Genomic DNA, 57606 nt, shown 5'->3' with positions numbered 1-57606 from the left:
GCCCTAATATGGATAAGGTTGGGTCGCACGGTCGACACCGTACGCCCCGCGTAAAACGAATTGGTGTGAGAACGATCCCCACACGTGGCGATTGAATAACTGATTAACCGGACCAACGGCCACGATCATAACGGTCATGAGGAAACCGGACTAACGGTCACGACCAACTCAGCCATGTATAAACCGAACCAACGGCCACGATCAACTCGGCCATGTAGAAATCGGTCTAACTGATAAGTAGTTTGCCCCGGATAAATCGTACCTCACGGATTTCCTCCGACTTCTTCTGATCAAGCGCTACCGATGCAATTCCCCCGGTCTGAACGCTCGTGCTTGCTTTCTTCCCTTTCTTTGCCCCCGGTCTCACCGGCTAAGCATTAATTCGGTTTTTACAGAATACAATGGACATTCATTAAAAGTAGCAGGGAAATGACCTCCTTGAAAGGAAACATCCTTCGTTGAATAACACTTTGTTGCTTTAAAGGTAAGGAATCAACATCATTTTTGGTTAATGAGTTAGTAATGGTACTCTCACACACACATAAATTCTCATATCTTCTCTTTACCAAGCTGACAATTAGCTTAAATATACAATGGATGTCTTTATTTTTTATTTACTGGTCCCCTTTCAATTGAATGTGTGAGACTGATTTGGGTAGTTGCTTGCATTCTTTTTGGTATGAGAGCTTTTTTAGGGTACTTATTTTGTTTTGTTGTGACACATGCCCTGGATCTCAGAGTTTGTCTTTGAAGGATTACACTAAAAGACATTGTTAAAAATTCCAACCTTGTGAAAGGGCCAAAACCGCACATATCATGTAATTAAAGGTTAAAAGTGCTTAGTCAAATATCACAAGAAAGTAAAATAAGAATTTACGGATAACTGAGAGACTAAAGGTGCTATTAACCCTTACTTATCCGTTTGAATTTTTTTTTATATCCTTTTGAAAATGCACTTTTAGACATGCATGAACAATTCGTACCTCTTTTACACTCTCCATACTTCTACCAAACAAGAGCTTTTTTTGGTGCCAAGCATAAGCTAAACAAATATCAATTGATTTACCTCCAAACCAGGATTCAGTAATCATAAACAGTCAATGGATCTTCTTTTTTTGGTTTCTCAATTGCAAATCTACAATTGAATTATTTTCCGCCGAAATTTGATCTTTCTCCAACTTTTCGGATGCACCTATCTAATGTGATGCTTTTCCTGCTTTTTTGTTTCATCTTCTAAATTTCAGTTTTCGCTATGCGATGTGGTAGTTGTCTGTTCCTGGATCTTTTTTTTCATCGTTTTGGACTCGGGTAAGGGCTGCTCTTCCATTTGCTTGCCTCAGCTTTTAGCTTGCTCATAAATTTAACCCCAATTATTCATTTTTCCACCCTAAGGGAAAAAATGACCGACTGCTTTTATATTCTTCTATAAAACTTGCCTTTCCGTGTCTTGATCAGAAGGATGGTCCTTACACAAAGTTTCTTGCCCTCGATAAGTGCCTCCCTGATAGAAAGTTTTTGCAGGTTATTGAAATTGAGTCTGAACCAGGAGCTCCTGAACTTCAACTTGATGAAGAATGGTTGGCTATCACAAAAAAGTATAATGTTGTCTTGCCCTTGACAAAAATGAGTGCCAGCTATAATAATATTGTACATCTTGACACAGAATAGTGTCGCCAGTTTGTAAAAAATAAGCTGCGTACAAGAGGATCCAAGAAGCCGTTTGCATTTGTTCAGACTGCACCATGTTACGAAAATCCTTCTCAACCTGTTGCAAATGTTGTCTTCTGTGGTTTCTACAAGAACCCTCAGACAGAAGCTCTTTTACAGTTTTTGGAACTAGAGTATCTTCTTAATAAAATGCCAGAATCAAGTAAGCCTGCAGCTGCAAGTCCAACCTCATTTGTTTCAGGATGTTCCTCTGATTAGATACTTAAGGTACACCCATAGATGATGAGGATGATACTGAGCCGAAAAATGCTTAAGAAGGATTAGTCTTAAGCTCAAATCTTGAGATTTCTTGGCTTTAAAGGTCGTTGATTGTGCCTACCAAATTTGACCAATCTATTTATCGTTGGCAACGGTTCAGGGTCATCCAATGAATTCCAAGAAGATATAACATGCCAAGTAGAAATGCATTTTCTTTTTCCCTCTGAAGCATGACTGCTGAGGCTAAGCTTTAATATAACCATTTCTCACTTGATTCTATGAAAGTTAGAAGTGTATTGGTATGTGATTTTGGTTAAGATCATCCCAAAATACACCTACAAGAAGCCATGAGAATGGAGATATTTTAAGCATCATATACGTTGCTTGTTTATAGCCTAATAGCTCGATTTGCGTCGTTGACATGTTTTGGCTTGTGATGATATAATACTTATACTATTGTGAGGTCTTACTTTGTAAGACAGTTCGTAATGCTGCAATACTTTTAGCTGAACAAGGTTACAGTTTGTAATAATTCAATCCTCCCTGTTGCAACATTTGAACAGGCAAAGTGTCTTATACATGCTATGCAACATTATTGTCTTAATATGTTAAAGCCGTGTTGTTAGCTGATGTTTCGGATGTATAACTTATTTATTTGTTCGAACAACTGTTTGTAACAATAATATTATGTTGGGCCCGTGTTGGCACGGGTCATACATCCCTAGTATATTAATAAAAGTTTGACTTTTCTTTCCTACATAGTGTGACCCCACGAGAGCCTAGGAGAAAGAGATTTTGAGAAGGAGTAATTATATTTAATATGTTACTATTCATTAATTCAAGATTTTAAGAATAGTCATAACTGAGGGAAAATTGATAGCTTTTAAGGTATACCATATAAGTTACTTTGATGGTACAATATGTAATAGGGAAAGTTACATGTATATACTTCCCAAATAAAAAAAGTTCACCCCGCATAGCCCATAAAATAGTTGCACCCTGCATAGCCCAAAACTTCTCAAACATCAGTCCACTTCCACGGAACCTATCGATTTACAATTTGAAAAAATTCCTCAAGGATTTCTTCAGGGTTTGCACACAACAAACATGAATCTTTCCACAAACGAATATGTCATTTTGATTAAGCCAAAACCATATGTAATCTCTTTACAAAAACAAAAGAGAGAAATATATTCACACCAAAGAAAAAGTTAGGGTTCTTCATCTAAATTTTTTTAATAAAAAAGCTAAATTACACTACAAGAAAACATGGAATTAGCGATGGACAAAATTTCGTAGCTAAACAGCAAAATCCCATGCTAATATCATTTAGCTACGGATTAGCGACGGATTATAAGAAAATCTAATTAGCGAGGAGCTATTTAGCGACGGATTAGCTAGGGATTACCGACAAATGCCGTAGCTAATTTCATGTTCTCTTGTAGTGTTAATTTCATAATTGAAGGATTCAGCTTTCAATTTCAATGATTTAATAGTTGATCTGCTAGCTGGAAACAAGAAGAAATTCAAATTCTACAGAGATTAGTAGCTTATACACGTCATGTACATTCTTATACATAATGATACACATAATATACTTTGTTATAGATAGTCATAGCATCTATATATTGTTATACACACAATGTATACATCTTATTATAATACTTTTATACACATGTAATGTCATGTAAAAGTTGTTACACATCGTGTAACTATATATATACAACGGTTATACACTGTACAACGGTGTATATACATTTGTCATAAATTGCATTTACACATAATATACAATATTATACGTCATATACATTTGTTATAAACACCACAGTTGAAACGCCGTTCAAATACCATGAAAACATCAACCAGTTGATACCCAATTTGAAAGATCTTGATATTCAAACACCAATAGAACAAAAAAGAAGAAGAAAAGGAGGAGGAAAAGGATGAGGGAAAGTTCTCTACACCCTTTTTAAGCTCTTTAACAACCCTTCGTTTTCCTTTTCATAAACATTTTCATCTTCATTTTCTTTATAAATTTATTGAAGTAGTTGGAAGAGGAGAAAGAATTCTTTAGAGAGATTGAATCTATTTGTTGCTAGAGATGATAAAGAATATGCTAGAATTTTTCTAAAAAAGAAAAGTGTCTACGATAAAATCAATGCTCATAGCCATAAATTATGTATACAGAGTTTTGAAAAATGGAATGAAATAGCTTTTTCAAGTTTTGGACACATTAATGGGGTAACGTGTCAATTTACTACTCCACACATATCTGGCACTCTTTAGACTAACTAATAAAAGAGAATGTATCTTTTATGTACAATTTTAACTATTACGGGTAAACTTTCGTAAGTTGGCCCAAAGCTAGTAGACAAGATGACCGAACGGTTTAGTACCATAATTATCTGTATGTAATATTGAGAGTGGTTGTAGTTTGTATAATTTACTTTTAAAAAAGGTTGTATTTGTGAAAGTTCCCATTAATCAAATAGGAGAGTCCAACCAAAAGATTAGACCGTCAGGTAAGGAGCCCATTTAACCTATAAATTCATGTAGCATTTTTCTTTTAAAAGATGAGGGACAATTGACATATAATAATCTTCCCGCTTGATCTACTCGCTCTGATACCGGTCTTATAAACCAAACAGGAGAGCCCAATAAAAAAAAGTAGTATGTTAAGTGGGAGGGCCCATTTAACCTATAAACTTATTAGTATTTCTCACTTTAATCGATGAGGGACAATTGTTATGTTTCTTCCATAATCTCAAAAATATGAATCGATAGTGATCGTTTATATCCACTAGTTACAATATTTAGCCGTGTGTTAGCTAAAGCCGGTAACCGATTAAAATATCAAATGGCAACAAGTTGCAAATGTTAGAATTGAAATATATAGGGATAATTAAACCAAGAATTTAGATTGAGACATTCCGTATATCTCAACTCCACACACATAGTGAACAAATCAACTTTATTTTTATCAAATAAGACATCTTACATGTACACTAAGAAGTACTAAGAAGTCCACATAAATAATTATACCTCATTTGTTTGCATTTAATGAAAATCTTAATTTTAATAATTCAAATCTTATTGTTAAGTCTGTTTGTTTTTAGGTTTGAATCTTAATCATTAAGATCTTCATTATTAAGTGCGTTTGTTTTTCTTATTTTATAACCTCTTAATGGGTCTGAATAGATCTGATTGATTAAGATATATAATAAAGTCTTAATATAATTAAGAGGTCTATTTAAGGATTTCTACAAAGATGACAGTTCACCACTGCTCTATCTACTTGAACCCACCACCCACAACCACCATCCTCAGCCACAACTAGCACCACCGCCAATCACCACCACATACCACCTACCACGCAAAACCACCACCACCACCAATTACCTCAGTCAGCAATTATCACCACCAACCACCATTCCATCCACTATGATCACAATTACCACCATTAGTCACCACTATATATCGTTAACCACCATCATCATTTACCACCGTTAGCTATCACTATCATCCACAATAAAATTATCAACCACCACTATCAACTACCACCATTAACAATCACCGTTAATCACTACTGTACGTCTCAGACCACTATACCACAAGATACTACCCACAATCACCATCATTAGTCAGAACCATCCCCAATCGACACACAATATCATCACCACTAGCCATCACTACCACCAATCGTCACATATATAACTTTTTAAAAATATTTTGTTGATATAGTATCAGATTAGTTTAGTATTTTATTTGAATTTTATATTTATTACTAATTTTTAAATAAGGACAAGTTTTATACATTTAGATGTTGAGAAAACAAAGAGTCTTAATTATTTAGTATTCAGATTTTAATACAACATTTTAATATTTAGATGTGTATTCAGATTCAGACATCTGAATTTCAATGCGCATCTTAATATTCAATGTGTATTTAGTAGGGGTGTACAAAGTAAACCGACAAACCGCACCAAACCGATAAACCGAGTCAAACCGAGAAAAAAACCCGACTAGTGGTTTGGTTTGACTTGGTTTGGTGTTGAAAAAAAAAACCCGACCATAATTGGTTTGGTTTGGTTTTAACTAAAAAAAGTCGAACCGAACCAAACCAACCCGACATTACATGTATTCAAATTTTAAAATATTTTATACATAAAAATATTTACTTGTAATGTAATTTATAAATATTTCTTAAATTTTTTCGTAGTTCTTTAACTATTATCATATTATTCAAGCTTGAACTTCGAGTTTTGAATGTCAATAAGTTTTATATCCTATGGATGTTAGTAACTCAAATAAAGTCCAACTCAAATAAAGTCCAAACCAAAACTAACTCAACACTAATGCTAACAAAAGAAATTCAATTTACCACTAGGAATGACAATAATGTTGGATATCTATTCTTCAGTTTTGCATAATTTATTTAGAGAGTGAAAAAACATAACTTAAGTTTTATTTCTTTGTCATGTAATTAATACTTATTAGCCCTACTTATTTTAGCATGGCTTAGTATTTTTAGATTATGGTCATTTTCTTTATGGCTTGTTAATTAGCAATATTTATTTTGACCGAATTTATTAGCTTTTGTTGAATATTTTAATACAATGTCATCACTCTTCTCACATTTTGTGTTATTTTCTTAAGAAACACCTTAATTATACAGTTGTATCTTACTAGAACTAAAGAAATATTTGAAGTAAAAGTTATATGTTTTGTATCAAGACTATTCCGAAAAAAACCCGAAAAACCCGAGAAAACCCGAGGTTGAAAAACCCGAATTTTATTGGTTTGGTTTGGTGTATAAATTTAAAAACCCGACGCAATTGGTTTGGTTTGGCGTTTAAAAAATCCGAACCAACCCGGTCCATGTACACCCCTAGTATTTAGATTCAGACCTCATTTAGTCTTAACAAAAACAAACGAGGCCGTGAGTAACCAGTACTTTAACTCCTACGACTAAGAAGTCCAAGAGCTCTTTCTTCTCTCCCAAATTTTGTGTAACAATGGCCTCTAATTCATTGTTTACATTTCTTTGCATTCTTCTTCTCTCCATTTCTGCTCAGAGCTACACTCGTCGTGCCCGTGCTCCTTGTAAAGAAATGGATGGTGTTTTATTTTCATGACATTGTTTACAATGGGAAACATTATCAAAAGCATACTTTAAGCCAAAATTGCTTCAACGGAATGGACAGTCCTAACAATATTTATCCACTTTGAAGACATACATTTGAAGGAAGTGTTTATTTTCGAATTCGTGTCCATATTGAATTAATATGATTGTTGGAAATTGCTCTAGAATTGTGTTTCGTGAACTTTTAATTTTAAGATTAGTTCTTAGATGCATAATATAAAATTTGGAGATCAGCAAACGAATATGTCCTTATGATGTTTGGTTTTCATGTTTTGTTTTTAAGGTAAACAATTTCAAACTAATGCCCCCCTTATCTTATGCTTTCTAGTTTCTTTTTTCCTTTAGCAAGATTTAAAATATTTTTTTTGTACTAGGTGCAGATTAAATAAAACTATTTTATTTTTCTTCGTGGCGTTTTCCTGCATATATATAAAGTACAGAGACAATAAATGATTGACGAGCAACTCAACCATTGTCTCATCAAACATATTGGTTTAACTTAACACTCTAACCACATGCCATTTCGAAAAAAGAAAAGCACTAAACAATTTCTTCTGCAAATAAATCTTAGTTTAAGTGTGAACAAAAAAAAAATCAATGTAATCATCTTAATAAGTCAATGGATATGAAGACAAGAGGATTTTGAAATTAACACATTATATCCGTAAGCAAATGAGTCAAAGAGAGAAGCAAATGCAAATCAAAGCTCTCTCTCTCTACTATATATATATATATGAAATGAACTCCAAACTTATTGTTACAAATTTTTGGTAACATAGAATTGTAACCTATAACACTTATTAAAGATCCTCTAATCACTATGGAACAAATATTTAATGAACAAGTACAAAATATCATAAATATGAATAACTTAAATTTTATTGACACAATACAAGATTAATTCCAAATTTTTTTTTCTAGAAGACTCGGGTCAAATAAGCTGCAATTGGGCTCCTAACGGAGTACTTGGTAGATTTCCATTTCAAGAATCCTTCGACATTGCCAATGCGTGAGAGATTGGCGGTTTGAGTAAACGTCACTTGGTATGACATCTTCTGGTTTAGTTCAGTGAAGTTCAGAACCGAGGGCTCAACTTTCACATCAACACCTTGTGGTGAGACAACATCCACGGTGTAAGATGAGCTAGCCTCGCCAACATTTGTCACTGTCCTCGTGTATGTCTGAGGAGTTGACCCGAGGGTAATAGAAAATGAAGGATAATTTAGTTGTCCCTCTTGAATACTTCCTACCTCTAAACAATTGACCTTTTGTTGCACAATGACCCCAACCTCCCGATTTGTGTAGTTCAAACCACATAAATAAGGTACGTAGTCTTTAGGTTGGATATCATAAACAAGTCCTGGATCATTCGATTTTGATGGATTGACATGACCTGCACCAATGGCAAAAAGGTTAGCAGGTTTATGATTTTCATCTTGAATGGTCTTGTTGCCCAAGTTCACAGTATCCGCAGTTGTCATAATTGCAGACTTAATAATTGATGGAGACCAATTAGGATGTGCACTTTTGAGCAATGCTGCTACTCCACTGAGGTGTGGGCAAGACATTGAGGTACCAGATATAATGTTGAATGTAGGTTTTGGTTTGGTATTGTTCTCCACGGAGGTAGGCCAAGCTGCAAGGATATTAACACCAGGACCTATAATATCAGGCTTCAAAATGCCAGGGGTTGCTCTGCTAGGACCTCGGGAAGAAAAAGAAGCAATAACTGGAGTATTTTTGTCTCCGATTATGGTCCCTTGGAATGTAATGGTGGCTAAAGGATTTGATGTTGAATTTATATAGGAAAGAATTTTCTGTCCATCTGCATAGGTAACATCTGTAGCTGGGAGTACATGGGCATCAGCTGATGTAGTAAAGCCATCTTGCATATGATTCATGAGAATCATCGCTACACCTCCTGCAGCTTTCACCGCTTGACCTTTTTCCACACTTGTCACCCCACCACCAACTTCACACAAAACAATCTTGCCCGTGAGATCTGTATTGTTTAGTGACGTTGTGCTGCAATATGGAGTGTTAATATCACTTTGGTTCGAACCAGCATAAACAAGAGGCGACAAGGTTGAAGGGAAATCCTTTGGTTGAAAAGCTGATTCACCTTGAAACTCTTCCTTATTTCCAAGCACTGCGGTAGCCTTAATATTCCGGTCCAAGGTACTTGCACCAACAGTGAGAATCCATGGGGCTTCATTTCCCACAGACCTAGGAGTTGGTCCTCTATTACCTGCAGAACAACTAACAAAAATCCCTTTTTCCATTGCACTGTATGCCCCCAGTGCAATGGCATCATCATGGAAAGGTTTAGTACTTCCACTAAGAGAGAGGGAAAGGATGTCGACACCATCTTCAATTGCAACATCCATGGCTGCCAAAATATCACTCTCGGAGCAACCAAGACTGGTACATACCCTATAAATGGCTAGGTGGGCAAGAGGTGCAACTCCAACCGCCGTTCCATTAGCATTTCCATAGACATTAGCATTTTTCACAAAACTTCCAGCAGCTGTGCTTGCAGTATGGGTACCATGACCATCATCATCCAACGTTGTACCCTTCCCAAGGCTAAAAGACCTTGCTCCAATCAACTTGTTGTTACAAGCAGTAAAGTTGAACTCACACTTGCCCTTCCATTTAGTAGGGGGAGGTGGCATTCCTTCATCGTTAAACGAAGGATGGTCAGGAGCAATACCAGTATCCAGGACTCCTATGATCACACCTTTTCCATAGTTAGAATCTTTCCAAAATCCCAAATTCTGCTGCAAACCAAGAAAGCTCGGAGAATGAGTAGTGTCCAAAGACAACACCCTTTGAGGTCGCGCTGAAATGAATCCTTCTTTTTTCTCCATTTCCTTGAATTCTTTAGCTGATAATTTAGCTGCAAACCCTTTAATCACATTGTGGTAAGCGTAAATCATTCGTGTCTCTTCAATTGAGTTGGCTATGGTTGTTGGCAAAAAAGAATGATACCAACTATCTAAATCCGTTGTTGATGAACGAGTAGAAATTTGGCTATCTGGGGATTCAACTTGAACAATATAAGTTTCCAAATCAGTGGCCATTGTTGAAGATAAAGAATGAAAGAATATGTAGAGTAAAAGAGGGATTCTAAGGAATTCCATATTTGATCAAGAGTGATGATCTTTGTAAATGTTATAGAAGAGAGAGAATTTTACTTATGCTATGTATAGACTCAGACAAAATCTAATGTTTGTGTAAGAACTTGTTGGTGGAGTTAGGATTTCTTTAGCCAATATATATAGTGTTTGGCTCACTTGTAGAAAAACAAAGATCTAATTGGTATATGTGACATTTAATTAACGCGGTAAACCCACCAAGATATCATTTTAATTGGTCAATTAATGAAACATTCTCAGAAAACATCATTAATTAAAGTTAAATGGAAGAAGTCTTCTAAGAGTGAAAAAAAAAAAAAAACATTACCGGGGCATGCTTTTTTTGAACTGCTCAAAATTGTGGGGGTGACTAATTAAATGAATTAGTAGTCGAATTAGAGTTCAAGAATTGAATTTGCTTGTCATGCATGACCATTTCTTTGAGACCATAGGCTCTAAATGTGTTGCAATTTTCTCTTTTGGTTATACGAGTATTGGACAAATATATAATTTGAACAGAAGTGTTGTTATTATGAAGCAATGTATGTTAAATTATTTAAAGCAGTTGTGGTTAGTCTTTTTATCCATTTTTAATTTTGGTTGGTCGTACGAGGTGGCTGAATTAAGGAGTATTAAAATTGGCATTTGGAGCTATTAGTAAAATGGGAAAACTAACGTTACGATCAGTACTTTTCTTGATTTAAAGAAAATATAAGATTTACTATATCACAAGTTGTCAAAAAAATAATGTGGAATTGGCCTTTCCCTTTCCCTCACCTTCCTTCCCATCTTCTGCTTCCAAAAGGTTATTAGTAAATGAATAGTGTTATTGTTGAAACAGTGCTTATAAACAATTCTCTCTCTCTCTCTCTATATATATATGAGCTCAAGTTACGTAGTTTTTTTGCTTTGGCCTTTGGTTCTGCTGCCTCTCATAGAGCTGAAAAAAGAAAGAAAAAAAAACTAGAATATTACTAGAAGGAATTTTAAGGACTCAATCATCCGTATGAAGCTTTCAATGATCATGCCCATAGGCCACATCCATCAACTTTGACATCTATAAATTATTATTAGCAAGGGATACTCGTGCTATGCACGGACCAACATGTGAGATTTAGATTAGATAATTTGGTTTTATTATTGGTAAACTTCATCATCATACGTATATGGATTATAACAAAACGGGGGGTCAATCAATTCGATATATAATACAAAAAAAGCACTATATGTCAAATTAGCACCAATTAGAACGAGCAACATGATATTCCCTCTGTTACAATTTATGTGGCTTGATTCGGGTACGAGGGACAAATTGATTAATGTTCGGTGTGAATTCGGATATGGGATTTTTATTTTTATTTTTAAAATAAAATTTACATATTTAGAAGCTATATAAAATCTACAATAAATAGAGTAATGATATGATTCCAATTGACACAAGTCTCTCAAGGCCTTTCACAAGTAGCCGAGCAAGGGAGCTCAAAGTACTTCAAGCCATGTTCATGAGGAGAGGGGCGTTGGAAGAGCTTGAGGAGAGGATTTCAAGAGTATACAATATTTGGGAGATTGCTTGGAAGGAGATGGAAGAGGAAGCAACTACTCAAAGTAGCTAGGAGCGCAAAGATGACTATATGTGCAATCCGGGGGCTAAGGAGTGCAATTCATGGTCAAGGATACAATTCGAGGCTAGAATTGCAAGTTCAAGGCTAGGGTTGCAATTCTAGAGAAGACGAGCCCATGTGGGTTAATTTTGCAAAGTGCCACTTTAGGGCCTTTGTTGTAATAGGCTTAGTATTAATACAGGGCAAAAAACATATATATACATAAATAAGAATCAATATTACGAAACATAACGGGAGTTTTTCGTTTGCAATTTATAGCATTAGTTTTCTTACAAAACCTATACATAATCAACAAGGAAAAAAAGGGGCCAAAATTATACATAAAAAATCCAGCACAAATCACGCTCGTAACTGCATCTTCTTCCCGCATTCTCTCCCTATCCAACACTAAGTGATATTGTTCCCTGTTTCTCTCCACTTTTTGCTCTAAAAATCCAACTAACTGCAAATCTCTCCTTGAATAAATATATACAGTCAAATTCTCAATTCTTCACAATTCAAAATTCGGAAATCATGCACTAAGCATGTATTGTTGCCTGTTTTTTCCATTTTTTGCTCGATCAAACAAAAATTATGCTATATTATCCCCTGATTTTTTTTCGATTTTTTGCTCAAAGAATCCAATCTAATCAAATAAGCGGCTCACTCAACATCGGTACACAATAATCTTCTCAGTTTTACTCAATTGACGTTTCAGAAAATCATACACAGTAGTTGGGTTCTCAAACGAGCAGATTTCTTTCCCCGTTTCTCTCCGCGCTTTTTGTCGAGCAATCAAATGTGATTGATGAAACATCTGATTCAACATCTATACACAATCGAATTCTCAATTTAAAGGCCATTGAAATACCAGAAATAATACAAAGTCGAGTTCCAAAAAATGAGTAGGTATTCTCCCTTTTTATCACTAATATTTGATCGAAGAATCCAATGTGATTGAAGAGACGACGAATTCAACATCGATACATCTAATCAAAATATCAATTATACGCAATTAAAATTTTTAAATTCATAAACATTCAACTTCAAAAATCATACAGATCAAAGCTTTTGTAGTATAACAAGGGCAAATAACACAGTTTATTCAATTTTGATACCACACTGTGGAAGATGAGACTCTCAAGTTAATACATTTAAATTTTGAATACATTATGTCCTGATTAAAAGTATAGGATTTGGTTCAGGAAAAAAATATGTATAAAAGATGTATGAAGAATGTATAAATGTTGTATGTATCTATATTCTGTAGTGTGCATATGATTTGGTTCAGGAAAAAAATTTGTGTATAAAAGATGTATGAACATTATATATATATATACATTCTTTAAAAAAATCGATATGTATGCAATACTGGTTGAGCCTCTTCCATGCGAAACTACATGGAATATACCAATGCACGTAATGGAAGAGATTGTGTTAACAATTAAACGTTTGAGGGAATCAACACACATGTATTTGATACAAGCAAGATTCCAAACACACTTCATACACATATGTCAAATGAATGTATTATGTATCATATAATGTGGTAAACACATAGATCGTAATCAAACACACATCTCTATATATATATATATATATAGATACAAGCAAGATTCCAAACACACTTCATACACATATAAGTTTTAAATATCTTAAAAACTAATTTATATAAAATTGATACACATCATATATACTCAGTGACCACACATATCTCAAAACCGTTATAGATTAGATTCCATACAAATTTCACGCTCGTATCAGTTTCTACAGTATATATATATATATATAACTTATACACAATGATCACACATGTCTCAATGATACAAATCAGTTTTCATACACACTCAATATAAAGGTTAGTAATCAAAAGCTTTCTATTACTAATGTATATAAAATTTATATACATTTCATGCACAAATTATAACACACTTCTCAATAAGAAAATAAATAGTTCGACTACTAATTTATCATAAACTATACACATTTCATACAATCAACTGTGGAAAAAAAAAACATCTCAGAGTTAAAAAGGTTTTTAATGCCTTCAATTTAGACGACGATTTCTTCTTCTTTGACGTTTCGGCTTTGTCAACCTCAGTGCTTCTAACTTTAGGAATATCGATTTGTCTTCAAAAATATTGTTGTAGTCTGTTTGTGATTTCTCCAAAGAAATCTTAGTTTTTTGTTGGACTACGTCGGAATCACACTTTATCTATCATGTTTGAGTATAATTCTAATCTCTCTGGATTATGGGATACTTTTCACCCACATTACAATGCTTGTTGCAGACGCAACTCTAGGGCTTTTACGAGGGGGAGTATTAAAATCAAGTTTTAACCATTTTTCCTATTTACAAGGGAACACAAAGATAATAATAATAAACTAGAACGATATAACAATCTGGATTTTCAATTAACTGAAAACGGCCAAAATACAGTAGCAAATGGTGAAAATTGTGGGTTGATGAAGATGGTATCGTGGTTTAAGTTGAGTGAAGGAAGAAACTTGATTTTGGGTGAAACATGGTGTAGAGAGAGAATATTTTGAAATTGAAAAGAAAAGTGAAGAAGACAGGTAGATTTCGCCCAAAAATTAAGCCAACAAAAAAATCAGTTTTCCTGGAATTAAGCCCAAAATCGTGGCAACATCTAGGGCAGCGAAAAAGTCCACATATGATACAAAATGTAATATATTTGTTATGTTTCGTAAATAAGGAAAAATATCCTTATGTCTTGTAATTTAGGGTCTTAACTAGTATTATTAGGTCATTTTCCCATAAATACATGCCTTAGTCTTCACTTTCACTTACCTTGAATTTTGATGAAACTTGTGAGTTTGAGAGATTGTTTTGCTACTTATTAATCATAGTTTGTTTGGCTAACTAAGTGTTATTCTTAGTTGCTAATTGAATCCTTTTCCATTGAGTTCATAGTGCGTTGCTCATTTGTGGATTTCATTTGGGTAATTCATTGAATTCAAATAACTTAGGTTCATTGATTGAATTCCAATTAGGAGGATTTAGGTTTAGCATACCTAGGTTTGCCTATAGAGATCATTATCGATTGGGTCTAGTTTCTATCCTCTAATCTTCTCATCCCCAATTCTATTTTTGTTATTTGTTTTTCTAGAGTTTCTAATTAGGTCTTTATCAAGTAATAATTAACAATTCAAAATATTTAAAAAGGATTTGAAAAATTCATAATCAAGAAAATAGTCACTTAGACATATAAATTGAAACGGAGAAAATATATACTCATTGAGAAATAATATATAGTAATTAGTACTATAGAGCAGCAAGAGTACTTCGTATTTTCAATATCACCCTCAGGCCACAACCTCAAGATGAAAAGAATAAACGGGCGTAATTAGAAGAAGGTCTAACATGATCAATACCTAAAAAAGTCATTTTTCTTTCACAAGTATTCGTGGTTCAAGTATAAAACCTAAAACATTGCAGTCAAATGCGGAGTTAGGAGTTTGAACTTCGTGGGTTTTAAATTCTAAGATAGCGACAATAGGTATTAGTAATTGGGTTCTGAATATAATATAAAATTATTCATATTTAGTGAATTTCGTAATACAAGTAAAGAAGTTGAACTAAAATTACTGGGTTTGGCCAAACTCATACATCTGATTTAGCTCTACACTAATTGCAGGAAACCTTTTGTAACAACCCAACCTCTCGTTTTGAGTTTTTGCATCTCATTTCGTGTTTTCGGACTTCCTATAGGTTCATATAATATTTTGAGACTTGTTGGTATGATTTGAGTTGGGACCCGAGAGGCTCGGATGAGTGTCGGCACATCTCAGAACAAGAATGAAATTAAAGATTTTATTGGTGCAAATTTGTATATCGCGATCGCAATAAAGAAGTATGGATTGACTGGTCAAGATGAAGTTTGTTCGAATCCGGAACCTAAAGGGTATAAAAATACACGGTATAAACCAAAAGGGGGTAGCCTTTCAGAAATATACCAAAATCCACGTTATACCCCAAAATTTTTCTTCATCGTCAGACATCACAACAAAAAAAAAAATAAAAAAAAAAATAATAATAATTAATGAGAGGTATAACGTGGACTGATCCACGTTATACAAATTATTTGTATAACGTGGATTAGTCCACGTTATACCTTTCATTAATTTTTTCTCCCCAACGTTTTACAAATAGTTTGTAAGACGTTGCCTCTACTTAAATCATATTCGCCGTCGTGTTTTTAATAAAAAAAAATTTATTGATTTTTTTAATTTTTAAAGCATATAGTTAATTTCAGTGATTAACTCAAATAAATATTTTAACACATGCAATAATTAAATATGTAGTATATATGCGAACAGAAATAAAAAATAAAATATAAGTTAAATAAACGTCACACATTAACTGAGTAGTAAATGTTAAATTACATACTAACTATTAAACGGCACAAGACATGTTATATATTCTTGGAATATTACATAAGGAAACAACAATCGTACAACTTAAGAAAAAACATAAAAACCAACAAGCAACAACAACTACGATTTTACGTCGGGGTAGGATTCTTGTTATGACCTCTTTGCTTGCACGTACTACACTTTCTAGCCATGCGACAGAGCTATATCCATTTCATTCCTCCTTCTAGTTGTAGTCCGCGCTCCTGAAGTTCGCTCGTATTCAGTGTTTTGCAATTAAACTGAAGGGAGAAGGTGGCCAATATGCCTCATCACCCAACGGTGAAAAATTTTCATTGTACGTTTGCTTGTAAAAAACCTACAACTGTAGTACTTTCTAACATAGGTCTTTGGTTGAATTCCGCGGATATCACAAAATTTAATTGCATATGAACATGGCACATGGTAGTTTCTCCACTTCCCACACAAACACTTTTTCCCTTCGGTAGAGACTTTATGGATATTTTCGCCCTTACCTTCGTGTGCAAATGCCAGAATCTCAAAGACCCCTTCAGCTGCATTGTATTGCTGCATTTCAGTATGCTTTAGGGACCTCTCCCAGTATTTATCAAACTTCTTTTCAACAGCGCGCGTACCAAAACTTTTTATCCGCAATCAACAAATCAGCAATGGTGCTTCTCTCAACAAACCGATCAACAAGATTTTTAAACGTATAACGGACCATGGCAGTAACGGGAAATCCACGATCTTTCTTCAATAAACCGTTGTAAGACTCGGAGACATTCGTTGTCATATCCCCCCACCTATGACCGTTGTCCTTATGCAATGTCCATTTTTCCTCCGGAAGAGCTTTTAACCACAGATGCGCAGGAGGTAGCATTGTTTTGATTTGTTCTATCCTCATTTTATACTTCTTCTTCTGGTGCTCTGTAGCCGCCAACCACATTAGCTTCTCAAGGTCTTGTTGAGGAACTTTTATTGAAGTTGCTTTTCAAATGCCGAACGCAAAACCTATGGTGTGTGGATGGTGGTTGTAACCAATCATGTGTTTGGACACATTGCAAGATGCCCCGATGACGGTCAGAAATAAGTCCAATTCCTTGTCTCTCACGAACAATATGTCTCCACAACAACACAAGGAACCACGTCCAAGACTCAAAGCTCTCACGTGCAACAATAGCATATGCAAGTGAAAAAATGTTATTGTTCGCATCAATTCCAACAGCAATTAGCAATTTCATCTCATACTTACCATACGTATGAGTTCCGTCTATCGAGATGACAGCCCGCAACTTTTGAATCCATCGATGCTTGGTTTATAAGCCCAGAAAAGAAACTTGAAGATGTGTTCACCTTGCATTGTAGTTGTTTGGTGCTCCCACTCAACAACGGTCCCTGGATTAAAATGTTTTAAGGCAGCCATGTATCGAGGCAATGTCTTGAAAGAGGTTTCAAAATCACCAACTACCATTTCAATAGCTTTCTTACCCACCTTTTGTGCTTTTCTATAACTAGGAGTAAACGTATGCAATCCTTTTATTTTTTGCTGAACTGACTTAATACTGATGTATGGATTGACCATAATATATGGTATCAACGTAGTAGCAATTATGTGACTATTCAAATTGGAATGATCTTTCGTAATCATCCGTGAGAGACAACTGTGGTGGAGAACCGCTTTGCCTGCCTTCCACATACCACTTGAAATTTCTCTAAAACGGATCATCCACTCACATCCCAACATATGACGCTTGCAAATAACCCTCCAAAATTTACCTTTGGACTGATCACAAATGAACTCTTTCTTTTCTTTAAGACAATATTGTCTCACTGCGCCTTTCATTTCCTACTTGTTCTGAAATAACATACCTAATTGCATAATACAAGGAAAATTATCAACCCCCTAAAAATGGGCCAACAAATAAAAAGAATATTTATTGCCACCATACTAACTTGATCTGATAAATTCAGGTTTTTTATAATCCCAAAGTGCAGATCGAATTGGACCGTCATCTCTCATGAAGGCAAAATCATCCGGGCCTTCTTTTGTGTTATCCAAATATGGAATCGCATTAGAATGGTAGCTAACGTTACCATCACTTCGAGCAGTAATGTCTTCATAAGAATGACCATCATCATCAGATGAGTGATCATCGTCTGTTTCTGTGTGATCTAATGGGATATCACTATCTAACTCATCGAAGTGATCATTAGCTACATCATTATTGCTCACAATTTGTGTGAGCTGAGTTAATACGGGGTTTTCTTCAAAATCATTACACCTACAAACATAGGAAAATTCAAGGCGTTCAAATCTCAGAAACAATTAGTTAGAAGTCTCCTAGTTTAAGCGAAAAAAACATCGTTATATTTACCTTTCTGTAAATGACTCCACTTGAGTAGGGCGATATCGAACTATACTCCCGCCACCTAATTCACTTGTATCTGGAGCACTACTCGGTCCAGAATATCACGCCCGCATAGTCCAACCAAAGTTATGTGACTCGGCTACCAACTCCTACCATTGTTTCTTGTTGAAGTGTACCTCTTTGAAGCCTAATATTCAAGCGGGAAGATACGTAGTACCCCGAATATCAAACTCATCGTCAGTGGGTGCTTCAACATTAGTAGAGCGTTCAACAGTTGCATACATGTCAAGTGTCGCTCTACTGATATGATTGCTAAATATATTAGGACTTCAAAGAAATAACGATAAGGAGTCATCCTCCGAAATAAGAGTTTCCTCGTAAATGGAAATCCCCTAGCCATAATTGATGTTGGATATCGTCCGGTGATAACCACCGAAAGGTTAGGATCGATTATGGCCATTTTCTTATGAAAACACGTTGTAGACGATCGTATTTGAGGGAAATTGGAAACCTTTGTACGGCTCTCGGACGACGGTTATATCTCACTGAACCTTCTTCGTACACAACTTCACCACCCCAATATAAATTAACTCTTACGTAATTTTCCGCCATATTATTTTCAACAGAATACAAATGTAAAAATTAATGGAGAATGCAAGAGAGAAGTGGAGAATTCTTGAAAAATGAAGTCTACAAGAGAGAAGTGGAGAATTCAGAGAGATATGCAGAATACAAATCTTAACTGGTATATAAAACAAATGATTCACGGACCTTTGAATGTCATAATGCTGATGTTGAAAAAATATATTTACTGTTTGATTTTACGAATGCATGCTTGATTTGACGATTGCATGGCAGATTTGACGACTACATGCATTCTGTGCTTTAACAACAAAAATTTTACAAATTATTTTACTATTTTTCTTTTATAGGCATGCGTGATTTGACGCCGCAAGGATCTCGGCGTAAAAAAGAAATTTCAAGAATCAATTATTGCTACGTTGGCCGGCCAACGTTTACCAATCAACAAAATGAATTGTTGTAAAACGTAGGCAGGCCAACGTTTTACAACAATTCATTTTGTTGCAAAACGTTGGCAGTTTTGCAGTAATTGATGCATGAAACTTTTTTTATGCACGTTTTAGCTGAGAATCCATGCAGTCATTAAATCTGCCATGTAGTCGTAACATCAAGAATGCAATTGTTTTTGTTGTAAAACATTGTCAAGCATTCAAATCTAACCTTTATTTATTGTAAAACATTGGCAAGCATTCAAATCTAACCTTTATTCAAAACACAATATGTATTCTTGAAAGATTACATAACTATTTGTTATACCCCATTTAATTAATAAAAATTTAATTTTTACAACATATTGGAGATTCCTATTTTTGCTTTATTTTTGAGTCGCCACCAAATTAATTTAATGGTGAATTAGGACACCTATTTTATCAACTAAAAAGAAGTTATTTTTGTATGATTGGATTCGTTAGATAAATTTTCTTAGCAATTTTTGATTGTCTAGGTAAGGGTTCTAATTATCCTAAAAGGACTAGGCATCCTCAGATCCGTTACCATCTACCAACACAAACTTAGGTTAATTAATTAAGGTTAAAACACCACTAACAATTTTAAGAAAATGACTTATAAATGTTACTTGAGGTTTTAAAGGAAAGTATAAATATGCCATTTAAACTAACTCGTGAGAAAATATAGTAATGCCATGAAGGAGAAAAAATAAATGCTTTTGAAATAAGGTAGCATTATAAATGTTAAAATTTTAAATGAAAGTATAAAAATGCTATTTAAAATAATACTTGTAGAAAATATAATAACTTGCGTAAAAGAAAAATTAAAGACTAAATAGAACTTAAAGATATTGCTAAGGCCTTAAATGAAAAATATAGTAATGCTATTCCGAACACCAAATAAAATTTTGTGGAAAATAAAATAATTTGCCTATGAATAATAGTTTTAAGAAGAGATTTAGCAATTTTGAACTTTGGCTATATTATGTTATATGAATATATCAATGTAGAAAAACTCTAGGCCTATTATAAGTAAGATTCATCAAAAAGGAAGTTATTTTTATTAACTTGGCTAAAGATATGCGTGATTGATTCAAAACTTGGAGAGTGATTTATAAAATATACTTGAATTCATAGTTTCGTATTGGTGATGTTTTGCAATTAAGATAGTAAGGATAAAATATGATTCCTTTTACTTAAAATATATAGTCATGCTATTTGCCAATTAATTATTCCGTTGGAAATAAATATTAGACCTTATAAATAGTTTTGACATGAAAAAAAAAGAATAAAATTAAATTACAAGATTTGTTAGTGGTCTAAGACACTTATAACTAACATCAAACATCTACTGGAACTAATGTGCGTAATTCATTAGGATTTATTTAAACTAAGAAACCAAAACAAGCACAAAGTTAGTTGCACAAAATAAATAGAGGAGTAGGTAATTTCAAATCGGCCGTAATTACCCTTTGTCGATGATTTTTTTTTTGTGTAAAATTTTGCCGATCCTCACGGGCTAGCAACCCATTTCACGTTTGTAATGCTAAGGATCAATCTCTCGGCACATGGTCCGGAATATGTTGCTTCCTACCGCCCCGGCCGAGAACGCAGTCACCATGTGGACTCTCGATAGATCCCACAAATAAAGGGAATTTCGCCATCCAAATATGGCCCAACATCAAATCGGAAGGGAGTCCATTAATGATGGCCTACTCGAATAATCATGCCACACAAACTACGATAGAAAGAACAAGAATTACATATATAAAATAAATAATGTTAAACATAAGCGTAAAAATATAAACTCATTAACAACCATAATTATGTATAAAATACACGATATTTAATGTATATCTCATTTATACACATTCATAAGGATGGGTAAGTTAACACGTGCCTCATTTTCCGATGTTACGATGAGTTCCAAGGCCGTGTGTGCCGAATCCCGGGCATGGCTAACGGAGGGGGGGGGGGGGTTCAGCTTAATCCATAATTGACCCAAGCCCAAACCTATATTAAAAATTTAAAATAAATACATAAATACATATATATATATATCAAATAGGACAAACACGATAAAATTATATATTTTAAAGGTCATAAAGAAAATAAATCCACACGCATTTGGCTTTCTTCAACGAAGCGCGGCATAAACAAGTACACAAATATGACAATGCGGCCGCTCCCCAAGCTTGTCTACTTATATGCTCTAAGGTCACACTTCAAAAATAGTCTAAATTAAGTAACTCGCATGGACTTAGAAATATCGTGCCGCCAAAAACCATATCAAGATACCTTAACCTTGTTACAACAATTTCGCGATACCAAATTAATATGTCATCTAACATTTAAATATATTCAATTAATTTATTTATTCTAACCTACTAACACCATTAAAACAATCCGGACTGCACCGATGCCCACAATAATTCAAGAAATAAACAACCAACAATACTTATATTTCTAAAGATTAACATCATTTAAGGGATTACATCAACAACCATGCCAAACATGAGCTCAATATCTTGTAATGTGATGGTCACCTCGATTTTTATTTTTTTTTTAATTTTTTTTTCATGAAATCCTCTTCTCATAAATTAAGAGATGACATATGATATACATCCAAACTCTACTCCCTAAATCACAGTATGACTATGCCAAGTAGTAGAGATCCAGGATGACTTCACGTGCTTCCAAAATCGGTATCCGCGTGGCGTGGAAACGGGCATAAATCGCTCCTCGAAATTGCAAAATCCCAAACTAAACTACATCATGAACGATTCTCTTTATTAACACATCGTAAACTAATCTAACCAAATATAAACTTGCGAAGCTCCATACCTTAGATCAAAAAAAAAAAAAAAAAAAAAAATACTGAAGTCGGATCAAGCCGAATTTGGAGTAACTTACTATTAAAAAAAAATATTATTCCAATTTTACTTAAACAATGCACATGCTAGATCACAAATCATCATACATAACTTATTTAAAACAATTGATAGTAGACCATGATTAATACCTATAAGGTATAGACAAAATAATTGTCCACCCACTTTTAAACTTAAGGTCCATTAATAAAAAGCATTATCATGACATTTTAAGTATCTTTTTTGGAATATCAAAGGCATAAATTAAGTTTCACTTTTCGAACTATATAAATATCACATTAAAGGTACAATGAAAAACACTTAGTTATTCGGATCTTTTATATAACAATCCACAAAAATAACAGTAACATAAAAAAATTTCTTCAAAAGTGCTACTAAACAAATCAGACCTTTTATATAATAATGTTTCTAACAATCATATCTTAAGTTCAAATTAAAATAACACAAATAAGACAAACATATATCTTATACGTATTAAAATAACACAAATAAAAAATAATAATTAAGATATATAAGACAAACGAAGATATCCTACATCTACTATAAATATACAATATTATATGAGTTAAAAATACCTTAATTTAGATAGCAACAAAAGATAAAGATGAAGAAGTTGCTCAAAAAATTAGTACATCGTAACGCAAGGTTTAAAATGAAAATAAATGGAGGAGAAGGAAAAGGAGAAATACGGAGGCGAAGATAAGAATACTTTGTAACTTCAAAAGGATGGAGGAAGAGGCGGAGGAGAATGAAGAAAAAAGGGCAACAATGCACAAAATCGGTACGTTTTACAAATATATGTTGAAAAAGTTGATCCACGTTATAGAAAATTATTTGTATAACGTGGATGGACGTTATACCTTTCATTAATTTTTTTTTTTTTTTTAGTTGTGATGGCCCGACAATGAAGAACAATTTTGGGGTATAAAGGAGTCCACGTTATACCCGTTTTGATATATTTCGAAAGGCTACCCTTTTGGTGTATCCCTATTTTTATATGCTTCGTTAAAAAATGCCATGACAAGTTTGTTCATCACGATCACAATGAATTCTTTTGTGACCGCGATGAAGGAACTATGGGTTAGCTAGTCTACGTGAGGTCTGTTCACCACCATCATTGATGAATTTTATCTCGATAGCAACGAAGAAAATATGGGTTGAGTATAAAATTTGAGCTTAAGAAATTTTATTCATTCTTCATCATTTTTGGACTTGGGGAGATCTGCTTTGAAAGGATCTTGGCTGGATTTTCATTAACGGTTGGAGTAACTGTTCTAAATATGATTTCGATGGTAAATTCGAGAATTTTCAAACTAAATCCTAGAATTTTAAATGAATAACTTAGCAAGTAAATGAGTTCAAAATAGATATCTAATCAATAAATTTGAACTCGTGAAATTATGGGTAATCCGGATATAAATTTTGTTTTGAGGTTTGATCAGGTGGACTCAGGATTAACTTTTTAGTTAACTTTTGATTGACAATACCATGTACTAAATTATGAAATTTAGTTTAATAACATTATTTGCTTTGATGAGTACTCCTATTTCTTTAACTGGAGTCGAGCCGTGTAATAGATTTAGGCATGAAAAGGTGATTTTAGAAGGTTTGTAGTTCATTCGGACTGAGGTAAATGAAGACTTTTTTAAAATAAAAAAAAATAAAAAAAAAAATATTACTCCCTCCGGTTCAAAATAAGTGTTCGAAATGACTTTTTCAAACGCGGATTAAAAAATACTAACTCCTAATAAAATAGGTATTTTGATTAAATAATAATTAATAAGACTCTTGTTTATTTATTGACTTGAGTAAATAGTGGTAAATTGGAAGAAAACAATTAATTCCTTGTAAGTCAATACTTATTTTGAACCAAAATAAAAAGGCTAAGTGAACACTTATTTTGAACCGGAACAAGTATAACGCTACAACAACAACATACTAAATATATTCTCACAATTGAGGTTTGAGGAGGGTAGGAAATACGTGTCAACACGTCTTGTCCCCTTTGCCCCGGTAAGGATATTTGAAATAGACCCTATGAGAAAAAAACAGGATTCGAAGCATTTTATAAAACAAAAAAAAAAAAAAAAAAAAGCACATAGTAGTCAAGGCAACAGAGCATTAGGATAATAGCAACAGAAGAAACATTATGGAATTGAACTCTGAAACCTAATAACGATTCTCAGTATAACAACACTTTTCTATAACAATCGAATTTTTTAAGAACCTATTTTTTATGTTATATTTTACTTCTCTATAACAGAAACAACCAACTTTATAATAGTACGTTCTTTGTAAAATTACCCCCATTTAACAACTATCTTCTTTTTTGATAATATAATAATTAACCATCTTTATAAAAATAGAATATCTATGATTACCAATAATAAGTAGAGATTTTGATCAAATATTTGATCCTTTAATACACTATTTAAAAGATTTCTTTCGTTATATAAAGTGTCAATACGATTAAAAATTGACAATTAAAAATGAAAAATTAAATTTTATACATCTTTTTTTGCTTATAACAGCGAAATATTATCTAAATGTCAATCGTATGGGTATATAACGAATTATCTCTATAGTGCAAAAAATTTCGGACTTAATGATGTGTTATAGAGATGGGTCGTAGAAAATAAATATCGAAGAAAAGCATCTACGCGATTACTGAATAAAACTACTACTAAGGGGAATACTCGACTACCACTAACCTCCTATCCTATTCTTAGACCCCCACACTCTTCCAGGGTCGTATTGCTGCCTTTTGAGCCGAGTTGTGTCATATCTATAATCCCAATCACCTCTCTCATGTGTTTTTCTTATGAATCCTCTGTTATCTCTACCCACACTCTCGTAACTCCTGTGATCGCCAACCTCTCACACCTCCTAACTGGTGCATCCACACACTTCCTCTTCACTTTCTCGAATCATCTCAATCTCGCTTCTCTTATCTTGTTCGTCATCTGTCTCGTTGAGATGACTTATCATCAATGCAACGCAACAAACTATATTCCAAAACACTATCCACTTAAGGATACCCATTAATCCACCAAGCACCCTAAGATCTTAAATTGAAACCGAAATTATCGTTCGATTGGCCAACATTTTACTCCATACAACAAAGTGGGTCGAACCACCCGTTTGTAAAATTTACCTTGGTGAAACATTCATGTAAAAATTGTGGACTTTGGGCGATATATGGCTAATTCGTGTAAAATTGAAACATAAGCCCTAAAGTTCCCATACTGGTGCACATTGGGCACAACAGGCGCATCAAATTAAACCCCGCTTTCTATTTCTGCTACGGAGTTTGAGAAGCAGCCACGCTCCCAATTTTATGTCTGTGCGGATAAAATAGCAGACACGTCACTGTCCTCAATAAAACACACACAGTCTCGCCTCGCTCACTCAATAAATATGCATCCATCAAAACTTTAATTTTCCCCTAATCATTTGAATTCAAACAATGATGATGCGATTCGTATCGCAGAAGAGAATTGAGATTGGTAAAAGAGGTATTGCGACGAGTTGTCGAGCAGTGTTGTTACCGCGATTTGGGGGACCTGAAGTGCTTGAGTTACATGAGAATGTGCATGTGCCTGATCTGAAACCTAATCATGTGCTTGTTCGTGCCCGTGCTGTTTCCATCAATCCTCTTGATACCAGAGTTAGTTCCATTTTTCTTATTTTCCTATTTCATTTTGTTTTGAAATGTTGCCCCAAATCGAACTTTAGTACAATTATTATGTGTTGGTACCTGTCAATTATACCTCAATTTCTGTCTCGTTTGGATATGATTATATGAATACTCTCTTATTTAAACTATTTTTGTGTTGGTTGTTTGACCAGTGGCGGATTCATTTTCACTCAAGGGGTTCGAAAAAAACAACAAAAGCTAAATATAAAAAATAATGTTGTCAATGGGAATTGAACCTAGGACACATGATAATTTTGAACACCCTGAACTGCTTGAGCTAACCTTTTGCATTTATTCAGGGTGTTCAAAAGTTAATATCTGTACATAAACACAGAAATTTTAGCCTATATATACACCCTCGGCATGATATAAATCCGCCCCTGACTTGTTTCCATCACTCCTCATGATACCAGAGTTAGTTCGATTTTTATTTTCTGATTGGTCTGATATGTTGTCGAATTGATTTGTAGTGCAATTATGTGTTGGTACTTGAAACTCATGTGTTTTTCAGTAGATATGTTCAATCAATTATAGTATATGAATTTAGACTATTTTTATGCTGGTTGTCGTCCCTGCTTTATTTTTCTTAAGACCAACTATACTTTGAGAAATTTAAAATAGGTGGAGTTTTTTCACTATACCAGAGTTAGTTCAATTTGTTATTTTCCAATATTATTTCTGCCTTTTGATTGGTATCAAATGTCGAGAAAATTAACTCTATAATCCAAATTTTCGTTGGTACTTGAAATTCATGTGTTTTTCTATATGAATCCTCTGTTATATAGACTATTTTTGTGCTGGTTGTCTCCATTAATCCCGTTGATACCGAAGTTAGTTCCATTTTTAGTTTTCCAATTTTGTTTCTTCCTTTTGATTGGTTTGAAATGTCGCCAAATCTAGCTATATTATAATTTAATGGTTGGTACTTGAAACTCAGTGTGCTTCTTAATAGATATGTTCAATCAATTACGCCTCAATTTCTGTCTCGTTGAGATGATTATATGAATCCTATCTGATTTAGACTATTTTTATGCGATACCAGAGTTAGTTCAATTGTTATTTTCCAATTTCACTTCTTCTGATTGGAAATGTTGCCAAATCAACCTATAGTACAATTATGTGGTTAGTATTTGAAACTCAGTGTGTTTTTCTGTAGATATGTTGAATCAGTCCGTCCATCCCAAAATACTTGTCACGTTTTGATTTTCGAGAGTTAATTTGACTAATCTTTGGAGCTAAATTAGATCAGATTATTTTTATTTTTTTTTCTAAAAAAGGGCAAACAGGTGCACTGAGCTCCCGCTATGTGCAGGGTCCGAGGAAGGGTTGGACCACAAGGGTCTATTGTACGCAACTTTACCCTGCATTTCTGCAAGAAGTTGTTTCCACGGCTCAAACACGTGACCTCCTGGTCACATGGGAGCAACTTTATCAGCTACACTAAGGCTCCCCTTCAAAGATTAGATCAATTTAATAGTTAAAAAAAAAAAACTTCAATACTCAAAAACTATACGAAAAGTAATATAAGCTGCAATTTTCCTCATGTCAATATGGTGGAAAAATACATCTTCAAATGTTGGTCAAACTTCACGTAATTTGACTCTCGAAAAATTATATATGACAGGCATTTTGGAACGGTGGGAGTACCTCAGCTTCTGTCTCATTGGGATGATTAAATGAATCCTCTCTTTTTTAAACTATTTTTATGCTGGCTGTCATCCCTGCTTTCTTTTTCTTAGGACCAACTATACTTTAAGAAACTTAAATAGGTTGAGTTTTCTGACGATTGTAGAAAATTGAGGCTAAAGTGCTGGAAGGTGAATTGAGGAAAAGGGGATAGGTAGGGAAATTATTCAAATTAGGGCAGATTTTTATGCCTTTGAGACCTTCTAAGCAATCTATGGTTTTCATTTCTTTCTTGCTTTTGCTTTTGTCTGAGAAAGCATAGAGACCTCCACTTTAGAGATTTCTTGAAGAATAATCTCATAAACATACCGGAGCGTCTTTGATCTATGTTATTGGTTCCTTAATTTTCTTTGTTTATGCGCCACATGGCACTGTTAAATTAGTAAACCCCTTCTTAAAGTTGACTATCAACAAAGATTTTTCTGATCATTCATTGATTATAAAAAATGTAAGTAAAGGAACTTATAAAGTGAAAATCATGCTTCTAGATGAATACAGTAGTACTGTGAAGGGAGCGCAATGCTGATAACATCTAAAAGCAAATGTCTATATTTTCTCTTTTTCTTACTGTGGAAGAATTTGTTTATATATACATCAAGTCAATGTAGACAAGATATTAATTTGGTGGATACCATTCCGATGTTTTCTTATTCTACTATTACCATAGAAATTGTGATCACAAATCCATCTTTGCATTGTCTTGCATTGAGCATTTAGTAGATGCTTTAATATGTTTCAGATGCGATCAGGATATGGACGTTCAATTTTCGAACCACTTCTACCATTAATTTTGGGCCGAGATATAAGTGGTGAAGTTGCAGCAGTTGGAAATTCTGTTAAGTCACTTACAGTTGGACAGGAGGTATTTGGTGCTCTGCATCCAACCGCTGTGAGGGGTACTTATACTGACTATGCTATTCTTGCGGAGGATGAACTTGCTCCAAAGCCAGGATCACTTTCGCATGTGGTATGTTTTCTGTTTAGTTACATTCGGTGACACCAACTTCTTAAGAATACTTTTCTGCTTTTAGTCCTTTTTCTGGCTATTTGCAATCAGTTATAAAATCGGCGTTTATCTTGTTTCTACTCCTTGTACTGTCACTTTTCTTGGATGTCCTCTCTCCCCTCCCTCAGCCTGCAAATTAAGTTTTAATTTTTGAAATTCGTAGTTGGAAGGTTAATGTCCCTATCAATTTTCGTTCTTGTTATCTCCAACTGTCACATCACACATCTTGGTTTCTTACTACTTTAGTGTGCTAAGGTTCTATATGTTGTTCTGCAGGAAGCCAGTGCCATCCCATTTGCTGCCCTAACTGCTTGGCGTGCACTAAAAAGTACTGCCAGAATAAGAGAGGGGTATGTTTAATATCTGATGGGTTAAATTTATTCACCAGTGAAATCTTTTTCTCTTTTTTCCTCTTTATTCACTCTTTGTAAAGGAGAGGGGGACGTGAAATATGTAGTCTATACTTATACATTCAGTACTGGAAATGCACTTTATACACGCACTGTATGGATTTGAATTCATCAATTAGACTTGGATAATCACCTCTCCAGGAAAAAGGAACTGGAAATTAATGACTCAAGAGGGTCGTCTGGCCTCTTCGAGTATTACCGTGTCATAATCATTTTAAAATTAATAATTTAAGAAGGTTCTCCTCTGCAACTATATTGCTGAGTCATAAACATTTTCTACAATTGTAGTGCATTTAAATTCTGCCTTTCTGTTTGCCTGTTTTGGCTGCAAAGACTATTTTCCAGTTAGAAAGAGTTTTACAGCTTCTAGTAAAGAATTATAATCATTGAAGTTTTTAAGCATGGCATGTGAGTGAAAAGTATTTGATGGAATTGAAATTTCATGGCTCTGTTTACTGTTTTTCTTTATCAATTTATTTACTTTCTTCTCAGTTTTGGCAAAACATTTAAGTGATCAACAGATAAAGTTATTTATTGGGGTGTCTAGGACCAACATTATATTCTTTTGAGTGTAATAATGCATAATGATTCTTCCATTGGAGTGTGTATAAATTTTTGTAACTTGGAAGTGCATAAAGATTAAGTTTCAAGATGCATTTATATTGGCGTAATGGATAACATGGGGTTGCTCCAATGCTGCTGAGTAAGATTGTTTTGTCTAGAGATGAAAATTGGTCAAAAAGGCTTTTCCTTTTTCTTTGAGAAACAGGATGTTGTTTAACATGGATTCAAGACCTTAGAATATAATACTTGCTATTTATTACCTACGTACATTAAAAAAATAGCTTACATATTTATTGTTCGCAAGTCATGGCTATCTGAACTCGCTAATCTTGTTTGAGAGGTCAAAGGACATTTAGATCACTATTCCAACTGTATCCTTTTACTTCATATCAAACTCATGATAGTGTAAACCACATGGAAAGTGAGTGTTATAAGGCTAAATCTGAGGAGAGGTCTCTGAAATTATCCAGTTCTATTTTATGCTTTGTTAAATAGAATAATATGATGCCTCGAAATGATATATTTGTGCTGTTTATACTGATAGCATTTTTTCTCAATCAAATTACTTCAGGCAAAGGGTATTGATCATAGGTGGAGGAGGAGCAGTAGGTTTCTCCGCAATTCAGCTTGCAGTGGCTGCAGGCTGCCAGGTTTCTACTACGTGTGGAGGAGAGAGTATAAGTCGCATTTTGGCAGCCGGTGCTGAGCAGGCCGTTGACTATATCACTGAGGTGACCTTGCAGTAGTAGTTCACGTGTTTAACCCCATCATGTTATTTATTTGAACATGATATGCTTGACTGGTTTTTTTGATGGCTTTATTGGTGTTATTCTCCCCCCTGTCCTTTTGGCAGGATTGACTTGTTTGCTTGTTTACAGGATGCTGAAATAGCACTTAAGGGGCATTTTGATGCTGTCTTGGATACAATTGGTGTGCCAGATACGGAGAGAATGGGTATTAGTCTTTTAAAGAGAGGAGGACACTACATGACGTTACAGGTTAGGAGTCGTCTTACTTTTATAGCCGCGAAATAGTCTTCTGCCTTATTTTCTTATTAATGCCGAAAAATTTGCTGTACAGTCTTAAGCAAGATTGCTTGTTCTTTGCTCATAGGGGGAGGCTGCATCGGTGACGGATAGGTACGGACTAGCTGTTGGTCTTCCTATGGCAACAGCCATCTTGCTAAAGAAGCAAATCCAATATCGATATTCTCATGGAATAGGTATGAGATCCTATGAAGTCTATGATCTGTCTGGCAGAAATGGTTTTTTTCCTGATATGTATGAAATTTTAGAACACCCTTTTATCCAAAAACAAATGGGGAAAAAAGAAAGAGAACATGAAATTTTAGTTCACCCCTAACAGTAGGAGATATGTTCTTCCTATATGCCAGTGCATTTTCAATACAAAGTAACAAGCATAACAAAAAAAAAAAACTGTAGGTTCAGTCCTAGGTACTATTTCGCTATTAGCTGCAACTCCTACAATCAGATTGATGATTTAGACTTGATTCAAGACTTTTTGTTGCCTCATCTCATTGGTTGTTTTTTTTCTTTAATTGGACTATTGGTTGAAGAGGTCGACAGAGGCTATAATCTGAATAATACTCCCTCCATTTCAATTTGTTTGTCTGGTTTTGACTTGGCATGAAGTTTATGAAAGTAAAGAACACTTTTAAATCTTATGGTCTTAAAATTAAAGAAATGTATACCAAAATGCTCTTTAATCTTGTGGTCTTAAACATGCCATGTGGAAAGTTGGAGTTAAAAAGTTGACAAAAAAGGAAAGAGACATTCTTTTTTAAACGGACTAAAAAGGAAAGTAAGAAAATTAAATTGAAACAGAGGGAGTAGTAGATAAAGCAACCAGAGAGCCGTTTTAAATTGACCTGAGTTTGTGATGTTAACACATCTTTTAAGGCAAGAAGTGAACCAGGGAACAACACCTTCTTCATCTATTTAAAAATATGAGATGCTTTTTTCAGGTGTCTAGTATAGTTGATATGGCTAGGACCTTTTTTTTTTTTGAAGTAGTATTGTCAGCATATTTTCATGATTATTGACAGCGTTTTAGAAGGACTTTTAAGTGAGAATGACATACAGATCACTGATCTTCACTTAAGTAGATAGGAGAAAGAAACCTTCATCCATTTTGCGATATCAGATACTTTATTAAAGTAGACAGTATAATCATTCTGATATTGCAATGACCTTATTCTTGGGCTAGTGTGTGTGTGTTAATATTTAACAGGTTTTAGAAGGAAGTTTAAGTGAGAATAACATAACAAGCACTGACCTACATTCCTTGTTATTTGGGCTCTCGCTCTCTCCCTCTTTCTCCTTCACAAAGGTTTTTCTCGGAGGAATAACCTTTAGGTAGTTCGGGACAAACTCCGTGTGCATATTTGTTCAGGTGATTTTGGTCCAAAATCCTATTTGATAATTCTCTAATTCTTTTGTTGATAAAAGCAATTAAGTTCATTGATATATTGGGGGAACAACCTGCATACAAGGTGTATACAGGTAACAAGTAAGCCTTCATGCTGACATGGTTTTCTACAGAAATCATCAAAATTAATTGGAATATCATCTGCACTGAAAAAATGTAAAATAAAATTTTCCACTATGTACAAGAGTTCTCAATCCTTCAGAGGCTCTTCTATCTTTTTCCCTCCGTGTTGTTCACATAAGCACTAAAGAAGCACCTTCCATGTTTTATTTGTCTTTTCCTTCTGTACTTCCATTCAAGTAGCAAATCTCTTACTGTAGCGTTATCCATTCAATTTCAAATTCAATCTGTACGCTATGTATCCCATTGGGCAGTGGAGCAATAAGTGATTTACATCCTCTCCCATATTCTTGTACATGAAGCACCTGCTAATAATGTCTTAAGTTTTTTTTTTTTTTTTTTTCCACGTTCTTCTAGTTCTCAGCTGCATGGATGGACCCGTGTACTGCTGTGAAAATAAAAACGTCCCATGTGGTGCTCTAGGAACCCAAATTGAGTTATAAGGAAGCCCTCTGAGGAAGTTCGAGATTTCCTTTCCTGATAAGTGATTATATTTTGTAGAAAGACTTACTGTAGATAACCAGAAACTTCATAAACAGGCGTCAGTGCACTGTTTCTGCTTCCAGAAGCTAATACTAGCCCCATTTACTATAAATCTCACATCCCACCGTTTAATTATATTTGTCCATAATGTTGCTCCATATGGGCTTTATCTGATTTGTCCTCGATTCACCCCTTTGAGCATCATATTTGTCAACAGTTATTCTTCTCCACAGTGCTCAGCCATCTACTCGAAACCTCCATTAACTTTCTTAGTAATTAGTAAACCTCTGTTAAGATTTCTCAATGCCTCCGGAGACCTACGTTGCTTCAAGGTTATTTGACTATATTCCAATTAACTAGGTGTGCCTTGTCACCTCCATCCCATGCACCACCAAAAAAATCCTCTATAACTTCTCCCATTTCAATGCCACTTATGCTGACAAAGGCAGTAATGACATGTAGTATTTAGGGAATGCTACACAGAGCACTCATTATGAGTTTCTTCCCCCTTTGATAAGTGTCTCTTCTACCATCTGTCTCTTCTCAATTTTTCATTTACCTGATTGAATTCCACATTGTTCTATTCTGGAATGTCGATCCCAAAGGTTATCCTAAATAAGCCACCAAACGAGATCAGCCTTGCAGCTGAGAAAATTGCCAATTCTTCCTTTTTGCTCACTTCCCAACAGGTATGATTTCACTCTTCTTTCATCTATTCTCAACCTCTATGTTGCTTAAACCATAAAAGTATGTTCTTCACGTTGAAGTTGATCTGTCTTACCATTGCACAGTGCAACTGTATCATCTTAACATAGCAAATTGACACCTTTATACTATCTTAATTCTCCCTCCTACTCGTGAACTGAATCCCTTCAGATATTCATCCTCCCCTACTTTGTTCATCATTTTGCTTAATGCTCACGTATCAATATGAACAACATAGGTGAGAGGACCCTGTGCACAAACCTCTTGTGTCCCGAGAAACTTATGGGGTTCCTGTTGACTATGATTGATAATTCTCTAATATAGTTCTCTGGAGGAGATAATCTAGCTTTGACCATAATCTAGTCTAGATTCTGTTAAAATGACCTTCTGGGAGGACCGAATCAGTTTGGACAGACCTTGATTATCTTTTCACAATTTTAGATTATTGATCTCATTATTATAAGAGGCTAATAAGGATGAACTACGCTCTCCGTTTTAAGGTTTTGAAACCGAAGAACCTTGATTCCGCTTATAGCACGTAATCACTTTTTCTTATTTGGATAGCATGTGACCGCATTTAGATTGCTCAGTCGAGATTGTTCATAGTGAACACCATGAGATCATCCTACTTACAGGCCTTACTATTCAATCGGTCCATTCGGAGGGAGGGAGAGATGTCTTTTTTTGTCATTCATCTAAGGTGTTAAATCTTTGTGGCTCGACTATTATTTGGTATTTACTATTGTTATTTAAACACTATAGCTTGAGACTGACGGGTCAAAAGCTGTGGTATTGAGCCTTTATAGGTGCTTTAAGTAATACATTTCTTGTGTTTGCATGCTACAGAATATTGGTGGAATTATATGAGGGCTGATGCTGAAGGTTTACATGAGATCCGTCGGTTATCTGAGGCTGGGAAGCTTCAAATCCCAGTAGATAAAACTTTCCCAATTTCACAGGTGAGAGAGGCTCATGAGACCAATGATAGAGGCAAAGTAGTGCTAGAAATTGACTGATTTATCTTGACAAGCTTAACCAACAACACATGGATTCAGTGCACAACGCTATAATGTCCCATGCAATCTGGTGTTGCACTGAACACTTGATACCACATATACGATATATGTCTGTCTTTGCAGAATAACCAGAACCAATATTTACACTTTGTTGGAATATATAGGATTCGGGAGCTACTAGGGAAGAAAAATGTGCAACCTGTAAATTCTTGGGACATTCTCAATTTTTTTTTCTTTTCTTCAAGTGTCCGTCATTGTTTCTATCACGTCTTTTCTTCAACTTTGGCCATAATACGTCTTAGGGGATGTTTGTGTTTCTTTTAGGAAAAAGACTATGATATCTGAATTTGGTTACATATCCGATTTGGACATTGTTTTCAAATTTGAATAATGTTGAATTAAGGGAGTCTGTTTGCTCAATATCCAAGTGTGTATAATTTATCTTCTTTTTTTTTTAAAAAAAAAAAAAAAAGAAGAAACAGTAGATCTAAAATTTAACAAAAGTGATTATATAAATCTGTTTGCTTGTTGTGACGTAAACTAATAGACTATAGTTACATTATGGCAAATGAAGCAAACAAATATATTTACATAATTAATGTATATATTGTACAATTATTAGGTTGTGTAATTACTATTGTAATAACTACACAAATTCAATTATGAGCTGTCCTTTCCCACATGTTCTTAGTAGGAGATACAATGGATCACCTTATCTGGTTATCATCTATTCATGTGCTTTTCATAATTGACAAACCAACAAATTTTTCAACCTGTCACCTTTAATATTTACTTTGGCTTTCTCTGGAGCTAAAAGTTTTTCACTAGGAGTATTATTTTCCCTTTTCCTTCTAAAAGGCAAAACCAGAAGTGTTTTACATGAAATAAAGGGAAACAAAATGCTTTTAGTGAAAGATACCTTCTCTTTATTTCCCCATCAATGGTGCTTTTGTCCTTTTCTGATATAAATGTTAGTCAAAGCCCTTCTCTTGAAGTAACTCTTGGCTAAAGGCCAAAAGCACTCTCATTACCCCCACTTTCTCCTCCTCCCAAGAGATTGATGCAGAGTATTTTAGTGCGATTTAGTGCGTTCCACACTAAGCATAATGAAAAATACAAAATTGTTAAAATTTTAATGAATATTAAATTCTAAATTCATAATAAATATAAGTACAATGAGTTTTACAGTGAAACATAGATATTGAACCCATTCAATATAACTTCTGTATCTACCTATGTTCTTCCCTCTCGCCCTAAGAGGCAACTATGATTTAAAAAGTCTATGATTTTGTTGAACAATCTCAAGTTAATATTTAACAATAATGAGTTCATAATAACATATTTTATAGTTAAAGAAAATTGCACCAGTGCCTTAAAGATGGGTGGTTTTGATCCCCGCTTGGCCCATAAGCAACATTTAAGGTCAAAATCAAAAGTATTAAAGTTGAAGTTTTTCCCATGAGACAGGCGAGATTAGAAGTTAAAGTCCAACCCCAAGATACACCTATGAAACAAGCAGGGCCCAAGATTTAAATTCATTCACCTCCAAAGTTATTTTTGTAAATAACCTGTTGTTAGTGAAAATTTAAATATATATATTGAATTTGGACAAAAGGGGCCGGGTTCGCTCATGAATGTATGAACGACACTCACATGAACCCAATATAGGCGCTCTAGATCTCGGCATCTCGCCCTCCATAACAAACCAAAAAGTGGCCTAGTACATAGATAACCTCTTAAACTTGCTAGTAAATTTCAATTAACACTCGAATTAAGGTTTGTTCCAACTGAGTATATGAATATATGAGAAGTGTTCTTATTAGAAATTTCCAGTTTTCCTTTTAAAAAAAAAAAACTTTGTGCGAGTTCGCAAACGTCCATTATGTAAATAAGTTAAATACTTAAAATATGTCACATTCTTCATGCATTTGTCTTAATAAGCAGTAAAATCTTAGGCCTATTCCAATTGAGGCTGATGTGAATACTTAAAGGATATGACATTTTATGTGATTTATTTAGCTACCTAATAGACGCTTGAGAGCACACAAAAAAAAAAAAATGAATCGTACGTGTTTAATAGAAATATTTTATTATGTATTTAGATGCTTAATTGAGCACACCTTAGTTCAAGTATCTAAATGAAATTTGTTGGCAAATTTAAGAGATTGTCTATGTATAGTACTCACTTCGTCCCATAATAAGTGTCATCTTAGCCAAAAACACGCATATTAAGAAACCAATAATGCAATGTGAAGTTTACTAAATTACCCCTATATAATAAAAATAAATTATTTTTTCCTCTTGACTAGAGCATGCACAAGTAGTAAACTTTTTGACATTGGGAATACAACAATACTAAGTTCTTTATGTGGCTCTTCCAATCATCATTTAGATGTTACTTTTAACTTGTCAGTTTTGTTTAAGGGTAAAATTGAAAAAACCAGTCAATATATGTCTTGATTTTCTAAGGTGACACTTATTATGAGATAATATTTTTTTTTTTAGCTAAGATGATACTTATTATGAGACGGAGGAAGTATTAATTAAGCCAAAAAATAATCACACCACTTTAGAGGACGAGTTGGATATTTACCCCTGTCAGGGTAAATTTTGTAATCAGGATACAGTGGGATTTATGAGCTCGTTTGGTAGGAGGTCTTAGATAAAATAGTCATGGTATTACATATGGTATTATTTTATGCCGTGTTTGGTTGATATTTTTGGGCATGTATAACTAATATAGGAATTATTTAATACACCCATAACTAATATAGGAATTATTTAATACACCCTACGAAGTATTATCTTATACCATCACCACCATGGGACACTTTATACATGGATAAAAAACTAAAATGTTGTTTTATTCCAAGAAATCTATAAATGCCAAGCATCCAAGAGTATAATTGTAACAAATTATTTTTTAGTTTTAAAAATAAATAAATAAACATTTAAATGGTATCTTTTGTGTACAATTTTAATACAATGAAGCAAATACATAACAAAAAATAAGCCCTACATTATTAATTCATGCATTACTAATCAATGTATAGCTTGTCTTTGAATCAAAGGACCACTTAGTAAGGATTAGTATAGGTGATTAAAATCCTATAACGGCTGGCATAGTTCACGCGCGGCCTACTGCGCAGCTTTTTATGTCGTGCATGGAAACATCTAGCTCAGCTAACGAATTCACCCAACTAGTTACTTGCTTCAGTCGACGACAATCCCCACTCGCATGGAGAGCGTGCGCACTCTTACAAACCACGTTAACGTTGAAGATATTAGCGATTGTAGTGCACGATCACAGATGAAGCGTGAGGAGAAATGTGCATTATAAAGGACTCACTAGTCACGTGCACTCTTGGATTTTTTTGTTTTTTACTTCTCTCTTATCGACCTTTTTTCCCATGTGACTTGCCATCAAATTTACCCCAAGAATGGGGTGTAATTACGGTTATGCCATGTCACCCATTGGTTTAGTGGGCCATATAATTTTTTTTTATTTACGTCTGAAAACCTGATTTTATTTTATTACGCTGCGGATCTTCTGGTTACAGAAATGGGGAAAGAAAACAGTAAAAAGGGGTCATTTGCACTTATTGCTCCTATTTTGTGATGGTCTTTAATTTTTTTGCCCTTCGAATTTATGCCTAGAGGTGCATAAATTACGCATCATAATATCCACAAGTTATGCCAACGTTCTTAAAGAACTTATGTCCTACTAGGTATATGTTCGATTTTGAAAGACAAAAATTAAAGAGTAAAGACCAGTCCATTCGAAGGACCAACCATAAAAGGGGTGACAATATAGATTTTTGGCCCTCAGATTAAAGGAGAATATAGGTATAACGTCTTTTAGTTCATCTGAATTCATTAATTTTGGCTCGAACATTATATATATATATATATATATATATATATATATATATAGATATTGTGAAAGATTTCGAACTTGAATTCATAATGTTTAAATCTTAAATTCGTGTTTCTGTCTTTGTTGATGATGGTGTTGGCTCGGCGCTTACTGATCTGGCCACGTTAATGGAAGCTTTCGCAGCGATAGTATAAACTTGTAAAATTAGTAGACTACATTATCTTATGAGTATTGTCAGTATCACTATATGGCCTTTTTATTACTCAAAGTTGCCCATCTCTGCTAAAGAATGAATGACAAGAACCAAAATTAGAAGCAGCACATGCTGTGCAGGCTAGAGTGAAGAGGACGTTTTAATATAATAAGAACAAATAAATTATCACTTGTTGCCAAAAAAAAAAAAATGGAGAAGGTAAGCTTGGTATTGCAACTACAATCAACAATATATCCAGTGAAATTACACAAAGTGGGTCTAGGGAGGATAAAGACTTACCCCTAATAGAAAGGTCGTTTTCGGCATTAGGACAAAAAGTTCAAAGCAGTATAAAAAGTTATGGCAAAATACCATAGAGAGTATGATAAAGCTGTCTGAAAACAAGGAACAGTAATTACCACAAAAGAATACGATAATCAAAGTATAAGAAACAACAGATAGTACCACAAAAGACTACGATAATCAAAGTACAAAAAACAACAGATAGTAACAGAAAATAAAGACAAGCAACTACTAGCAGAATACTATGACTACTAGTATGAAAGGATAAGAAGGACAAAGCTAAAGCTTAGTATTGCAACTAACAAATAAATTATCTGCTATATCGAAGTTCCTCAGAAATTTCTCTTAATTTAATTATCATCTTTTTATGTTGCAAAATGACACCTTAATACTGTTTTTTAGGATGACAGTGATGTCAAGTTTACCGTTGAGAGATCAAACCTCATGATGTTAACTTAACCTCTCTAATTATGGCTAATTTTTGGGGTTTGGAGTGCACACTGCACACACAACTACCTTTTTGTCATACTGTGAATCTAGCAAATATTAAATTGGACAATAGGCAATTAACCCTACCCTAGCAATCATCTTCACATTCAACTAAAGACAAACAACATTCAATCATCTCTTCCATAGCTCTTCTCACTGCATTTCTGTTTCATCTGCCAAAACCCCACCATACAAAACACTGCTTTTTTACACTTTTTGACCCCACTTAGATCCATCCATGGACATAAGAGAATATGATAAAAATGATCCTTTTATATTTGAGGGTAAGTTCAAGATAATCCTTTAAGTATGCACTGAACAGTTTTGGTCCCTTGAATTTATCAAAAGTTAGCACTTTTAGTCTCCGGCAATTATTTACCAAACTTTCTGTTAGTTTTGACGGGAGCTATGAAAAATTAAGAAATTAACGGGAATTCACATTTAAAGGTACAATTTTTGTAGTTTCTACTATTTTTTTAAATTATTTTTAGAGTTAGGTGCGGCTTTTTGAGGGGTAATTTTTGCCTATTTTATATATATTTTTAATGTCTAGTGCAGTTTTTTGTGCTGCATATTTTAGAATTTGATGAGACTTTATTAATTTTTATGATTAAATCCTTTTTTATTTCATTATTTTCATCCAATCTAACAAACATAAATTGTTAAATATTTGACTATGACTAAAACATTGCTACAACTTTTGACAAACGTGAAGGATCAAAACTGTTCAATGCATACTTAAGGGACTATTTTGAACCTACCCTCAAATATTAAAGACCAATTTTTGTCATTTTCTCATGGCTATAACAAAAATGGACTCAACTGAAACCAAGAAACCAATTTCCCTAGCTAATGGCCTTGGATAAACCCCATCATACTACTAGTGAGCTCTTCATTTGCTTCACTTCTCGTCTTTCTTCATCTTCATCTTCCATGAAACTTTCCAAATCCATTCTTAGCCCGGGCCATGCCCGGGACCAACCTCTCTCTCTTCCCACATCCCTTAGCCGTCGGCTTAAAGCCAACGGCAGCATTAAAGGTGGCCAATCCCCGGCCACCTTTCCTTCCCACACTGGGAAGAAACGAGGTTTGGGGTTTGACAACCCCGAACCTTCTTCTCCTAAGGTAACTTGTATTGGACAAGTGAAAATGAAAACCAAGAAGAAGGTTAAACAAACAAGAAGCTTGTCCAATAGAAGGAGTACTGATATAAGTTTTAGAAAACTAGAACAACAAGCCCCTGATCAAGAAAGGGGATTGTTGATTCAAACTCAAAGGAGTTCAAGTGTGCATTTTCAGCAGCAAGATCAATGTGTGCATAGGAATCAGAGGTGGGTTCATTTGCCATCGACGATATACGAAGCTTTGAGAGAGTTTAGCTGTTTGTTTCCATGTCGTTCTTCGTGTTTTACAACGAATAATGAGAAAGAAAAGGAAGAGAAAGTTGAAGGATCTAGGGAAGTTACTAGGTGGTTAGTTGCATTGCAAGATGCAGAAGTAGAAAAAACGCGAGGGATTGAGTTGATGGTGTCTAATCATGGGAGGGAAGAAATGCAAAGTACAATGAGAAGTTCAAGAAGGCATGTGTTTGAGGATATTGAGTTCAAGGATATTATTGAGAGTGTTGAAATGAAGGAAGGAGTAGAAGAGGAAGAGAAAGCTAGAGTTAGCATTTGTATTCCACCTAAGAATGCTTTGCTTTTAATGAGATGTCGATCTGATCCTATGAAAATGGCAGATATTACTAGTCGATTTTGGGAAGAAAAAGAAACTGATGAAGAAAAAGTTGAAAGAAAGAAAATGAGGGTTCGGAAAAAGAAGTAGTAGATGCACAAAACATTGAAGGATGCAAAGTGCCGGAGGAAACTAGTGTTCCAGTAGATATTGTGGAAAATGAAGAGAACTCAAAAGAAGCTGTAGATATCGTCATGGAAATGGAGACAGAAAGTAGTAAGAATGAAGAAGAAAAGTTCAAGAGCGGTGAATTAACACCAGAAACTGAACAAGAAGATGAAAAAGAGAGCGAGATAAAGGCGCTAGTAGAAGAAGCAGAAGTAACCTCCACTGAACAAGTACCTCAATCAATTGTAGATCGAACAACAGAAAACATTCAAGATAACCAAGTCCTTGAAGCTGAGAAAGAAGAAGAAGAGGCAAAACCATCTTTTTCAGAAGCCGAAGATGCTACACTGGAAGTAGAAGAAGAAGAAGATGATGAGAGATTCAAATCAACTATAAAGAAGGTCATCGAAGAAACAATCTTGTTGGAACACATTGACATTGAAGAAGACGTGAAATTTGATGAGAATGAAATCCAAAAAGAAGATGTGGTGGCTCAAGTTGACTATCCAAAGGAGTTGAGAAAAGAACAGAACAAATCAATTCTTCCAGATTGTTTGCTACTAATGATGTGTGAACCTAAATTATCCATGGAAGTTTCAAAAGAAACATGGGTATGCAGCACTGATTTCATATCACCAGAGAAAAAACAAGCTAGTAAAACAGCAGTGAATAAGAACAAAGAAGTAATCCCCGAGAGAAGGCGCAGCATTGACTACTCTAAACCTGCGCAAAATTATAGCAAGAGCCAACACCTCTCGACAATGATAGAGCAGAAACTGGTAAATGCAAAGGCTTACGAGCCGTTTGTCTTGACGAGGTGTAAGTCGGAGCCCATGAGAACGGCGCCGGAGAGTTGTTTCTGGAAGAATAGGAAGATTCATGAGCCGCATAGACGGGATAAGTTTGGAGTCGGGGCCGCTGGACTCGGTTTTTGACCCGACCCGGATTCTGTTGTCGGATGGAGAGTTGTTTCTGGAGTTGGGCGGTTGGAATCGGGTTTGACCCGACACGACCTGACCCGGATTCTGTAATCGGGTCGTACTGGAGAACTGTGGTAGTCTTTGCACGCAGCTTGTACATTTACTTTAAACCTTTTTGTTATCAGTGAAATTTTAGTAATAGAACAAGTACTAATCCTTTTTCAGTTTTTACTACTATAAGATTTTGATATCCTTTTTCAGTTTTTATAAGATTTTGAATATTTCATGATTGACTTTAAGATTATCAGTGATGTTCTTTTTGTAAGAAAAGATTTGCTCCTTGTAATTTTGTCGGTTCTGCAAATTATATTCTTCGTTCATATGATCAGTATTGATATGATCAGTATATACTTTGACTAGTATACATACGTCTTGTATACGGTGTCACATGCATAAGTTAAATGTTATTCTGATGGTATATATTGATTTCAATGCCATAAGAAGAAAAAAAATATCTAGTATACATGTCCGCGTTTGTATCGATATCATAATTTTTGAAAGGAAAAAAATCAAAAATCAAGTTTTACTAATTGACAAAAAAATTGTGAAAACATATTATTATAGTTTTATCATCCTCTATAAAGTTCTTTGATTTTTTTAAACAAAAAAATTGTGAAAACATTTGAATTTAAGTATGAAACATATACTAATGATTATATCATATTTTTATTGTCTTTTATCGAACATTCAAATACTAACCAAACAAATCTCACAAACATACCCTCAAATATATGACCTTAAATTTTTTGTTACCAATATACCTTCACAATCATATGTACCAATTTGTATAAAATATTTTAAAATTTAAATAACAATGAAATAAGAAAACCTTGAATTTTTAATTCTCTTAAAATGTTACCAATATATTCATTTGTATTGTTCCTCCAAAGGAAAGAAATCTCAAATGTTAGTCTCCTCCCTGCGCTATTCACCAATATCATATCTTTATGGTGACTAACATGAATGGCTTTGGGGACATTCCCTTCCCCGATTTGTTGGTTTAAATTTCATTCAAGGTCAATTATATGCACTCGCTTGTTGATTTAAATTTCATCGTTGTTGATTCAAATTTCATTCAACGTCAACTATGTCTTGGTTTGGTGGGTGGGGGGGGGGGGCTATGTACAACCTTGCATTACTTCTAAACTTTAAAGTGTGACATAAACATGAGGAGGGAAAAAATAAAGAAACCAAAAAAGGAGAAAATATACAAATAGAATTTCTACATGGTGAGAGACACCACATCATATTTCTTATGACAATCTTTATATGTATACAAAGAAAAATGAAGTTTATAAACTTTAAGAATAAAAAATTCAAGTCCCTAGGCTTGAACTCCTCCCTAGTTTTCACTTCCACGTTCCTCTTCCTCTTTAGTCTTATTTGCAAGAGCAATAGGCCACAATCTCTGCAAAAGAAATTAAATTAGATATTTTCGTAAAATTTTATGTTTCCTTTTTCCCTTGTTCAAAGCTTGATTAATGTATAATAACTAAAGTAATAAGCAACTGGTTAAAAGCATCAATAGAAAAATAAATTTGCTGAAAATACGAAACCAAGAACAACCAAGGCATCTAGGTTTCTTCCAATGGAATGAATTTAGGAACTTGGAGTTTTCCTTAAGATTTAACTATAAACTTTTCATCAAAAAATATATGTTTCTTCCTCCTGGTAATTAACTTTTACTATCTCAAAACCTCCATCATTGAGAGAGGAAACAACACAAGTAAATTAAAAAAAAAAAAAAAAGAGTTTCAAAGACTGAAGCTCTCTGGGAATGGAGAGAGAAACTCACCAATTCTTATCTGAAACTCCAATTTAGCACAGACACAATTCAAAGGACTCAAAATCAACCCAAAACTAATTTTGCCATGAAAGTGATTTTTTAAGGTTTTAGGTTCTGTGAGTTTTGAATACGCAGTAGAAATAATGGAACATGATACATATATATTACTACTGATTATAGGTTGTAGTGGTAGTGGAAGGGACGCTTAGTGAGACTACCGGATTTGATGATTTTTCAGTTTTTTTAATTAATAAGCCTTTATTAGAAAGAATTTAAATAGAGAAGTTATTGCACTTTAAAAGGCAAAAATATGAGAAATGTGGGCTGCTACATGGGATGATTCAAACTTAAAATTTAATGGGCTTAATTGCATTTGATTGTTGCATTTAGTTGGAATTTATGACGCAGCTTTATGCATTAGTTAATATCAGAATTATATCCAAAAATGCACAAAAAAAAAAAAAAAAAAAACAGAGAAAATGTCAAAAAAAGGAGAAAACAGATAAATGCCAATAAAAACCTTAGAGAGGTGCTACATAAGATTGATTATTCCTAGCTTTATATTATATATGGATTAGTGCAGATGCTTAGACCTCGTTTGCGTTAGCTTATCACAAATTAGTCGATAAGTTTTGAGTGTGAAACATATTTTTGAATGTTGAAATTTATTTTATAAATAGCCAATTACTTGTGTTGACATAAGTTATAAAAGTGACAATAAGCAGTGCTTGATAAAAGTAGTACTAGTAAGCTATTCTTTTGTTAAAATTACTAAAATATTCTTAAGAATTTTACAAAACATTATATATTGAAAAGTATCCTTATAAAGAAACAACAATAACATCATACCCAGTATATACCCAGTACACAATATCCTTATAAAGAAAATGTATTAGAATTTTATTTTTGAAAAAATATTTTGAAAATTATAAAACATATTTGGGATAAAATAGTTTTAAAAAAAAAAGAATAAATTAAAAGTCCTTATAAGGAGAAAAGTCATTAACTGGGGATAGCCAACTTATGGCTTTTGCCATTTGGTTTATAAGCAGTATGAATATTTATCAAACGCGTAGATAAATCAAAGTACATATAAATCAGTTTAATCGACGTATAACCTTAGCTAAACACCCTCTTAATGTATCATTCAATTTGGCCAATTTATAAACTTAAATATTGACTGTAGGGCTGCGTATCGGGTGGTTCGGTTCGGGTTTTAAGTTATCGGTTATATTTATCGGTTAATCGGTTATTGATCGTTATCAGTTCAGCTATCGGTTTAACCGTTAAGATTTCACACAAAAAAAATTCAAGAAGAAAGAACCCATAAAAAGATGGCTTGACCTACAGCTACATAATAAAAATAAGAATAATAGCACAAAACTCAATTACAGACAATTAACCAACCAAACTAAACTTCCAATTCAGTCAAGTACCTCTACTAAATCTTACTCTTACCATCTTTGATGGCATTATCTACAACTACTTTGAACTTTTTGTACTCATCAAATTCCTTACTAATACTTTTCATTACTGCAACACTTTGTACAACAACATAACAGACTAACAACATTACCTGCATTAGCTACTGGCTTGACCATATAAAATGCACCTCATGAAATTGCAACAACTTTCTCACTAAAAGCTTCACACATGAATTGGTATAAAGATCAGGCCACTTGAGAGTTAAGATTAGAGAGAAAAGGGTAAAACTAAAAGCGTCGTTTATGAAATGGAAGTCAAGTAACCCTAGTCCAACTGTCCAAGTGACTTTATATACGAAAGGGTCAAATTTTAATTAAATAATTAGTTATCGGGTTATCGGGTAACCCGATAATAAAAATGGCCAAACCGTGACCCGATCCAATAAGCCAATAACCACAGGGCACCACCCGTTACCCGAATCATTAATCTATTAACCCGAACCATTAACCCAATAAACCATTAACCGATTCAGGTTATTGGTTTAACCGTTAACATGCACAGCCCTAATTGACTGTGTTGTTTACTTTAAATGACCTGTTTGTATACATATGTATTCTATATTGCAAGTGAATTTGTTTGAAGCTTAATTGATTTCATCCAATTAGCTGACAATTTTCTTTTTTGTTCTCTCAAAAGTATGGAACAAAATAATTGTAACCTATTATTATACAAAGATATGAGAAATTGTTTCAAAGTGCTAGTGAGGTGTCTTTGATTTTGGACAAGGGTTTGTCGGGCTGGTAGATGCGAGAACACAAGACTATTATTCAGACTTGATCCAGATTTAGGGATATTCTATTTAATTATGTCATTTACATTACTAATAATTGTATAATGATAATTTTACAGGAATGTTGCCAAAGTAGTACGTAGTGTAACAAGAAAGTGTAGCATGCTCTTAGCATCTAGTATCTATAAAAAGATTGTGCTTCTTTTAATTCATATATTAAAGTTTCTCAAAATTGGGCATGACTCAATACTCGTGATTGAATGACCACGAGAAAATTTGACCATATCTAAATGACCAACCTAAACCAAAATTATCTAAGCTAGAGTGTTACTTATAAGTTTGGTTGAGGTTGAATTTAGTAATTTTAATTCAAATTCAATATTTTTTTTAAAAAAATTATTAAATATTTAAGATTATTAATTTAGATCAAATAATTTTTTAAAAAGCTAAAATGTCAAAGTCATAACTTTTAAATTCTAGCTCAGCGATGAAATGAAGTTGTGAATGGAATTAATCTAATATGATTATAGTATTTTAAAGACATTTCTAAATAGACAGCCTGGTTTTGTATGCTAATCCGTGGCTTGTTTGTTATCATGTGACACAGCCATTTCCAACTAAAAACAGATCTAGAATTGGAAATTAATGTAGAAACAATGTATCTATTTTATCTTGTTGGAACAATAGATTTAACCTTTGTATTTATTGAAAGGGATATTAGCACTTTTAATCCTTTAAATATCGACAAATTCTGATTTTGGTACTTATAATTCGGGTTAAGTACATTTAACTTTTGTATCTTTTTGGAACAATAGATTAACCTTTGTATTTATTAAATGGGATATTAGCACTTTTAATCCTTTATATATTGACAAATTCTGATTTTGGTACTTATAATTCGGGTTAAGTACATTGAACCTTTAATTAGTAATTGATATGTGCGCTTTTGATTTCTTAAATCGTGAATCTTCACAAATTTAACAAACTAGTCTAAGCGTACGCGCGTTGCGCATGTCCCTTGTACTGACGAGAATAAATTTTTAAAAATAATATTAACGAAACGTGTTTGCGTTATAATATAAAAATTAACAAAATTTGGAAGTTTCAATATGATAAATATGAACATATTTATGATTAGGGTTCATAAGGAATCACGAGTCACAAATTTATCATCGAAAGATATTACTCTATTTTGCCTTTCTTTTCGTCCATTTTCCTCTCTTCTTTACTGTTATAAAGACATTAATTCGCTCAACTGATAATTGTTATTGATATCATTTGTGTTTCTTTTCACTTGAAAATTCTCATATCAATATATTTCTAACATTAAGTAAGTGTTTAGACATGCGATTTGAAACCATGGTTTGAAATCATGAGATGAAATCAGTGTTTGGACATGCATTTCATCTCATGGTTCAAATCATGGTTTGAAATCCCAAATTTATATTTTGTAAAAAAAGACCCATAAGTTGGTAAATATTTTTAACAATTACTCCCACCAACCATTTATCAACCTTTATTTATGTCTACCATGTGTAAGGATTATATTAAAGAGTAATTACATTACTATCCATGTTAAATTTTCTTTTTTATTGAACTAAAGTTTGATCAATTGATGTTGTATTTTTTAGAAAGGCCTTCTAGTAACGTATTAATTTTGTTATGAAATATGACTTGCTCATTTGGTAAGGTTGTATAAGAATTGAGAATATTTTGATAGTTTTCACAACTTGTGGGGTTTTTATGTCTATAAGAAAAAATACAACTTAAGAAATCCAAATTGCATGTCCAAACATGATTTCAAATTATGATTTCATCTCATGGTTTCAAACCATGTCCAAACGGCTCCTAAATAATGAAATTTGTTGAAAATACCCAGTTATAATAATTAGGACAAGTTGAATTATATATTGCTAAGGATAATTTTTAAAAGAATTTAATTTTTCACAATTCATTACATGTAAGATGAAATATTAATAAGGTCAATTTACATTGCAATTTAAATTAGAATACCCCTAATGGAAGAATTCTTGTCTTTCTCATTATCCTTAATTTTTCCTTTTTAAGATTCTTCCTTATAATTTGTTTCCAACTATGTCTAAACAATTTAATGTCAGAGGGAAAAAAAAAACTCCTAATATCGCTAAATAAACGTACTCATACTTCTACCAGAAATTGAAAGTAGGTGAAAAAAATTCAGAGTGGTGGCTCCAAAACATAAAATGAATGGGAAGAAGTCCTTAATTTTAGGATTTGATAGTTAAATGTCTATCACTAAATATTAGGGGAATAATTAAATTAATATAGTATAGATTAATTTGAGAAAAATTTTAAACGACAATTTTGTATGTTATAAAGTCTTTTAATGAAGGACAAAAAACTTAATCAACATTTTTAAGGCACACATAAAATTAACAGATTTCAAGTTTTCAACATTACAAAATAAAGGATTAAAAAAAGTAAAACCAAGTCATGGTAGAAAATTTCTTTTATTAGCAAATAAAAACACGTAAAAGTGAACCAAAATAAACAAAGAAGAGAAACTTTTGTTATGCGTATAGCATTAGCAACAATTTGCAAGATTGCCCTTCGCTGGGGTGCTCTTTAATTTTTACCCTCAAAATGGTGGTCTTTAAATTTTGCCCTTTAGGCAGAATTTCTGCCTTAAGGCAGAACTTTGCTGGACATATTTGCAAAATTCTGCCTTTCGATTTTTTATTTTTTTTTTACTGAGCTGGGGTTCGAACCCACAATCTCGGGGTGTTAGGCGAGAGGTAAAAATTAAAGATTACCAATTTGAAGGGAAAAAATTAAAGACCACGCCAAATGAAGGGCAATTCGCTCACAAAGACAAACTACATACCATAAATATATGATAACCGTTACAACAATCAAATATAAAATTTTATTATGTAAACTAATTGGTTTGAACTTATTCGGCGTGACTTTACACTTCTAAAAGTATCTGTTGTTAAAGAAATAACATAAAAATAAATAGAAAATATAAAGATTAACAAATACAACTATCAAATATAAAATTTATGATGTAAACTTATCGTTTGAAACTTACTCTACGTAACTTTACACTTCTGAAAATATCCGTGTAAAACAATGAATACATTGGATTGGGGAAAAAGCAAAAAAATTGAACTAAATATAAGATGAAGTATAATACCTTAATCAAGATAAATTGATTAGAAAAAAACTCATAAGAACCCAAAATTATAAAGATTACAAACACAGGAAAAGGGTAAACATTAGCTTTATTATTATATTTCAACAAAGAAAGAAATATATTTCAAAGAATTATAAGATCAAAAAAGTTGAGGAGTACTTATAAGAATGAAGACATTGAACATACGTATGGGGCACAAGCCATAAATAGATGGGTTTTTCTAACCCTAATAGAATTTTAATTCCTCTATTCATGATTACGATTAGGATTTAATTAATAATAATTTAAAAGAAATAGTAAATGACAATTTTGTCTATTGCGGAGTCTTTTAATGAAGGGCAAAAAGTTCAATCAACATTTCTAAGGCCCTTCACACTTTTAATATAGTATAGATGCTAAACCATCCAATTATTAATGTATGTTAGGTTTGTATTGTTACTCCATATTTAGAGATGATATAGATCTAAAAATACGATAAATATCACTATTTTCTATATAGAGGAACCAAAAATATATGTTTTAGTTAATTGAAGGTTAAATATGCTTAGCCAAATGTTACGAAGACCAAAATTATAATTCATAAATAATTGAGCCATCAAAAGTGCAATTATCCCTTATTAATTCTTTGAGACAAACATATATACTATCTCCAGTTTATAGTATCCATCATTAAAGTTTTTACGCACCTCTTTTGGATAACATATAACCTATTTACCTTAAGGTTTTTATATATCTATTTAAAAAGATATTTAATAGTGCATTGGGGAAATTATGTCGAACAACGGGTAGTTTAGCATGATGTCACGTGGAGAACAGGAAATACGGGCTCGTAAGTTCCGGTTGGATGTGAGGGGAGATGTCAAGACACCGGATAAGAGTTCTCAAGCGAATCAGGATCGTCTCATCTTTGAGACTTGTAGTCCTAACAACTTTCCTTTCTCTCGAGGAGAACTTGTAACAATATTCATTCAGTTCTTGAGTTTAAATAACAATCTTTGCTTACGTTATTCACCACCCGTCAGCTTTCACTGATATTATCATTTATAGTCTTTGGAATCGGACCTCAGTGTTCGAAAGAGTTTGAGATCGGATACGATTCATCGGTCTTTAACCCTTCTAAACAACAATGAGAATCCCAAAATCATTTTTTAGCGGTAAACAAATAGCGGCAATCATAAGAATATTTATCTAAATATCTTTTTTTTTCCTCTTAAACGTCTTACTTAATTGAGATTTCAATATTTGAAGAAGAGAGAGCGGATTTGAAGGGGAAAAAAAAGTAACAAATGCTTTTTGATTTTTTAAACGGTCAAATATATATCTTGCAACAAATTCATATGGTGTCCCCAATATACATTTATCCTTGAATCCGGTTCCTCTCAATTCCTTAGTTTGTTTGTTTCTCTTTTTTGAGCTGTTTACTCAGATTTGCTCGTGACTATGAAGGTATCAAAAAGAAGGAAAGGAAGAGAAAAACAAATAAATAAGTAAATAAATAAAATATAACACAGACTACTAGAAAGTGTAAACAATGGTATCTCTTTTCTAGAGATTCTTATCTTTTTGTATTTCCTTTCCCAAGTGCTCACTTTTATGCTTTTTGTTCCAATAGAGACTGAACATGATTGAAGACAATGCATGATGTATCCAAGTACCTTTCCTCAAAAGAATATGAGACACTTACAAGAGTGAAAAGTGTATATATGTAGTTGTACTTTTGATACGTCTTTTGTTATGAAGGAGTGGTGGGGACAAAAGCCTATTTATATAGGCTTCGTTTCAATTTATATACGTATTTTGATTAGGTTAAAAAAAAAAAAATTAAAACCTTGTGATGTTAAATATTTTGATAGAGAAAGCTCAGGTTATGGAAAAATTCTGTTAGGGAGCTCTTCCCCTTTAAACGGATTTTACGCTGCGTGCCTCCAAATTAATCGAAACCCGATGCGGAACCAAACACCGAATTGGAAATTCATAAAAAAAAAAAAAAGACAGAGAGAGAGAGAGAGAAGCGAGTACTAAGGGAAATTGATAATGCTGAGAAGATAAGGCAAAGGAACATCACATGTTCCCATACTAAATATGTGTGGCACTTTAATTTGAGAGCAGTGTTAGTCGGAATTTATGGAGGACGTGCCCATAGTTTTGTGGGTTCAAAGCTGCATTGTGAGGACCTTTTTGACAGTTTGACTCAGGTCTTACACAATTATTTTTAGCCAAAGTACAATTGAGAAATAATTAAATTGCGAAAATAAAATTGATAAAACTATTTTAGCTAAAATATTAGAAAAACTCCCACACATCTATTAGGGTGTGTTTGATATTCCATTTTTTTTTCATATTTAGTTGGTCAAAATATTTTGAAAAATATTTTTTTTAGGATAATGACTTCTCAGATAAAATTGTTTCAAGCACCGATAGAATCGGAAGCGCCTCTTCTTTCAAAGAGAGGAGGACGGGTTATTCACATTTCATTTGGAAAAAAAAATTCATAAGTGACATTTCAAATTCATTGTCTTCTCCCCAACCACCAACCCTCCCAACCTACATCGTGAAACCCCTACCTCCCCCCCATCCCAAGTCCCATACTATTGTGTTAGATTACATATAAATGCTAATGAAATAATTATATTTTATAGCTTGCTTACCAAGTATTAAAAAATAAATAAGAAATCCACTTATTTTTCAAGAAAACATTTTCTAGGAAATTGTTTTCATTGAAAAACGTTTTTCATCATACAAAACACACCCTTAAAGTTAAAAGTTTTGACAAGTAAAACTCCAGCGTATCAAAATATTTCTGGAGTTTCAACTGACACAATTCAGACTTTGAAATTTTCATAGAGTTTGAATTGATAAAATTCAAATTTCAGGATTTTGTTAAGTCTGTAAAATTGTACTGAAATAATTTCCTCAAGTACATGAGTAAAATGATGATAAATAATTACTTTGTTAGATACCAAGAGTGAAATAGGTACAAAGTGAAATGTTAAAGAGTTATTTCACTCATGATACCTCTCAAATTTCATTTTTAACTTCTACAAGTGAAAATTCAAGATAGTATCCTCGAATTCAAACTTATGCAGTTGATATTGTACAATACTATCGTGAAGTTCTAGAGTTCAAACAAGCCTTGAGTTCGATATGATGCAAGTGGAACTCCCAAAAAAAAAAAAGTCTGAAATGGTGCAAATGGAACTCTATGGGAGTTTGAACTAATAAAAGTTCAAATAGCATGAATTTTTTCTAAAGTTTAAACTGAGAATGGTGGTTATGGCCGAGTATGTTAGAGTTTCATATGTTAAAGTCTCGAACTCCAGCAGATTGTGTTAAAGCTTTTCCATGTTTTTAGCTAAGGATACTTTGAAGTTAAATGTTCATTAGCGTTCCATAAGTAGCTATTTATCCATTTTTCTCTAACCCCCTGTTTGGATGGTGGTTTCCCGTGGTTCATTAATGTATGGTTTTCTATGAAACCATGTTTGTTTAATTGTTTTTAAAGTTATGTGGTATGGTGTTGTAAACAAGTGATTCATTCCATTGTTTATAACCCTAAAAAGCATTTTTAATGAAAAAAATAATTTTAATCATTAATTTTTTTGTTATTAAGGTCTGAAACTTAATCATTCGGATTTAAATCATTAAGTGTGTTTTTATTTTTTTATGTTACAACCATTTAATGGGTCTGAAATATACCTGAATGATAAGATTTGTCCCACAACCACCCAAGTGGTAATATTTTTAAAGTTTCTATTTTAAAGAATTTTATTGTATATAAAGATAAGGATTAAGGTATTTTAGTACTTACATCCATTCACAACACTAATCTCCCTATTTCAACCGATTTATCAATACAATACAACACCATCGGCCATCACAACTGAACCACGGGAAACAACCATCCAAATAGAGGGTAAGAATCTAGGTAGAGATTAGGGCCTTGTTTATTGCACTTAATGAAAAAATTAATTTTAATCATTAAATTTTTTGTTATTAAGGTCTGAAACTTAATCATTCGGATTTAAATCATTAAGTGTGTTTGTATTTTTTTATGTTACAACCGAAATACCATCATTAACATCATTGTAATATCTTTAAGATGTTTATTTAAAGATTTTATAAAGATGGCAGTTTACTTCATCCATTCACAACTATCTCCCTATTTCACTGTTATCAAACTGTCGTCGGTCATCATCACAACTAACCACCACTCACTAGCGAGAATCACCACCATCATCCACAAATGTATATCGCCAACGACCAACCACCATCATTAACATCATTGTCATCTACCACAACTATCAACAGCCACCACCATCACCATCAACCTCTATTGTCAGCCATTATTATCACTAGCTACTACCCACGACAATATCATTAGCCAACATAATTGCCAATCAACGCACACAACCACCACCGCTAGATATCACCACCGCAAACCGCCATAGAAAACTTAAAAATATGTTGCTGATATAATATTAGATTAATTTAGTATTTTATTAAATTTTATGTTTATTAATATTTTAAAAATATATAAAATTTATACATTCAAATGTCGGAAAAAAAATAATATTGATTATTTAGCATTCAGATCTTAATATACCATCTTAATATTTAGATGTGTATTCAGATCCATACATCTAAATTTTAATGCACAACTTAACATTTAGACATATGAATATTAATGGGAAATTTTCATAAATGACTACCTTTTAAGGGTTATTTTTGCTGCATAGCTACATTTTACCTATTTACATCTCATAAAAAACATATAGCTTATTTCTTATTGTATTCACTATGGTGCGTCGTATTCATGAATACAGTCAGTAAAATTCTTGAAATTTGTATTCAATTCAAATGTATTCAACTCAACTGTATTCATTGTAGCTACTTTTACACTGTATTCACTTTATTATATTTAAAAGCGGTTGTATACAAAAAAATATCCTTCCCCAAAGCACTGAATTTTGCACCAAAAAAATTAACGAATACAAGCTAAAACTGAATACAAGAAACAAAATTCACTCTATTCATTTGTATACACTTCAAATTCACTATATTCATTTGTATACAAAAAAATCTTCTTCTAAATACAGGCGAAAAACATTGTATACATACAAAAAATAAGTGTATTTTTTATTTTTCTGGTCAGATCTGACTGTTTCCGTCTAGATCTGACCGCCGTCACCGTCATCAACATACAGTTCTTTTCTTCAACATCACAGTTCTCTTTTCTTCTCAACATCACTGTTCTTTTCTTTTATTCTTCGGAGAAGAAACTAACTCTTTATCGAAGTAAAGAACCTGACAAAATCTCTTCCCTCTTCCATTTTTCTTTCTGGAACAACAAAGTATAATTCAAAAACCAAAAAATACACCGGAGAAGACGCCTGCTCCGGTTCACCGGAGCAGTGGGGCGAAGAGCGGAGAGAGAGATGGGAGAGTTGACAGTGAATAATGTGATGATGGGTATTCTACTTTAAATATATATATAGTTATTAATTGTACTTAACATATTATTTTTAGCTATAAGATGTAATTAATCTAAACTATAGCTACTAAATCTACTAGAGCTAGTTATGCCACATAGTTATCCCAATATTAATTAAGTTAAATTGTATTTTGTGTTGCGCTGGCTCATGGATGGATCGGGTCTCCTTGGGTTAAAATTTGATGTGGATTAATAAATAAAGACCACGTATTTAAATAAATCTTAAATAATTATTTCATTAATGGAGGAACAATTTTAAATTTGAAAATAATCTTGCGGGCCAATTTGATCCAATAAATAAAAGAGAACATTTTAAAGCCTTTTTAATACGTTTAGGATAATTTTAAACCCAAAAACAACTTTAGGAGCATATTTGATCCATGAAAGAAGCCATTTTTCAATAATTTCTAATATGTTAAGCATTTTTTTTCCGGAGAAAAGATCACGCATGCCCATTGGAGGCAAAATATTTACACGCCTCTGCCCCGTTACTTTTGTAACTCTAGAAAAAATTAAAATTATTTACCTGGAATGCCCTAAAATTATGATACCAATATGATATTTTAACTATATAGAAGAGCCGGTTGGCTCAACTTTTTCATCGTCAGTCCGTTAAAAAAAAAAGTGTGGGCCCCACATCAAACACAAACCAATATTAAAAAAAAAAGTGGAACCCACCATCTCCAAAAGTCACGGGAAAAAAAAGGTGGACCCCATATTAACAAAATCAAACAATTAAAAAAAAAAAGTGATTCCCATATTAAAAAAAACAAACAATGTCAAAAAAAAGGTGGATCCCATATTAAAAAATCAAACAATATTCATGTAATTTTCAAAGTATCTCATTAAATCAATAATGATGGATTCATTGCCACATGCGTATCAACCTAATAGTGGGAGCAAATAAAATTATTGCACAGTAAAAAACATAGACCCCATATTATTGCTTTTCTTCAAAAGGTTAAGTAGCCAAACCATACAATTTCTTTCTTTTTTTATATTAGCTTGAGATGTAATCTAGATATTAATCGTTATATTTTTATTCGCCATGTTATTTATTTGTTACGTTTACTAAAATAAATATACTTAAAATACTTATATTTTACTACTATATAGTAAGAGCTAGGTTTATAAGCAAGATCATCATCCGTCCTTTGGTCCCACTTTTTCATTTAAGGGCAAAAAAAATCGTGTGGTCCCACCCACTTTTTTATTTATTAAGGAAAAAAAATTACATTTTATACTTTATATTACCAACTCTTCTAAAAAGTAGATAGAAATACTTTATTATATTTCTATTTTTCTACTATATAGAAGCATCGGTTTACCTATGCTTCGTCGTCAGTCACTCTTAAAAATAAAATAAGGTGGACCCTATATTAAAAACACCAAGCAATATTTTTTTAAAAAAAAAAAAAAAAAAAAAAAGTGGACCCCACCCTCCAAACTCATGAAAAAAAAAAGAGTAAACCCCATATTAAAAAAACAAGCAATGTCAAAAAAAAAAAAATGTGCACCTCGTATATTACAAAATCAAACAATATTCATGTAATTCCCAAAGTATCCTCATCAAGTCAATAATAGTGGATTCATTGTCACATGCCTATCAACCAATTTGTGGGAGCAAATGAAATTATTGCATAAAGAAAAAAATGGACCCCTATATTGCTTTTCTTCAAAAGGTTAAGTAGCCAAATACATACAATTTCTTTTCTTTTCTTATATTAGCACGATATCTAATCTAGATATTTAAGCTATCGTATTTGCTATTCCGCCATGTCATTTATTTGTTATGTTTACTAAAATAAATATACTTAAAATATTTATATTTTAAAATAAGATAGAATTTAATTACTTTTTCATTTTTATTCTTACTAATAAATGTGAAAAAAGATTAATATCAAATGAAGATCAAATAATGAATAAGATAAATTAGTCATTAAAGTAAAGTCATTAAAGTAGGTAAAGTGGATGGTAAAGTAAAGTAGTAAAGTGGAGAGTAAAGTAAAAGTGTAGCCGTCTGGCTTATGCATGTGAGGCCGTGTAGCCATGCGATGTCTCTGGTTGTCTTCGGAGCCTTGATGATAATCCCTCCGGTTGTCTTCGGAGACTTAATGTTGATTCCTGCAAAGTTCAGGGTAAAGTGGTTAAAGTAGGTAAAGTGAATGATAAAGTAGAGAGTAAAGTTATGGTGTAGCCGTCTGGCTTGGCGCATGTGAGGCCGTGTAGCCGAATGATGCCCCCGTTGTCTTCGGAGACTTGATGATGATCCCTCCGGTTGTCTTAGGAGACTTAATGTTGATTCATGTGAGGTAGCCGAGTGATGCCCGGTTGTCTTCGGAGACTTAATGATGATCCCTCCGGTTGTCTTCGGAGACTTAATGTTGATTCCTGCAAAGTTCAGGGTTAAGTGGTTAAAGTAGGTAAAGTGAATGATAAAGTAATTCCTGTAAAATAAATGATAAAGTAGCGAGGGGTAAATAATAGTGTAGCCATTTGGCTATTGATGTTGATTGTCTTGATGTAATCTGGTTAACCCGCCTTGCCTCGACGACCTACAAAAAAATATAAAGTCATAAAGTTATTGTGATAAAAGTAAAACAAAATTAAAGATAGAGTTGGAAATAAAG

General features: G+C 33.4%; 3 protein-coding genes across 3 annotated transcripts; 2 read left to right on the top strand and 1 right to left on the bottom strand.

Annotated features, from left to right (window-relative positions):
- Positions 1–7934: 7934 nt before the first annotated feature.
- On the bottom strand, positions 7935–10298 carry LOC132029361 (subtilisin-like protease). Its single transcript, XM_059418652.1, has one exon. It carries the CDS (start codon positions 10210–10212, stop codon positions 7987–7989), a length of 2226 nt encoding a protein of 741 aa, XP_059274635.1. The 5' UTR covers positions 10213–10298; the 3' UTR covers positions 7935–7986.
- Positions 10299–25952: 15654 nt separating this feature from the next.
- LOC132031264 (uncharacterized) lies at positions 25953–35045 on the top strand. The gene is made up of 7 exons (XM_059421157.1): positions 25953–26157; positions 28613–28840; positions 29156–29229; positions 30425–30584; positions 30732–30851; positions 30967–31075; positions 34456–35045. Exons 1-7 carry the CDS (start codon positions 25957–25959, stop codon positions 34623–34625), a joined length of 1062 nt encoding a protein of 353 aa, XP_059277140.1. The 5' UTR covers positions 25953–25956; the 3' UTR covers positions 34626–35045.
- Positions 35046–40226: 5181 nt separating this feature from the next.
- LOC132032050 (uncharacterized) lies at positions 40227–42306 on the top strand. Its single transcript, XM_059421867.1, has 2 exons — positions 40227–41307; positions 41340–42306. The coding sequence occupies exons 1-2, from the start codon at positions 40340–40342 to the stop codon at positions 42262–42264; spliced, it is 1893 nt and encodes a 630-aa protein (XP_059277850.1). The 5' UTR covers positions 40227–40339; the 3' UTR covers positions 42265–42306.
- The last annotated feature ends 15300 nt before the right edge of the window (positions 42307–57606 follow it).

This window comes from Lycium ferocissimum, chromosome 9, assembly GCF_029784015.1.
Source record: "Lycium ferocissimum isolate CSIRO_LF1 chromosome 9, AGI_CSIRO_Lferr_CH_V1, whole genome shotgun sequence".
In the NCBI taxonomy this organism is placed as follows: Eukaryota; Viridiplantae; Streptophyta; class Magnoliopsida; order Solanales; family Solanaceae; genus Lycium; species Lycium ferocissimum.
The sequence above is the reverse complement of the archived record's forward strand: the minus strand, read 5'-3'. Positions and strand labels throughout refer to the sequence as shown.

Bases quoted from the DNA above. Each gene is read 5' to 3' on its own strand.
- LOC132029361 (XM_059418652.1), bottom strand. From the start codon at position 10,212: ATGGAATTCCTTAGAATCCCTCTTTTACTCTACATATTCTTTCATTCT.
- LOC132031264 (XM_059421157.1), top strand. From the start codon at position 25,957: ATGATGATGCGATTCGTATCGCAGAAGAGAATTGAGATTGGTAAAAGA. The intron at 30,585-30,731 runs GTGACCTTGCAG...GCTTGTTTACAG, and splicing joins CCGTTGACTATATCACTGAG to GATGCTGAAATAGCACTTAA. The intron at 30,852-30,966 runs GTTAGGAGTCGT...CTTTGCTCATAG, and splicing joins GACACTACATGACGTTACAG to GGGGAGGCTGCATCGGTGAC.
- LOC132032050 (XM_059421867.1), top strand. From the start codon at position 40,340: ATGGCCTTGGATAAACCCCATCATACTACTAGTGAGCTCTTCATTTGC. The intron at 41,308-41,339 runs GTAGTAGATGCA...TGAAGGATGCAA, and splicing joins ATGAGGGTTCGGAAAAAGAA to AGTGCCGGAGGAAACTAGTG.